The sequence below is a fragment of the Homalodisca vitripennis genome, chromosome 4, assembly GCF_021130785.1.
Source record: "Homalodisca vitripennis isolate AUS2020 chromosome 4, UT_GWSS_2.1, whole genome shotgun sequence".
NCBI classification, from domain to species: Eukaryota; Metazoa; Arthropoda; class Insecta; order Hemiptera; family Cicadellidae; genus Homalodisca; species Homalodisca vitripennis.
In genome coordinates, this window is record NC_060210.1 from 196980645 (window position 1) to 197052733 (window position 72089).

At 37.0% G+C, this 72089-nt stretch overlaps 1 protein-coding gene across 1 annotated transcript; it reads right to left on the reverse strand.

Moving 5' to 3' along the window:
* Positions 1-30515: 30515 nt before the first annotated feature.
* LOC124361356 (extensin-like) lies at positions 30516-45242 on the reverse strand. Its single transcript, XM_046815405.1, has 3 exons — positions 45075-45242; positions 30977-31271; positions 30516-30826 (listed from the first exon to the last, which is right to left on the reverse strand). The coding sequence occupies exons 1-3, from the start codon at positions 45240-45242 to the stop codon at positions 30516-30518; spliced, it is 774 nt and encodes a 257-aa protein (XP_046671361.1).
* Positions 45243-72089: the final 26847 nt, after the last annotated feature.

Consider the following 72089-nt stretch of genomic DNA (forward strand, 5'->3'; position numbering starts at 1 on the left):
ACAGAAGCTGTTCCAATCAGGCGGGATAATCAATAGCCGCGCGGTGCTTCCCTGGCCGTCATAGTGTCTATTGACGGCTTGATTGGCAGCACACAGTCAATGGCAGCGGTAATAGTTTGTTCCACTAGAGCTTCCGACAAACGACCAAACAACCGACGCTCGTGGTGGGACTATTCCATTTACCACATCTAAAGAACAGATGCGACTAGGATTACAACCCTGTCATCAGCGTTACGTGCAGCAATCATCGCTTTGACCGCTCCTATCATCGCGACACTGCATGACGCCTCTACGTCAGTTGCACTGGGAGCTGCTTTTCCATCTATCTCCCTCATGCCTGATGATTGAAATGGTGGAAAATATATCACGTGGTTGGCAATTCACTAGTGTACTAATACGGAAAAACCGGAAACGGATGTTTTATACCTAGTTTCGTTCTTCAGTGCATACTCGTACACATGGAAAAATCTTGCAATTTCTAGTTCGATTCCGTACATGGTTTTCAGTTTAGTAGTGAAGACAAATTCGCGTGCAGAATTTAAGTAAAGTGGTACAAAAAAGTAAACATATCACATAGTCTAGAGCCAACTTGCATTGTATAAGACATAACCTGGTTTTACTTGAAATCAGTAGACAAAATACAATACAATATACCTTTGTTTTATATTTATACATAATAATTGTATATTTCCTAAAATAATAACATGTCTTAATGCTAACGATTGAATTTTTAAAATATCGATTTTAGCTAACAATAAGGGTTTTCAAGCGGTAAAATTAATATATAATAAAAAAATAACTTTTTATGTCAACGCCCCTGTACTATCGCACATTGAAGCTAGTGAGATGGTCCATGAATTCACCAACAAATGAATGAGACACTAAAAAGTGTCGCAATGCACTTTTGAACCGATTTATATCATTTATTGATTTTGTTTCTCCAGGGAGCCCATTTAGAAACTGTGTGCCGACTTGAGAAGGAAGTTGCTCGTATCTTCTCAATCTATGCTGAGCAGGTCTGAGATTTTCACGATACCTTGTATCGTAGTTGTGAATGTCCCGACCTCGAACCATTTGGCTCTTAAATCGACCGTGCACAGTAGTCCTGTCGGGACTCCTCTTATTTTTTTAAATACAAACAATAAATGTTATTAAATAAATAATATATAAATTCCTCTTAGAAGAAGTCGATCGCGAAACCACACTAAATTTTCTTACACATATTTTAGTTGAAGAAACCCATGTCAGTCACGCTTGTTTCGGTGGAGATCGCAACGAGAAGTGCCAAAAAGGTTAAAAATATGAAATGATGATTGTCTCAGATCACATGTTTTAGATTGACGCATACAACCTTCACACCATTAATAAATAAATGTTAAATCATCGTCGGCTAACCATAGACCTTCAAAGTGGCGAGTACAACCTCTTTATCTAGTTATCTGACGGTCGGTATTAGGTGTATGGAGATAGAAAAAGTAATACGAAAAAAAATATTGTTTCTGATTTTAACCCTTTTGATGTCCTCTCATGTAATGATCCACCAAATCAAAGTGGCTGAGACGGGTTTTTTGCAATTGTATGTTATAAATACATATACAGAGATAATGTCAGAAAAAAACAAATTACCTTTTTTAGTAGACAATTTTGTAGGTAGAACGTAATGTAGGAAAAAGTGAGGAGCGGATGTTTTGCAACGTAGGCTATTTAAAATTCTTTAAAGGGTGATAGGAAGCAAAAACCCCGAGACGAAATACAAAAGAGAAATAATCGCTTGTTTGAGTATGAAACCCCATCCACCACCCCTCAGATTACATTATTAAATGTGTAAGAGAAACCTAGTGTACGTCGATTATAGCAGGGGCAAACACAGATATAACTCAATGTGATCTGCAATGTGTCACTTCTTACAACATGTATTTAAATTCAATTCCTGTGTAGTTTTCATTGATGGTTTAGAATCATCTAGCCGTTACTATAAATCAAGCCACGCTTGGCGGAAATAAGGGTGATGTAAGTCGAATTGAAATTGGGCGCGAAATGCGTATTTAAATATTCGTCTCGGGCGAATGTAAATTATCTACATCGTTGGAAATACAATCTACGTGTAAATTCATTGCTCTTTGTCACCACTGGTTTTTAAGATGACCAGTTCTTGAATTTGTAGCGGCAAAAATACTTAGGTGTCTTGATCTCAGAAAAATATTCACCTCTGAGTGACGACCTGTCATTATTTTACGCGTTGTTGACGTGAAGTGGAATAATCAAACCTTTTCTTGGGCTATTTCCTGGTACATAAAGAACAGGATAAAACGTATAAACCCAGTGAGTGAATGAAGACGTTATGTGGATTGAAATGCTTTTTTTCATCATGTTACATGATTTTCAGTTATACTATTTACAAAACGTTATGTTGTTACATTTATGCGACCCATTTGATGCGATAATGTCAAAATACGTTGATTGCAACAACGTATTCGAGATATCGCAACGTTCGTATCACAGTTAAATGAAACCTCTATGGTAATCATCGCGCTACTACTGGTCTGAAAACATCAAGTACTGTTGACGGTTATGGAAGTTATAAATTTAACACAAGTTTTAATAAAAAATACTACATTTAAATTGTAAAAAGATAAATCTATATTATGTTGTGACTCAGTCTCTTAGCACTTGCTAGCTATTCTTCAACTATTGTAGAGCGAGCTGATATTTTTATAAAATCTAGTATCAGAAGATAGTGGTAAACAGAGTGGACATCGCTTGACCGATCTATGAACTAAACTGTGATTGGACTTGTTGAGACATGTCACACTACTACCTGTGTTGAAAACACCAAGTAGCCTACGCTTCACTGTAACATTAATATAATTTATAACTAACTTCAAATTCGTTGAAACTGAAATAAAGTAATGCAATAAAATTAAAACCAAAAGTAAAATAAATCAATAGATTTCTAAATAATAATAACGGTATCTCCACGTTAATCACTATCGGATTAAAATTATTGTGATTTGCTTGATTGAAATGTCATGCTTTTCGCTTTGCCCTATACCAACGAGGTCATTGGTTGTATTATTTTAACGCAAACTGATGTTTTTATAAAAGCCGTAGTATAATATTTACGTAAATAGCATTGACATCGAATATGGACCTAGGAAATAACTGCCGCACTACTAACATTTTTAAAAACATCATATTTCAACAACATATTTTTGTGCCCTAGGCTGCATACAGCAGGAATTTTTTTATTTAAATTAGTACAGCTATTATATTATGTGTTTACTTGAAACAACGCCTGAAACTTGAAGTATCCCGTCGATAATTATGTTATTTTTTGGTAGGAATATATTTGAACTTTAAGATGCAAACTAATGGAGGTCTAAATAAATAATTCAATATTTTGTCTAATGTACATATTAATACTACTGTCAACAGTTAGTATTAAACATATTTTCTAGTTGAAATAAGAGCTTCATATTTTTAGTACATTAAATAATATATATTTTAATAGCAAAGTCAGGCAAATCTGATTATGCTGCATTGAATTTTGTAGTGCGTATGTTAAAATAATGTGTGATGATATATTTTGCTACTTAAGTTGGGCTGTCTGTTTATTTGATTTTCCAAGGGAAACTTCCGAACTCCATATAAATTACATATAAGATACCAATAGAGTAATCTCACATTAGCAACAAAGAAATAACATTCCAGTTTATAATTTACCTTGGTTTTCTCGGTTGACACAGCGTTTGTTATATTTATTTCACGCGAAACTTCAGCCCTCAGATCACCGCACACCCCGTGCGGCTCAATGCATGTTTTATAAACTTTTATACTAGTTGATCAAATTAATTAATTAATATTATACCATTACTATTCGTAAACGTACATATTTTGCATAGTTTTTGTTTAAAGATATAATTATTCACACCCTTTTTGTACGTGGTATGATTGTACATTTGTTAAAAACGAACAAGTATTTTTAGTATCTTAAAAATTTACTCTAGTCATTAAATAGTTATTAAAATTTTCCTTCTTTGATTTTTATATTATTATTAGTTTGGCATATGCGAAATTATAATAATTACTTCTATAGAACAAGTAAACAAATTAGTGTAAACGATTTTGAGTTGAAAGATGTAATTTAGTCAGCGATTTAATAATCCTAAAGTTGTATTTTTGGGAAAAAGCGAACTTAAGTCTAGCAGACAGTCTTAACAAGGGTCCCCGCAGGACACTTAGGAGAGGTCCTTTTGTTATCCTTTGAAGCTGAATGTAAAAGAGAGTCCATTTTTTAAAACATCGCTCTCCACTCTAAATGCAGTTTTCAGAAGTTTGCTTCTTTACCTTGGATTGTTAATGAATTAAAATTAATGGATAAAATGTGTATATCAAAGACCACAATATTTGTGGAAATATTTCAAGAATTATGTTTTATTACGAAATACTACAAAGTAATTGTCAAGTAATATTCATCCTCTAGTAATTCAGTGAGATAAGTAATTCTTGCTTGAATAATAAATCTGGGTTAAACTTATACTATATAATTACATATAATTACACATGCGTTAACATATAAACTTTTATTGTTTTGTAATATTGAATTACTTGTGTTTATTTTGAAATAATTTAGTGTTCATGAAGTTACATAAACTATGGAACATAGATGAAAAACAATACAAAATAATGGTCTAGATTTTTAAAATTGAAATTGACACACTGAGTGTTACAAATAAATAACAAAAACGAAATACATAAAATGAGAATAAAAAGTTAAAACAAACGTTTCTGTATTGAAATCGCCGAAAAAAGCACCAAAGAAATTGTGTATCACAATCAAAACAAGCAACGCAACTAGGACAATAGCAATATTCAACATAGCACAATTCGGAAAACTGACTGTTATTGAAATTCAAGTTCAAGGGTTTTGTAACAAATACCAAAGCAAATGTAGACAACAAAAGCCATTTTGTGCTGTTTTGTAAAGTTTTGAAATACTAAACGTTAAACGAAGAATATAACTGAACCTCAGAGAGCAGTGCAAAAAAGGCTTTAGCGAGCTTGGATTACTGGATTTACCTCATGGCCTTCCTGTTCTGTCACACAAATGTGAGTTGGTACAGGACAGAGATGTCCATCAGTACAGAACAGGAGGCAGGGACAACTCAAATCGAACAACACAGAACTCTGCCGTATAAAGTTGGTATCAGACTAATCAATAGGCTCCCTGATAATCAAACAACTCAATGACAAAAAAGTCAAAGCTCGTCTGAAACACCTCGTGAATTGATGATGAGCCTAGGATAAAAATTCTTGAGAGCAAAAATGAAAGCCCTCGGTTCCGAACAATATTGTTTTTGACCAAACATCATTTGAACGATGAATTTACTCAACTTACTCTATTGACACATGCAATGCAATTTTTATCTCTACGCAATTAAGATTATTATTATTCTTTTACAACAGAAATTTATTCTTTTCAACCGAACATCCAGGAGGATGCTCAAATGATTGTCTACTGACATATGAAAAGTCCTTCTTTTTCTTTGAAGTTTGTTTTTGACGATGGAAGGACTGTGAAGGAAACAGAGTTTTCCGGCCATCGTTCAGTGATACAATCAGTAACAGTACGTTTCGAGATCTGCAATATGATCTCTACTTCAGGTTAAAACCTAACCTAAGACATAATTACAATCTATGTTAAAATAAGTCCTATGTGGTTGGTGGGCGAATGCAAACGTATTGTGCATTTCCTTAATTTATTCTATTGACGCATGTAATGGAAGTGGTGGTTGTCCTACACAATAAGGATTATTATTATTGTATGTTTCAGTGCTGACGGAGCCGCCCCCAGACCTGCTGGCTGACCTCCGCTTCGCCCCCTGTCCTTTCTGTCCTGGTAAGTACAAATTACTGTCTTTCTCCTCCTGAGAAATATGGAAAAAGCATTTCCAATTAAGAGAGGGTTCATTTGTCACAGCCCTAATATTAAATATAGTTTCATGTTCGACATTTTAGTTATTACTAGCAGTTAACTATACTAAACTATAAACACTCTTGAGTTAGGTGATAATCACTGAAGAATATTCTGTACTTTGGTGTTATCCGGAGGCTATTATTTTTTTAACAGTTTTTATTACCGGGGACCTAAAAAACTACATTTTTAGAAAGAACAGACTGTATTTGACTTGCTGTGAAAGTTAAATGTCTATGATGTTCATTCTTGTTTTTTTTGCCTCCCAGAAAAGCGGCTAGAAAGAAGCCACTCTGTCCCTCCTGGGGGTTAACGCCAGTAAGGTACCAGGCGCGATTCCAATGCCCGCTTTTAACACGGGACTAAAGTTTAAATACAACTGTGTTAGAAATAGGAATTTCTCACAAATCCCTAAAGTTTTCACTTTCCTGTAAAAATTAAATTTTAGTGTCTCAATGCCTAATTATTATTAAAAGTCCTATTATCTGTAAATACTATAAAGTTTTGATAAGTTAAAGATAAAGTTATGGATTGAGACAAATTCTGTCAGTAACTCACTTTTAAGCTGTTTATTCATTTTAAAGGGGAGCCTCTTAAATCTAGGAGCGTGTTAAAAGGTGGGCGGCTGGCAGCTTACTAGCGTGCCCTTTTAAATAATCACGGACTATTATTTTACATAAACTAACATTCTAAAAATATTATGTAAATTGCAGTATTTTGTAAAACATTAAGCAATTAAAATAATTTTAATAGGCCATTTTTCTATCGATTACGAAAATAAGGCATAAGCATTATAACATGTAGACTAGTGACGTGTAACCATGTTCTCATGCTGTTCCACATATTCTATTATAATTAAAAAAATATGGTTGCCTGTAAAGTCGGTTTTACGGGCGAAGATTTTACGTGACAACGTCTTTTTCTCGGTAGAATATTTATTGATATGAATATTATTAAATTGCACAATAGGAACAAGGAATTGAATGAAAATAAGAATTGCACAAATTTTAACTATAGAAATATATTTTGTTTACTAAAACATTGTACATAATTTGAAAATTAATTAAAATTTGTTATTGTAAATGGTAAAGTTGAATAAAACATTTACTAAAATTGGAATTTGAAATTCTTGCTAAACACAGTTAAATTCTAACTTCGCGCGTGGTGATTGGTCGGTTTAGTTCGTTTGTTTGGTCGCACTGTTATGACAGGTTAGAGGTTATAATTTGTTATTTTAAATGTTTGACTAGCAATACGCGCTGTTTCTTCTCAATCGACTGAATTACGATTGATTGCAGAGTGATTTAAACTAATAATTTACTTAACACTATCAACATTTGTCAATAGTATGACATAACCTATAAACTCAGTTTCTCAACTTTTGTGTCAATCTAACAATTAATCAATCAATCATAGTTTACGATAATGAAATATCAGTGTACAATTATTTACCTTTATTGTTGTAGTTGTTGTAAATGACGAATCTAAGCACTCCACATGTTCACGAATAAACATAGTTATCTGCTTTATCCCGTGCGGCGGACCCACAGTTATCTGCTTTATCCCGTGCGGATCCCGTGCGGCGGACCCACTGGACGGGCATCGTAACGTTACCGGGCGTTACACTTTTTCATGAGTGACTCCGAGCCGCAACCTAATTTAAGACGTTGTCACGTCAAAACTTGAATTAAACAAAACGAAGATCACAAAAGAAACATGTTTGAATAGGCCTATACTTGACTAATACAAACATAAAACACTTCAAGCCTTAGTCATATATTCTCGTCCACATCACTAGCTATTCACTTTAATTGGTTAATACGATAGTTGTCTCCTGTTGTTTATTGCTGTACTGTTTGATTATATATTATTATAGTATTGTTAGTTTCCATGGTTTTAGCATGTGATTGTTTTTTATTTGAAAATTTGTATGGTTAAAAATCCTATTCAATACGGTTACGATCTTAAAACTTGTCCATATTCATTGAAGAAAATTATATCATTTCAAATCATACAGAATTGGCGATACATAATTATTTTTATTGTTACTTTCTTAGTCAAATTAATATAGCGTTATTAAAAAGACCACCGGCTTCAAATTATTTTGACTTTAAGGGAAATTTATTTTTAGCGCGATGTTTTATTTGGCTGTTACATTTATTTGTCTTGAACTATGTTTCTAATTTCAACTTGAATTATAACCGTCATACTATAGGGTAAAACAAATATAATATTTAAAAATATTTAGAATTTATATGATTAGATTTGATTTACTATATGTCAGAACACCAGCGAATAGCACATCTCAAGACGAACATCTCAATGTTGCAGGTGGTTCCAGCGTGAAGGATGGGAGGAGCCTTGTGAAGGATGGGCGAGGCCTAGTGAAGGATGGAAGAGGCCTAGTACGTTGACCGCAGTGTACCGATCTCCCTCTCACTTCCTCTGTTATTTTCACCTGATTTAAGCAATTAGGCCAACTATAATAAGTTTATAGTTTATATTGGAGTCTAAAAATTGAAATACCTGAGTTTTTTTATTATAAGGTTTTATTAATTCTCAAATGGTTTGAAATCCATCCAAAATTTAGTTTGCAGTTAAATTTTAATTTATTTTCTGTACGATATTAAATACATGCACATCTTCGAAGGCCTATGTTCCTAACAAATATTATTTACTTGATGCGGTTTCTTGTACCACCGCAGTTTTTGTAACAAAATGGAATACATGATAATAGGTGTTAGTGTTTTTGGTTTTCCGTTTTTGTTCCGTTACAGACGTCGATTTTGGTGTTTATTTTGTCAAAGCAAAGCTACATTGTGATCTGATACTTGTAGATGTAAAGCCAGTAATTTCTTCGAAAATAATTTACACGTATACGGTCAACTGCAAAGTTGGCATTTCGTTTGAAATTCCGAATCGTAACAAGGGTTTAGTAAGATGCTCATTTATATTTATGTGTTATTACTATCAAAGCCATTTTATACTGCTAAAGTACAAGGCTTTGTTCTTTAGTAAAGGACACTAATCATTATGTAACTTGTTAAAACGACTTTAAAATAATACTTCTTATATTGACGTTGAATTGTGGAGGAAACATTGTGGTTCTAATTCCACCTGATAAAATAACGATAGTTTCCTTTAAATCTAAAGTATATAAAAAAAATAAAACCCGTGAAGAAATTACTGGCCATAGTTTAGGTGTTGTAGGCTATCTGTTGTGTTCAAAGCGTTCTGTGATTGTCTTGTATTTATTATATACTCCATATACTACTATATTTGCTGTGTATAACCTGAGTGTTTGCGTATAATCCAATATTTAATATTTATCGCAGTGTTGAAAACATTTGTATCCATATTATATAATATGATAATATAGTAACATGTGCTGCATGAGATATATATACACGTAAGTTTTGATTGGCCCATCAGTGATAAAAAAATAAATAAGGAAGCCTATTCAAATAATAGGCTATTATTAACACATAGAATATGAAATAGGAAATAGCTGTAAACATGTCTTAAAAATTTTCAACTTAGTATTAATTTGATATATTTTTTTGGTTTTCACATATACTATTAACATTTTTAGAACGGAATAATGAATTTATTTTACAAAAAATTAAATAACTATAAATATTATTTAATAAAAACATCCATCCAGTGTGTTCAATATGTTATTTTTTTAATAACGATAAATACAGACTAATTTGTTATCTGTAATCTATAATTGTGAAATGGGTTCCTAGAACGAAGTTCCGTTTACTTTAAGAAAAAAATAAAATAAATCACATGGGGCCTAATACAGAGGAGGAAGGGTGATTGTGGCATTGTAATGTAAGAATGTCTTTCATAGCGTGAATCGCGTCTTTCATTATACCACGTCTTTCATTAGAATACGTCTTGTCTTAATGATGCAGTCATTAGAGTAGATTTGTGTGTTGTTTGTCTTATTTATGAATAGTTAACAATAACATTAGCCTAGCGTTTGTTTTGCAAGAGCCTATTATAGCGTCTTGTAGTGTGTTAATGGCCATTAGTGTTTAAAACATGAATGAATTAACGATTATAAAAACTCTGTTGTGAAGATGTCTGCCATATTTAACACCGTTACTGCCACTTAATAGAGATAACATTTAATGAAACACTGTTTTTAATGGAGTGGAAGAGCAATTAGTTTTATAGATATCAGTGAACATACTGTAGTCGTTTTCAAGTAGCTGTTAGGCCGATTTCCTACCACATTTTACTACATAATTTGAATAATTTTAGATGTAAGTTTGTTTCTCCTTTTGAAAAAGAGCACATTAAATTGTCTTTCATGCCAACCGAGTCTTTCACTAGGGTTAAATTACGCGTAAGTCTTTCAATCTACTAAGTGTCGGCTTTAGATGTCGTCTTTAAGATTTTATAATTGTAGAGTAGTTACAGTAAGTTGTCGAAGTGTAAACTCGACTCGAGATCTCAACTGAATGTTGCCAAAGACATCACTAACATCCACGTGAGCAATACTTTCGTTGCTGAAGAATTGTGTGTAATTTTTATAACAACTAAAATGTATTGTTTGTGTATTTTGCTATTCAAATACTATTTTAGCTTATGTGTATTGTATCAATAAATGTAGTGTTGAGTGTGAAACTTCTTTTATTTAAATCCCTCGTTCTTTATCCCTCGTATGTGCGATAAGTGTATCTTAAAAGAGTTTTTTAACGAGAAATACTTGGATAACACTTATTTATTACCACTTGAGAACGAAGAGTGAGCTCCAGTTCACCTTCCTCTTAGTGCAGCGTCTGGAATCTGACGCTGTCACAGACTTGACTCCTGGAATCTGGAGTCATGTTCGTCTGAAGAGATAAAAAGTGGCGACGAAGAAGCTCAAAATGAACTCATTACATCGTTTCTCATTTGAATCGTCTAATTACATCTTTACATCTCATTGTTTCATCAGGTGGACAATTTCGCCATTTTTTGAAAAATGTTCATCCTTAGTGCTCCATTTAATGTTTTCGACCACTTAAATATAAATCAGCTTATAATAGATCACGTTTCATAACTGGACTTGAAAATGTTGCCTTACAACTTTCCAAAGTAAACGTGCTTGTAAAACATGAAAACTATAGAAGATACAATCGTTTAACTTGCCAAGTTTACGAGATTTGGGAATTGATTACAACAAAAACTATTTCTTCAATCACAAATATAATAACTAATAATGAATCTTTTTTTTAAGGAGAAGTCGATCGATCTCCTTTTTGCCTTATTCTGTCTGTCCTCATGGGCCACTGGCCTGTGCGAGGATCTTATCAAACAGAATAAGAGGGAGAGTCGATACAGTACAAGGTCAATGGTACTGATAAAAAAAACGGTCACAGAGAGGATTCGAACCTGCGCTATCTCTAACTCAGACTCAAAATCCAGCGTCTTATACCACTCGGCCATCGGCACTCCCAATGATGGTGTTTTAACGCCAATATATGTGTTCAAAATGTCACTGTTCACCATTAAACAATTTTTTTGGAAATAACTAAAAATTAAGTACTATATTATAACTGTAGATAGATTCAGGAAAACATGCGTTTTGTTGCTAATTTAAAACTTATTACCTCATTCCGTTTCAAATGGAGTATTTTAAACTTTGCAAGTTAACCATAAAAGTTTGATACATTTTTGATGACAAGCAGTTCAATACAACTTTAGTGAGTAATATTTAAAAAAAAATCTTTATAGTATTATTTTTATTTTGAATGTGATGTCTATACAATCAAAATTTTTCCAAACCGAGGGTACTTTCGGATATTTAAAGAGAAGACGAGAGTTTAAAAATTTACCTTATTGTATAGGCCTCTTGTATTTTACGATGGAAATCCTTTTAGTTGCGATAGTCACATTGGTTGCAAAAGTATATGTGCAACTTTTAAATTTTCCAAAAAATGTGCTGGAATCTTAACTGATGGGTGAAACCTAGGATTTTAAATCTCACGGAAATGGGCTACTTAATTTAGTTTGACGTTCAATTTAAAAGCACAAAGATTCATACGTATTTATTTTCGTCAACCTTCAGCCTTACAAAAAGAGAAATAACACTATACATTTGGAGATTTATTACATAAATACCGCCTAGTATCGTATTGGTATTGATACTTTTAAAATTGTAGCGCCGCAATCTTTAAAAATGAGTGGAACAATTCAAGTACCTTGGGGTAGTCCAGATTTGGGTTGCAGAGGCGAAACAGAAAGAACAGTCTACACATTAAAAAAATGCTTTTAGACCGAAAAGTACGTTCTTTCACACTAAGTACAAGAATATGACTCATCGAGAAATATGACGAATATGACTATTAAGTACGAGTATATCTGAGTATCTGTAGCTTCATATCCAGCTTGAAAAATCCGAACCCTAACAGTGTTGCATCATAAGGAGGAAGCATTCAAGGATTCTTCATTCTGGAACCTTAACAGGTGGGTGAAACCTAGGATTTTAAATCTCACGGAAATACTTAATTTTATTTGTATGCCACAAACGACCACGAGGCGACTTGAAAGCGGTGTTCCGGTTATTAATGGCCCTATAGGGGTAACTGTATGGTCGTTATAATGGGAGTGGTGTCGCAGCGGTGCGAACGAGTCTCATTAAGCTCGGACACAATGCTGTAATAGAATCATCACTCATACACTGGCAATAGTGAGTAGTGTACAACCCATCCTAGCTTCCCTATAACTACTTTACAGTTTCCCATCAGTGATTATGACATCAAACGCATTTGCATTCTTTTAATCAGCGGCGCTTCGAAATGAGATTGCACCAACGCTTGGCAACTCCGAGGACGATTCGCCTTTGTTCTGGACATCAGTGTTAAACGATTAAAGCACCTTTTGTAATGCCGCCTTGTCGCAGCAACGAGAGAGGTAATGTTAATTTTTGTATAAGGAGATGTACGATGTCAATTACACTAACTTAATACCATTATTAATAACGGAAGATTTGAAAATAACAGGCTATGTTCATTTGTCATAGTCATAAAAAAGAGAAACAGAACGTTTCGAGAACTGGAGTTTACTGTCTTTTTCAAGTGTATAATCCTAAAACATAAGGTTTTCACGCAAAAAGTAGAGTTTAAAAACATTCTTTCTGCAGATAAACGCACCAAAGTGTGATTTGAAAAATAACAGACTATGTTCGTTTGTCATAGTCATAAAAAAGGGGAACAGGACATTTCGAAAAAAGGCGTTTTCTCTTTTATTCAAGTATAAAATTCTAAAACAAGGTTATCACGCAAAAAGTAGAGTTTAAAACATTCTTTCTGACGATAAATACACCAAAGTCAAAGTTTGGCAAAAAAGTTACGTAAAAATTACCAAATTATACTAGAATGCAGCACCAGGTCAAGAGAAACATTAACGAAAAATCACGATTTACCAACCAGTACACCACAGATGTACGGACTAATCTCAACTTACCTGCTGTGGTGCGTGCTGCTTGTGTTTCTGTGGCGTATCTGTGTTGGGTCGGGATTTGTCGTTTCTGTTTCTTCTGACTTTGTGTTCGATTTCAGGTATGTTTTTCCTTGCTGTCATTCGTTACACATATTTATTTGTTTTATCTTTTCCTTTAGTCCCTTCCTTGTCAATATTTAATGTTTCGCTAATCCTTTGTATTAGCCAATTGCTATATTTTTCATTATTAGTTATTGTTGTATCTTCTAGTCCTTTTTAATGTTTATAGTATTTATATTTATTATTTATTTGTATTCTTTTAAGTAACTCACAATTATTTTATGGCACTGTTTTACTGTGATATACTTTTGGATTTATATTGCTATCTTGGCACATTGATTAATGTTTTTCAATGGTTTGTCCGTTCAAACCAATGACTTTGTCACTTAAATGAGAGAATAGACACGATTTATCAAAACTTGTGTTTTTGATGAGGTAACAGATATTTTATGGTAAACATCAGCAACAACGTTATCCTTTTTATACAAGATAAATAAAAAATACAGAACGTCGGTTCAGCCCCAGACCTTTCTTGTGCAGGTCACAGGTGTCTTTGTTCTGAACTTTAGGTTCCAGTGTCAAAGAATTCCAGGAAGACGGCCAAAACTGTCCTTCCAATCTCATCGATGTTACAGGATGGCTGCGTGGGAAGATTTTGAGATGCAAACAACTTGGGCATCCAAACTAGGTTTGTCTTTAAGGTACTGTGTGGAGGTAAACAATCCAGTTTTCTATTCGAGTAAGCTAATTTGGCTTGGGACGTTATCATAATACTGAGTTTTTTAATTAGCGTGGGCTTAGAAGCAAGTTCGTCAACTTACACAATGGTTGTTTAAGGGCTTGACTCCTTGGTGTGGTTAGCCGTACATATTACGCAAGATGTACTTTCAAGGGGAAAATGCACAAGGGGAGGAATCAGAGTATAGCGAAATCGTAAGTAAACTGCACATCCAACATCTCAGAGCACATCCAACAACCTCAAGTCAGGATACTTCATCTAAGGCGCTTTTCTCGGACGCGGGAATTGGCTTTGGATTCGCGGGATCGATTCCATGAAAATCCTAATGTTAAAACTATCGTGTCAAAGGGTTAGTGATAAAGGTTTACATAATCTTATTCAATTTACATTCTTTCATCCATGCAGCTCAGCTATGAGTAGAGTACTGTGGCCATCATCAATAATTACAGGCACTGCAAAGTCCAATTGCAAACCCCACCACAAGTACAGTGTATCAAGGGGAAAATGTGGGTACTAGTGGCTTACTTGTTCAGATTTTCGTTACATCTTTCCATCTCTGTTCCTCTTTTGTTTTAAGATACTTACAGCACAAAGAATCCACTGATTTGAACAGATGTTTTGGTTATGGCTAAGATTTGAGCATCAACAACGATTTGACCTACTATAAACGGAAAACTTTAATTTCGTCAAACCAAACCTCCAATATAATATTTATATAGTTAAAACATGACATTAAATAGTAAGTAAGTTTTACGTGGCTTTGGCTAATTCGGTTATTAATAATGCAATAGCACATGTTTTGTGAGAAGACATGACGTGGATGAGAACAAGTATTCCACCACTTTCCATCTACACGTAATCTCATTAAAAGGGGTTTGGAGTGCGCCATTAACATTTTCCACGGGTCTTTAAAAACCAATGAAAACATGAACCAAGATCAAGAAGTGCACTCGAACACCTCGCAGATCCTCCAGTGCTCTCCTAATTGAAGTGCAAACTAATGAAGATGTAGTTTCAAATTGACGAGGACCCATTTGGAATGTACCTCACGCGAACGCCGGACTCGAACGTCGGTGGGGGCGAGCAGACAAAGAGCTTTCCGATCTTACCGAGCATTGGGGCCGTTGAAAAGCAGTTAAAATCAATAATAGTAATGATAGTGGGCTGTGCGATTGGTTCAATCTGCGAGCCGAGGGGTGTGAGTCGAGGTGTCGGAGACAATGGAGCGCCACTAGCGGTGTAGTTGTTAATGACCGGGAACTACCACAGCCACACCACTCGAGTGGTCGCGAGTGATTTAGCAATGATTGCACCTGACGAGGGTCCTCATGTAATGTATGCACCAGCCAGTCGATGCATGTCAAAGCCGCTAATTGCATTGTGCATCGCCGCATGCATCGCGACGCACTTGAGACAATCAGAGAGTGCTTGTGTATGCATGCAACTGTCACCCGACAAGACTATGATCTGATGATGTCAGTCCGTCAGATTCCAGGACTCTATTAGGACAATGGTTTGTAGACAGGACATTGCAATGGGAAGATTGAAAGTCTCCCCACCTCAAAAAAGTCCACCACACTTCAAGGTGGAAAAAGTTTTCGCATTTTTCTGACCCAGGTTTCTGAGTTTTTCATTTATAACAACACAGTAGAAAGATTTTTGTAACAGTCTTTTGATGGTGTGACGAGAGTTTAGTCGCTAATATTAATCTACGGTGTCACTATATCAACGGCTTGTAAGAATCACTAAATGACCCAATTCATTAAATGTGGAGTACCACAAGGAAGCGCACTAGACTCAAACTTTAAAAACTCTTTATGCTTCTTGTAGAAAGTCTTTTTTTAAGTCGATCTTTAAGGGATGAATAATACTTTAAAACCTGTTTTAACATCTGAGTATGAAATTTGTCAATTCTTATGTTTTAATATAGAACGTATAAAGAAGTACTCAAAGGTTTTGGATTCAGACAAAATTAAGACTTTGTTTCCATGATAATATCGTTCTTGGAAGCCGATTGCAATCCAGTTACAGACATCTCCCTGCAGTCTACAGACGAGAGCGGAGACGCGTTCATAATGGTGGCTGATTGAAGGAATTGAAAAGACTGTTTGGAACAATAGCCGAGTAATTGCGAACAAGTCGATTATGGAAAACATCTGCACCTTTGTTTCGCCTCGCGTTTCCAATCTTTTCTTCCCCAAATCAAATCCTTTCTGGCAGACTGTCAGTCGGGACAATTTGTCCGTATGATGGATGGCTGTGGAGTTCCCAGCATTGTCGTCTCAGAAAGTTAGAGTGGAGTGTTTGTGGATTATCTCGGGGATGTTTTTGCAAATCACCCCAGACAATGTATCAGCTCCTCTGTCAGCCCGCTTCGTGATTAACGCACTCCCCGCGAGATCCCGGAACTGCTACCACCTCCGGACCTCCCACCCCGCTAATGATCATTCTTCTACCCTTGTTTTGGAATCATCAATCCGGCTCTGTGGGTGGCATCACATCTAGACTGACGTGCCTGCTCTGAGTGACTTGTTATATTTAACTCGCACCCAGGGATGAGATGGTGCTAATTGAAGTGCTCGATAAGTCACGATGTTCTCCTTCAGTGGGCTTGATGGTCTACCGTCTAATGGTCTTCAGTTTTAAATGTCCTCCCAAGTGGTGCTTACTAGACCTGTTGGGGGGTTCCGAGTACAAAGGGCAATGTCACTAATACATTTTTACACACTAAAACAGTACAAAACCATGCTGATATATAATGTTTTAATAGAATTAGGCTACCTATTAGAAAAAAATGTTAACAGTATTAGATTTTCAGACTAGCCTCCTCCAATTATGTGTAACTAATTAGTGCTGAGGTGGTTAAACAATGATAGAATGAGGTGTTCAGGGTGTTTTGTTTTGGATTTCTTAAAACAATGTTTAGTTCCAGCTCTTTAAGGTACCTTTCCTGAAGACGAGAACATATAACAATAGTTTCAGATTACTCCACGAGGAGATTTAGGGGGTTAAAAGAATATTTAGAGGCATCTTGCAATTATATCCAACGAAAAATGGTTCGAGATTAGAATACACATTTTTACTAAAACAAGTTCAATTTCCTTACGTGATATTTTACTAAAACACAATTCCTTCAATTTTATTGGATTGGAAATGTTGTTTTCTTAAATTTGATCATTATAAAATTGAAATCATGGAGAATTTGCACAACGCATAATTATTTTTATTGTTACTTTCTTAGTCAAATTAATATAGCGTTATTAAAAGACCACCGGATTCAAATTATTTTAAGTTTAAGGGCAATTTATTTTTAGCGCGATGTTTTATTTGGCTGTTACATTTTTATTTGTCTTGAAAATCTTGAATTTTAACTTGAAATCTGATCATTATAAAATTGTCAGTCCCATGAAGCTGTATCTCGTTAAAATACTGGAAGATTTACATTTGTATCTTCTGCCCACTTTATTTGGCTTGGTTACACAATCGCACACATTTTCTGCTTGTAATAATAATCAATTGGTTATTAAATTAATTAATAATTAATTGTGATAATGCATAATGCCTATAATAATTCCTTGTAAAGTGATTAAACGATTTTCAATTTCTTATGTTATTAGAGGAAGTTGAATTAAAGAGTTAAAACTACTTTGAGATTTAAAAACGTTAACCCAACTAAAAACAGTTTGCACCACGTTAACCCAACATCAGGACTCATCACGTGACTCGAGATTCAAGTAATTCTCTCCAAGAGGGAATGATAATGTTCCTTAAACGGAACAAAGCGACAGCTCCAGTGACAGGGAGGGTCCTGCTTGCTTTGCTGACAAAAACCAATTCACTACACTTGGGAATCTAACATAAATATTATTATTATTAAAATTAAGGAATATATTATGCGTTAATTATATTCTCAAATTCTAATAATGTATTTCCGATATGCATGGACAGTCGTCCGATAACATATGTTTGATTAAATATAATCCTAAATTTTAAAATTGTAATCACATTTTCTTAATTAAAGCAGTGATAAAATAATTATAAGTGATTTTCATGTGTGTTGAAGGAAAATAGCGCCTTCGTTGCCTCACTTGTAATCCTTTAATTTCTTTCCAATGACTGCTATCTGACTCTGCTCTCCTGATAACCAGTTTCTCTAAACTCTGCTCTCCTGATACCTACCTCTGAACTATGCTCTTCTGATAGCTACATTTTCTAGAAACTCTACTCTCCTGATAACCAGATTTCCTTTGTAAACATCCTTTTAAAAACAATGACAAATGTTACTATTTTCCAACGTTTTCAAAACAGTACATCAAGGATTCCTAGTGCAATTTATAATCTAATCATTGATCTTTAATAATGTTTAAATTTGTGTAAAAGTAATAAAACTGCTGTAAGATAAACGCGCAACTTAAAAAATTGCTTGATAATTTGGACTTCGATTTAGACGGTGTAATCAAAGTGTAACACAGTCAGAAACATTTTATTTATCACTGATAATCGAACCTCGCCAACTCGCCTTTCCCGATACCGTCTCTGTAGCTTGTTAGCAGGTGTAACAACCGCGATGTTAGCGAACGACACTCGTTTGCACGCGAACCACTGCAATAACCGTGTACAATAGTCAGTACCAGGTGTATCAGCGCGCGCTCGACCAGACATGTGTTTTAATAAAGGTCTCAGCTGGCCTGAGCCAAACTGCTAACTAACATGCGGTCATTAAGATCTAATTAGCACAATCAGGCACCTGAGTCGCACATAAAGTTCTCCAGTCTTGCTCGGCTCACGCCTCTTTCTCAATTAGGAAAAATCACTATCTCTTCCGAGATCGTTACAACCCTTCCCCCACTTAAGTGAGCGCCCCTCTGCAAAGTGGGAATTATGTTGATAAAGAGATTAACCGGTGATTTGCCTTTCAAGTCGTCTGGCATTCTGAGGTAAATATCTTTTAGAAGATTCGGCCGTCGGGAGCCATCTTATAAATTCCAAAGTACCACTTAGGCTCCTGTAATATCATAAGGATCCTTTTGGAGATGGTGAAAATTACTTTAACAACCCTTTCAGAGAACTTATACAGTTTAAATCATTGGGTGTTGTCGTAGGTTTTATAACATTGTGGATGCATACTTGTAAATGTAAACAATGCTCTCCAAGAAACCTACAGAAATTTTGCACCACGGGGGATTTTTAAAAGAAATCGAGAAGTAAAATATTTATTTCCAGTTTTGAATCTTCTGGAACTTGTCTATTAGATTTACTTGCCCAAGTCAAGTTTCCCTATCCCTGCTAAACTTGGAAGTTTATAGGGCAAATTGAATTAGGAATAGTGTTAGTTGCATATTTTTTCGATTAAATGCCTGAACTCTCTGGTTGGAACAAATATTTCTAAAGATTGCACGAGTTGTATTAGAACTATAGAGTCGAGGCAAATTTCCCCAGAATGAAACATTGGCTTATATCACACACAAAACAACTCTAAACGGCTATAATTCAATTCAATTAAATTCAATTCAATTAAATTAAATTCAAAACCTTATTTATTTCAAAATAAAGAAATTACAATTCCATAATAGATTAATATATACTATAGTAATTTTAAAGTATGATTAAAACATACACATTATTTAAAATATAGGAAAAAAGTACCCACATAGGCAAGCCTGTGCTTGGGCACGAGTCGTTGAAAGGATAGGTCGAGACAATTATCGCTGTGATAATTCCGATATTGCCAATAACAAAAACAAACGGACTATCTCGGTCTTATCTGCTTTGGTTTGAAATAAATAACACAACAAAATTATCAGTTCTTCTCAGTAATACGTTGTTACAATAATGTCAACTGCTTAAGTTTTATCATCGTTCCCGATTTTGTCGTGTATTCATAGAACAAATGTACTTCATATCAGCATCATCAACTTTGTACTGTATCGACTCTCCCCCTTATTCTGTTTGATAAGTTCCTTGCAGTGGCCCACGAGGACGGGCAGAATATGGCTTAGAAGACGATTGGGCTCTCCTTAAAAAAGAAATCAAATTATTTTTGAAACTCATAAAAGTTCGTATATACAATGCTTTGTATAGCCTGAATCTGTTATGATATAATACTTCAACAGTACAATAGCTGTATGGCTCACTAAATAATATTTAAATCAGTATATCGCCCACGGCGGAGTGAAAGTGAAGTGGACATCACGGCTAACCCTGTTCGACACGGACCCGGGACATTGTGCGGGAGTGGCGGGGAAGAGCAGGCCGGTCACCGAGGGATTCATATGCTAAGCGGCCCGATCGACCGATCGCCGTGAATCACGAGTCAACAAGATGCCCTAATGATGACTGATGATGACCGATGCTGACCGGAAGCCCGGGCTTTATGTACCGCGAGCCATTGCCCCAAACCCTTCATCTGCTCTCGACTTTTCACAATTTTTACATCGCGTTGTCCGAGAATAGATCGACTCCGGCCCGGCTTGTTTATTCCCGGTTTACGACACATAAACGTGTTATGGGCGGCGAGATGTATGCGGGAGCACGGCTCCGCACCCCCCCCCCCCCACCGCACGCGTGCATCTTGGACTCAGATTGGTCCCCGACACGACTCGATAACTTACAGTGATGACACTTTTCATTTACCATCGTTCAGTGATACAAAAATCAGTAACACAACGTTTCGAGATCTGTAATCTGATCTCTTCTTCAGGTGAATAATGTTAAAATTAACAAATCATACCAGAGCGTTGTGACAAGCATAAGTCAGGAATCACAACCACCATGTTGCTTGCACACTCCTTGCTCACTAACTTTAAAACTTGCACAAAAAACAACACTAATTATTAAAACTGAACAACAGAATACAGGCCGCAATAGGTTTGCATTCGCCCACCAACCACCTAGGACTTATTTTAACATAAATTGTAATTATGTGTTATGTTAGCTTTTTTCCAGAAAAAGAGATCACATTGTAGATCTCAAAACGTAGTTTTATTGATGTATTGTATCACTGAACGGTTGCAAATGTCCAGAAACCCTGTTTCCTTCACAGTCCTTCCATCGTGAAAAAAACCTTCAAAGTTTTCATTTTTTAGTAGACAATCGTTTGAGCATTGAGCATCTTCCAGGGTGTTCGGTTGAGGAGAATACATTTCTGTTGGAAAATAATAATAATAATTTTAATTGCATATAGGTAACCATTGCATTGTGTCAACAGAGTAAGTCAAGGAAGTACGTCTTTTAAATTAAATTTGTCAGCGTAAAAACGTAAAATTATTATTTTCTATCAGAACCGGTGGGTTTCATGTTGCTTATTTTTTTCAAAAATGTTCATACCAGCGTCTCATCATGAACTCATCTTCAAAGCAAAACGCCTTTGACACCAATAGGTATTTCAGACTTGCTTTGGATTTTGTTGGGTCTTCGAGTGGTCTGGTGTCATCAGGGAGCCCATTGATTAGACCGACACAAACAGGACATTAGCAAGCGTTCTGTGTTGTTCGATTTGAAAGTTGTCCTTGCCTCTGTTCTGTAGTGACATCCTTGTCCTGTACCAACTCATACTTGTGTCGACAGATCAGGACAACCTGCAGTATATGGAGGCAGGATGAAGTCAATAATCCAGGCTAACCAAAGACCTCTTTGCACTATTCTCCGGGGTTTCATTTTAAAATAATTCCGACAGTGTTTTTGAAAATGTTCGAGAATAGTCCCTGAGGATAAAAGCTAGAAATCAATTATCAATTTGGAATATGTTTATTTCACCATTTATAAATAATTGTATTCCGATAGTTATGGTATCACAAAAAATTGTTAGAGAAACAGCGTCAGTAGTTTTCTATTAATGTTATTCTTGTTTGGTATGCAACTCTTTCTTCACTCTATTGAATCTGCATGCACATGGACAACTGCAAGTCCTTTTAAAAACTTCTGTAAATAAAATAAACAAATTATTACAAACTCAGAAAGTGAAGTGATACTATTTTAAAACTGATTTTATGCCTTATAGAAATGGACTTTTTACTTTTTAGTTATTTCATAGTACAGCAAATATAATGTCAGTTGCTTATTAAAATACTTCCACTACGGATGCCACTTAGTAGAAAAACGCGTATGTCTTACTAGAATCTGATCTTAATTATTTTATATAAGAATAAACATTTATATATTTTTGGTCTGGATATAATGAGTAAAAAAGTAACACGAGATGCATAGTTAAAACAACATACCAATTAATGTTAAGGCATAAACCTTTTAACGCAAATATCTATTGCTTTACTTTAAAACATCCTTATTAATTTGAATTACATAGAAATCTCGTAATCTCGGATCAAACTCATCAAAGTCAAAGTCGGTTCAGCTTTTAAGTGAAGTTTTATGTAATACGTACTAGTATAAGAAATTTCTTTTTTATAGTGAAGGAGCCGCTTTTTCCACAAAGTATTCACGTTTTGAGACCAAGTAATAGTAGCCAGGAGATTATCCTAAGCAATTTCCTACTAAGCTAAATGCGTTTTGGGAGTCTATCACTCTGGTCAGGAAGTACCGTATATTCTTCCCTACACAAAACACGTTTCAGTAACTATAAATTCGCTCGTAATAAAAATAACTCTGTAAAGGAACTATAACGTAGAGTTGGAACGGATCGAAAGACATATAATCCTTTGGTATCTTCTATAACAAAAGATCTTTCCAGGATCGGCCATAACGAGCCATTCTGCCTCAGATGTCCTGGCAGTCCCCCAGACGCCGAGCCAGGACGGGCACCGCCGATAGGCTATCACATTAGACGAATAAAACTACTAATCCAAGATGTTCAAAGGGTATAACGTTAGCGTTAACGTTAGGCTTGCCGGATATTGTCAAGGATAAAAAGAGACGGACTGGCGGTCGTAGGGTCAGTTTACGAGTGGGGGTGTTTCACGCAGCTCTGGTTTGATAGCCAGTGTCCACTATTGTATTAATGGCAGTAAATAAGTGAAGAGGACTGTTGCTATACAAGCGAATAAATTATGCATGAACATCCCCGCGGATGATAAAAACACTATAAACAGAAGCGCCGCCGGCGAATTTTACGGCAGAAGCCAACTGCGCCTTACACACACTGTGCGGGGGGGGGGGGGTGGAGATATGCGAGCCGGATGCAGATTCAATAGGGTGAGAATGGAAAGAGTTGACTTCAAACTAGTATAAAAATAATTGAAGAACTATATACTCTTCTTGTTCCATGAAGTATACAAATATTGAGGTTTTAAGATAGGTTGTCCAGAAAGTAAAGATAAGAAACCAAATTTGATCATGGCATAAAAAATGTGAATATGTGAATGTAGTTTAGCACCAGTTCACCTTTCTGCTAAGATAGTGCAGAGCCTGGGATCTGACACTGTCACAGATTGGAGTTACTCTCGTATGAAGAAATTCAACAAATGTTGGTGACGAAGAAGCTCTAATGAACTCTTCACATCGTTTTGACACCTAGACTACAATATATAGTGTAATCTAGGTGAAGAGGTGTTCTCATTGTCTCATCAGGTGTACTATTGAGTACTCTACGATGTTTTAGACACGATCTCTGAGCACGAGTTTTCTACACGTAAAGTACAGAACACTAAAATATTTCTATATTTTAAAATATTTGCGTCAGATCTGCAGATTCTAGACGCTGCAATAAGAGGAAGGTGAACTGGATCTAAACCCAACCTTCAAATTGGAACAACCAATCCCATATAGGTATTGCGAAAAGTTTCAGTTAGTGATGTTTAGGGTTACTTACATGGCAGGAGTACATCAGACCAAGTAAAGCGTAAAAGACTTCCCTGGCGTTGCATGCAATATTTCAAGTCTATAGAAAATTTCAATCTAGAGATCTAGAGATAACCTGCAGACAGGCAGACCGGAAAAGTTTTCCACCCTTCACACAGTCTGCCGATCAGCCAAATACCATGGAAAAACATAGACCATCATCGAACTCAGTATTGTCTACAAGCAATAAAATTGTATACAAAGTCTACAGTTCAAATCGTTCTACATATATACTGCGGGAAATGGGCAGAGTGAGAAGATACATTTTTCAAAGCAACTGAAAAATAACAAAATATGTAAAGTTTCAAGTTATATCTCAATTCGTTGTTGAGTTATAGGCTTTGCTAACATTCAGACAAATACAGTAAAGTAATGTCTTATTTTACCAGGCGAAGTTAGGTCTTACACTTAACCTAGGGACCAACGGCTTAAAGGTGACTTCCGAACCACCACCAACGGGCGGGCAGGCGGGCTGCTTGCAAGGACAGGATCGCTCAGCGGTCACGCATCCAAGCAGCAGCCACGCTCGACGTTGCTTGATTCTGTTATCTCGCGATAACCGCCGTACCCGCTACACTGCGCCATTGGCAAATACTCTGGGCGAACAAACTCATTTATCAAAATCGATCTCGCCTGTAATGTAAATGTAAAGTCCATACAGCAATTTTTTTCTCGAGATATTGTGCGGACAGACTCTCTTGAGCTTTGCCAAGCATTCTGCCATTTATTTTCTACATATTTCCAATTAAATTCAGATCAACTACTGATAAGCCCTTCAAGTTCTTGACCATGGAAAAAGAACTCATAATTTTATTTTTTAAGGTTGGCAAACATGTAATTTTAGACATGTATAGTGCCACTAATGAATTATCTTTTCTTTCCAGTACACAAGAGAGAATAATTAATTGTAGAGGCTACATAGCGACATCATTACAAAAACCTAAATTATTCAGAAGAACCTGTTATACTTAATATATAGAAAATTGAGACATTTTAAAGAAACAATTGAATCTCGGCCAAACAACGCTGTTCTTCTTGGGTTTGTAGAGTTTGTTAGTTGTGCATTTTAAGTCCTTCCTGCGTTATGTTGATCTGGAGGAAGTGAATATGATTAGGAGGTTTGACTTCAGATTCGGATTCCTCGTACTGGCCTTCACAAGTGGTCTAACTACTGTATTATGACAGCCACAAGGTTTAAAGCCCAAAAATGTATTGAAAAAGGCACTCTTTGAGTTTTTTAATGACCAATCTGCACAGTATTTTTAAATTAATCACCTGAGTGAGACAACGAATACAAGTTTTCCGAGCATCTTATTTCGGGTTTTATATACCATATCAATATTTACAATTTAATATAATTTTTAAGTATCTATTAAAAATGTCCCAATTTGGTTAAAACCGGTTATTGTTAATTTCTACAGAATTCGTTTCATTTCAGCTATATATTAAGGTTTTTCATTTATTTAATAAGATTTGTTAATTAATTCAAATAAATATTTTAACTTCTCATCAAATTTAACTCCTAATATAGCTTCCAAATTGTGTTACGATCTGCATATAATTAACAATGTTTCATCTTAGTATATAAATATTAATTCAGGAAAAAGTAATAACAGTGCCACAACATAGTAAACCCATAATAATAACTAAGCACAGTAAAGTAATTCAGATTAGATGATGTTTAGTGTATAAATAGTATCGGAAAGATCTCGGATCTCGAGTCGGGGCTTAAATGCGTAAGAAATCACCCCGGGGCGCCTCCCCTTGTGTGTTCGCGAGTTAATCCAAATGCCTCTTATCATTCCGGAGTCCAATCAGTGCCGCAGCGGTTTCAGATTAACGTCTTCGGCAGCCGCTGTAGAATCCACAAGCCCACAGTTCAGACCCATTGAACGAAAACAGTTTAAATGCAAACTCAGCGAGCGTGACTATTTATGGCCCAACTCGACAGGCCGGGCTCGGGGATATTTGCAACAGTCTTGCTGTTGGGTATTTGTCGATCCCAAATCTGTACCTGGAAGTGGGGGCGGCGCCGTTGAGGCGAGTGCCACCCCCGACCGCCGCCGCCCCACCGCCTCCGGCCGACCCGTCACTGACACTGCCCCCGAGTCCACTCTAATTTGGGTTCGCGGTCCAGTAAGTACAAATTAAGAGGCCCAAGTGGTGTGTTTCGGATGGGTGGCGGTGACGCAATATTTTGTCACCCCTGTCCAGCAGAAGGGTGTCAGGCCGCGGGTGGCTATGGGTGACATAACGCACCCGTTTGTATCTAACTGAATACTTTAACATACGGTAATATATAAAAACAAACAAAATATAGTACATTTTTAATTGAGTTTTTTTAAAGTCAGTTCTCGAAAAGCCTTTATTTTGGTTTGTATAACACAACCTTGAGACAATAAGGGCTAATGAGTGACATAAAAGAGGGAAGTTTAAAGGGGAAGAGAAAGAGGTATTATGACATTCATTGATTTATTTGGTCACATAACCAGGGTCATTAAGTCCACTCTAATCTTATATAACCTTGAATTATCAATTAATACATTCAATAAGTACAATCCTAATTAAAACAAAAAATGAATTGTGTAATAAATACAAGAAGTTTGAAAATATGCCAATACACTTAACTGGTATATTCTTAAATAAATACCAGTAATCTTTTTGGTATTTTTTTGGTAATTTTTAGGATAAATACTTCTCTTATCCTAAAAATCTTTTTATAATAATCATACACAGCCAACAACTAATATTGTACTTAAACCGCAATAAATTTCACCCAAATTCTTCTTCTCTTATAAAAATTTACTCAGGAAGGCTATTCCATCTCTACACCCAGTTACTAAAAACCATTTCTGTATAGCATAGTTTTATGGGCTGGAATCTTCAATAGCGATGATCCAGCTCGAGTACTTCGACCACTAACATTACTAAGAAACGTCTTTAGAAAAGTAAGTAGGAAAACCTGTACACTCATGCGTAAACAATGTTTTCAGTTTTCTACATACACTAATGCTCAAAATACAGAGCTGCTCAAATTCCCCACTTTTTGGGCAATTGGGAGAAAGAAGTAGGAGAGAGAAGAGAGAGCTGGAAAGGGAGAAAAAGGCGAGTGTAAAATAAAAAATGCTGATTTCAATCAAATTCCGTAGTTTTTTGGATGGATCTAGAACGACTGATTTTGAAATTATAAATGTAAAGCTAGAAGTAACAGTTTAGTGTGCACTTATTGATGAGGCAAAATTCATTTTAATCTGGAGCTCGCAAGAGTGTATAAGAATAGGTATGAATTTGGGGTTTCTGTGCAAATCCTGTGTCACATCATGTCCAAAGTACCGTAAATGTATCTACAGTTGTAAACAATAAATCTAAAACTCTTTAGCGTAAAACATGCGAACCTAAGCAGTTTTATTGAACCATCTAAATATTATGGGTAAATAATAGAAAAATCTAAAGGAAATCATTAGAAAATCTTTGGATAGTTGATGAAAAATCTGCTTGGAATCAATGGAAAAATCTGTTTGGAATCAATGAAAAATTTGCTTGAAACCAATAAATAAAATCTGCTGCGATCGATGTAAAATCTGCTTGGAATCAATGGAAAATCTGTTTGGAATCAATGGTAAATCTGTTTGGAATTAATGAAAAATTTGCTTGATACTAATAAATAAAATCTGCTGTGATCGATGTAAAATCTGCTTGGAATCAATGGAAAATCTGTTTGGAATCAATGGAAAATCTGTTTGGAATCAATGAAAAATTTGCTTGAAACCAATAAATAAAATCTGCTGTGATCGATGTAAAATCTGCTTGGAATCAATGAAAAATCTGCTTGGAATCAATGAAAAATCAGTTTGGAATCAATGGAAAAATCTGTTGGAACCAATGAAAAATTTGCTTGAAACAAATAAATAAAATCTACTGCGATCGATGTAAAATCTGCTTGGAATCAGTGGAAAATCTGTTTGGAATCAATAAAAATCTGTTTGGAATCAATGGAAAATCTGCTTGGAATCAATGGAAAATCTGTTTGGAATCAATGAAAAATTTGCTTGAAACCAATAAATAAAATCTGCTGCGATCGATGTAAAATCTGCTTGGAATCAATGGAAAATCTGCTTGGAATCAATGTGAAAAATCTGTTTGGAATCAATGGAAAATCTGTTTGGAATCAATGAAAAATCTGTTTGGAATCAATGAAAAATTTGCTTGAAACCAATAAATAAAATCTGCTGCGATCGATGTAAAATCTGCTTGAAATCAATGGAAAATCTGTTCTGGATCAATGTGAAACTACTTTGGATCAATGTAAAATCTGCTTTGGATTCAATGTAAAAATCTACTTGAAATCAATGTAAAATGTGTTTGGAATCAATCAGAATTCGAATAGAAAATTATCAAATCTACTTAAAAACATCTATTGGAAATTTTATAAAAGCTGCTTCAAAGCATCTCTTGGAAATGTAAAAGCTGCTTCGAAAAATGTATTCAAAATAATAGAATAAACCAAGAAGGCCTGTGCAGATTCGCAGAGTATGCTTACTGAATACGTGTTTGAATTGTATACAATTACCGTTCACCAAGAAGAGGTGCCGTGTGTTCAGCTCTACATGCTCTATCTTGGCCTCAAGTCAGGACAAATTGTGTTTGATGTATTCCACGCCCGGCCTGGGAGCAAACACCTCTACGTGGTCCTTCCAGCCGAGCCTGCATTAGTCTCCGCGTCGACTTCCATCCTATATACTTTACACTGTGATGTGTGGTTCTACGCCGAGCATTCGTCAACTTTGATCCCCTGTTGATCATGGTCCCCTCACTCTGTCTGGGTCCTGACACGAGCATTTGTCTGAGCTTAGGACACGGTGTACATTTTTAGGAATTCTCTAAGAATTCGTGTTTGCATTAAATATTTTGAAGGGGAATATGTCAACGCAAATTGCGTTTTTAATTGATTATATTAAACTGTTTAAAGGATTAAACAGTCTAATCTGATTTGCAAATTTTTATTGACCTCCCCGGGAATCGAACCCGGTAGATCTCGATTAGAGAGCCACAGCTTTACCTCTACGCTACGGTGAAGGTCGTGTAGTACTCAAAACATTAGTAGCTTCATATTTAGTGATCGTTTTCTGAGACATTGATGGTGTTTTAACATACTGTTTTGGTTGGTATGGACATTTTACTTTGGGATCTAAGTGATATCTCTGTTCGTCAAGTTGTAATAAAATGTTGGTTTCTGGACATACTGTTCTAGTTGGTATGGGTCATTTCACTTTGGGATCTAAGTCGATATACGCTGTTCGTCAAGTTGTAATAAAAATGTTGGTTTCTGGACATACTGTTCTAGTTGGTATGGTCATTTCACTTTGGGATCTAAGTGATATCTTCTGTTCGTCAAGTTGTAATAAAATGTGGTTTTTGGACATTCTGTTCCTAGTTTGTTATGGTACATTTCACTTTGGGATTATGATGATGTCTCTGTTCGTCAAGTGGTAATAAAATGTGGTTTCTGGTATCATACTGTTCTAGTTGGTATGGTCATTTCACTTGTGGATTTATGTGATGTCTCTGTCGTCACAGTTGTAATAAAATGTTGGTTTATGGACATACTGTTCTTGTTGGTTATGGTCATTTCACTTTTTAGGATCTTATAGTGAAATCTCTGTTCGTCAAGTTGTAATAAAAATGTTGGTTTCTGGACCATACTGTTCTTGTTGGTTTGGATCTATTTTTCAATTTGGGATATAAGTGTATTCTATCTGCTCGTCAAGTTGTAATAAAATGTTGGTTTCTGGAATACTGTTCTAGTTGGTATGGTTCATTTCAATGTGGGATCTATGTGTATCTATGTTCGTCTAGTTGTAATAAAATGTTGGTTTTGGACATAATGTCTAGTTGGTATGGTCATTTCACTGTGGGATTTAAGTGAGGGTCTCGGTTCGTCTAGGTGGCAATTAATCGGGTGACGAGTAGTAGGACAGGGTATGTAGGGGGGGGTAGGAAGGAGGAGGGGGGCTTAAGTGGGGGTGGAAAGCCGGGGACGGGGGTTTTGGTATGGGGGGGAATGATTTGTGTGTGTTGGGTGGGTTGGCGGAGGGAGGAGAGAAAAAGTGGGTGAGGGGGGAGGGATGGGTGGGGGCTGGTGGGGGAGATGTTGGGGTAGGAGGGGGTAGGGTAGGGTAGGGGTGGGGGTGGGGTTAAGGGGGGGATGGGCGGGGGGTACTTATGGTTGGGGGAACGGGGGCGGGGAGGGGGGACGTGGGGGGGACATTGGGGGGGGGGGGGTGGGTTGTGTAAGGTGGTATGTATTCTTCGAGGTGTAGGTGGGGGGTGGTGGATTCGGGGGTGGAGTAGGGAATGGTGGGGGGGTTTGTTGGCTGTGCTTGGGTGGGGGGATGGGTGGGTTGTGGAGGGGAGGGGGTGGGAATGTTTGGTGAGGGGTGATCAGCAGGGAGGGGGGTTGGAGGAATGGGAGAGCGGATGCAGGAGCGCAGGCGGGGGTGAGGGGGGGACGGACTAGGGCGGGTGGATGCGTCGGGGAGGCGAGTGACTCCGGGGGGATAGGGGTCGCTGGAGGGGTGGGTGAGGGACCGGGTGGAGTCGGGGGTGAGGGGGAGCGGTGAATGTTGAGGGGGTGGGTGGGTTGGCCGGGGTGTGTTGGGTGGTGGTGGGGACAGGGGAGGGGGGTGGGGGGGTGGGGTTAACTAGTGAGGAGTGGGGCGCGACAATGGAGGTTAGGGGTGGCACGGTGGGGGTGTAGGGGGCGGGAGGGTGGCGGGGGGCTGGGCTGAGGGGCGGAGTGATGGTTGGGGTGTGACTAGCGGATACTGATGGTCGTTTTGGTATAGGTAATTTGCATGTTTGGGGCTATTGTTTTGGTGGCGGTCTTGGTGGGTGGGGGGGAGGGAGGGTGTTTGTATGATGATCGCGTTGTGGGATGGTTTGTGGAGGGGGTGTGCTGAGCTTGAGGGGGGTACAGAGGCCGGAGGGGGGGGGTAGAGAGGGAGGGGGGTCGCATGGTGGGGGAGTGTAGGGAAGCGGCGGCGATAGTGGGGGGAGGATGGGGTTGGGGTGGTAGGGGGGACAGGGTTGTGTGGGGGACGGTGCGCGGGAGGGAGAGGCTGGCGGCGTGGGTGGGTTGGAGGGCTGGGTGGGAGTTGGGATGGAGGGTTGGTGATTGGGCTGGAGGGTGTAGGGGAATGGAGTTGGGGGGGTGGGGGTACGGTGGATGGGGGTGTTGTGTTGTGTGGGTGCGGTGGCGGTGGTAGGGATCTAGCGGGTTGGGGGGAAGGGCGGGCGGGGGGTTGAACAATAGGGGCTGCGGATGGGGGGGGGGGAACGGGGGGGGGGGGTGGGTGGGGTCTTTTTAGAATGTGGATTTGAAGGTTGGTTATGAGTAGGGTTGGGAGGCGGGTTGTGTTTAAGAAGATCGGGGTGGTTGTTATGTAATGTTATTTTTTTTGTTGCTGTTCCTAATTGTTTTACTTTTTTTGTAATAATATGTTGGTTTCTGGACCATACTGTTCTAGTTGGTATGGTCATGTTCACTTTGGGTTTTAGAGTGATATCTCTGTTCGTCAAGTTGTAATAAATTGTTGTGTTCTGGACATACTGTTCTAGTTGGTATGGACATTTCACTTTGGGATCCTAAGGTGGTATCTCTGTTCGTCAAGTAGTAATACAATGTTGGTTTATTGGACATATGTTCTAGTTGGTGATGGTCATTTCACTTTGGGGATCTAAGTGATATCTCTGTTCGTCAAGTTGTAATAAAATGTTGGTTTCTGGGAAATTACTGTTCTAGTTGGTATGGTTCATTTCACTTTGGGATTTAAGTGATGTCTCTGTTCGTTCAAGTGTAATTAATTGTTGGTTTCTGGACATACTGTTCTAGTTGTATGGTCATTTCACTCTTGGATCTAAGTGGATATCTCTGTTCGTTCATGTTGTAAATAAAAAGTTGGTTTCTGGACATATGTTCTAGTTGGTATGGTCATTTCACCTTTGGGATCTTAAGTGATATCTCTGTTCGTACAAGTTGATAATAAATGTTGGTTTACTGGACATTAATGTTCTTGTTGGTATGGTCAATTTCAACTTTGGGATCTATGTGATTTTCTCGGTGCGTAGTAGTAATCAAAAATGTTGGTTTCTGGGACATACCTGTTTCTAGTTGGTATGGTCATTTTCACTTTGGGATTTAAGTGATGGTCTCTTGTTCGTCAAGTTGTAATAAAATTGTTGGTTTCGGACATTACTGTTACTAGTTGGTATGGTCATTTCACTTTGGGATTTAAGTGATGTCTCTGTTTCGTCAAGTTGTAATAAAATGTGGTTTTGGACATACTGTTCTAGTTTGGTTGGTCATTTCATTTGGGATCAAAGTGAATCTCTGTCGTCAGTTGTAATAAAATGTTGGTTCTGGTCATACTGTTCTAGTTGGTATGGTCATATTCACTTTGGGATATAAGTTTGATATCTCTGATCGTCAAGTTGTAATATAATGTTGGTTTCATGGAAATAACTGTTCTAGTTGGTATGGTCATTTCACTTTGGGATTTAAGTGATGTCTTGTTCGTCAAGTTGTAATAATATGTTGGTTTCTGGGACATACTGTTTAGTTGGTATGGACATTTACTTTGGGATATAAAGTGATAGCTCTGTCGTCAAGTTGGTAAACAAATGTTGGTTTTGGTCATACTGTTGCTAGTTGGTATGGTCATTTCACTTTGGGATCTATGTGATATCTCTGTTCGTTCAAGTTGTAATTTTAATATTTAAAAATGTTGGTTTCTGGACATTACTGTTTAGTTGGTATGTCAGTTTCACTTTGGGATCTAAGTTTTATCTCTTTCGATCAAGTTGTAATAAAATGTTGGTTTCTGGAACATACTGTTCTAGTTGGTATGGTCATTTCACTTTTGGGATTTATAGTGTGTCTCGTTCGTCAAAGTTGTAATGAAATGTTGGTTTCTGGACATACTGTTCTAGTTGGTATGGTCATTCTACTTTGGGATTTAAGTGATGTCTCTGTTCGTCACGTGTAAGAAAATGTTGGTTTCTGGGAACATCTGTTCTAGTTGGTATGGGTAATGTTCACTTTGGGATCTAAGTGATATCTCTGTTCGTCAAGTTGTAATAAAATGTTGGTTTCTGGAAACCCCAAATTAATGTTCTAGTTGTATGGTCAGTTCACTTGGGATTCTAAGTGATTTCTCTGCTCGTCATGTTGTAATAAAATGTTGGTTTCTGGACATACTGTTCTAGTTGGTATGGTCATTCCAACTTTGGATCTAAGTGATATCTCTGTTCGCGTCTTGTTGTAATTAAATGGTGGTTTCTGGTCTTTCTGTTTCTGGTTGGTATGGTCATTTCACTTGGGATTTATGTGTATGTCTTGTCGTCAAGTTGAATAATAATGTGGTTTCTGGACATACTGTTCTAGTGTATGTCATTTAACTTGGGATTTCAGTGATATCTCTGTTCGTTCAGTTGTAATAAAATGTTGGTTTCTGGACTTACTGTTCTAGTTCGGTTATGGTCTATTTCACTTTGGGATCTAAGTTGGTATCTCTGTTCGTCAAGTTGTAATAAAATGTTGGTTTTGGACATATGTTCTAGTTGGTTTTGGTCATTTCACTTTGGGATCCTAAGTGATATCTCTGTTCGTTCAAGTTGTAATAAAATGTGGTTTCTGGACATACTGTTCTAGTTGTTTGGTCATTCACTTTGGGATCTAAGTGATATCCTCTGTCGTCATGATGGATGTAATAAAATGTTGGTTTCTGGAACATTCTGTTCTAGTTGGTATGGTCATTTTTCACATTGGGATTTAAGTGATGTCTTGTTCGTCAAGTTGTAATAAAATGTTGGTTCTGGGTCATAACGGTTCTAGTTGGTATGGTCATTTCCACTTGGGATCTAAGTGATATCTCTGTGCGTCTCAGTTGTAATAAATGTTGGTTCTGGACATACTGTTCTAGTTGGTATGGGTCATTTCACTTTGGGATTTATTGTGATGTCTTGTTGTCAAGTTGTAATAAAAATGTTGGTTTTGAATAATAGTTTAGTTGGTTGGTCATTTCACTTTGGGATCTAAGTGTATATTCTGTTCGTCAAAGTTGTAATTAATTGTTTGTTTCTAGGACATACTGTTCTAGTTGGTATGGTCATTTCTACTTTGGGATCTAAGTGATATCTCTGTTCTCGTCAAGTTGTAATATAAATGTTGGTTTCTGGACATACTGTTCTAGTTTGGTATGGTCATTTCACTTTGGATCTAAGTGATATCTCTGTTTCGTCAAGTTGTAATAAAATGTTGGTTTCTGGTCATACTGTTCTAGTTGGTATGGTCATTTCACTTTGGGTTTAAGTGATGTCATCTGTTCGTTTCAAGTTTTATTAAATGTTGGTTTCTGGACATATGTTCTAGTTGGTATGGCTCATTTCACTTTGGGATTTAAGTGATGTTCTGTTCGTCAAGTTGTATAAAATGTTGTTTCAGGACATACTGTTCTAGTATGTATGGTTCATTTCATTTGGATCTAAGTGATATTCTCTGTTCGTCAAGTTGTAATAAAATGTTGGTTTCTGGACATACTGTTCTAGTTTGTATGGTCTTGCACTTTGGGATCTAGTGAATATCTCTTGCTAGTCAAGTTGTAATAAAAATGTTGGTTTCTGGACATACTGTTCTAGTTGGTTGGTCATTTCACTTTGGGATCTAAGTGATATCTCTGTTCGTCAAGTTGTAATAAAATGTTGGTTTCTGGCATATGTTCTAGTTGGTCTAGGTCATTTTCACTTTGGGATCTAAGTGGTATCTCTGTTCGTCAAGTTGTAATAAAATGTCTGGTTTTGGACTAATGTTTTAGTTGGTATGGTCATTTCACTTTGGGAAATCTAAGTGATATCGCTCCTGTTCGTCAAGTTGTAATAAATGTTGGTTTCTGGACATACTGTTCTAGTTGGATATGGTCATTTACTTTGGGATTTTAAGTGATGTCTCTGTTCGTCAAAGTTGTAATAAATGTTGGTTTATGGACATACTGTTCTAGTTGTATGGTCATTTCACTTTGGGATCTAAGTGATATTCTCTGTTCGTCAAGTTGTAATAAAATGTTGGTTTCTGGCATAATGTTCTAGAAAATTGGTATGGTCATTTTCACTTTGGGATTTAAAGTGATGGTCTCTGTTCGTCAAGTTGTAATAAAAATGTTGGTTTCTGGACATACTGTTCTAGTTGGTATGGTCATTTCACTTTGGGATTTATGTGATGTCTCTGTTCGTCAAGTTGTAATATAATTGTTGGGTTTCTGGACATTTACTGTTCTAGTTGGTATGGTCATTTCACCTTTGGGATCTAAGTGATAACTCTGTTCCGTCAAGTTGTATAAAAATGTTGGTTTCTGGATACTGTTCTAGTTGGTATGGTCAATACCACTTTGGGATCTAAGTGATATCTATGTTCGTCAAGTTGTAATAAAATGTTGCGTTCTGGACCTTACTGTTCTAGTGGACGATGGTCATTTCACTTGGGATTTAAGTGTTGTCTATTCGTTAGGTGATTAAATGTAATAATTTATCACCGCTTTGATAGAGGGGTGACCTTTTACCTTTAAATGAGGAACAGTGCATCATTTGACTTAGTTAAGTTTTTTCCGTATAGGATTGCACTTTTTACCAGCGTTGAGCCTTTAGTATGTTGTGGAAAAGTGTTGATGTCAATTACGCGTCTCATGTTTCCAATTACTGTGCGTATCCTGTCCAAGACGTATCGTCCTTGAAAACTCAACAGTCATTCAAGCGTTCGTTTAAGGGTTAATCAAGGCTGTTCAATGCGAGTTTTCAAAAAACATTTGTTCTAAACGTTTATAAATCTCATTTTGTCTATCTGCAGTTTGATTTAATCTATTAAACTTCAGCTGTTTAAACCCCCTTCAAGGGCCAGGACCTAATATGAATGTTGCAAAATTATTTCACATATCATATCCCCTGTGATAGTCAAAAGTGCCAGGCTAAAATTGGCGATTTTGTCAGTCTTCTAAGATTAAAAATTTATAACTGTTCATAACAATATTAGGAGAATGACCTAAAAGTTCTGGCATACTGTCTAGTTGGTATGGTCATTTCACTTTGGGATTTAAGTGATGTCTATTCGTTAGGTGATTAAAATGTAATAATTTATCACCGCTTGAAGAGGGGTGAACTTTTACCTTTAAAAGAGGAACAGTGTCAATTGACTTAGTTAAGTTTTTTCCGTATAGGATTGCACTTTTACCAGCGTTGAGCCTACGTATGTTGTGGAAAAGTGTTGATGTCAATTACGCGTCCTGTTTCCATTACTGTGCGTATTCCCTGTCCAAGACGTCGTCCTTGAAAACTCAACAGTCATTCAAGCGTCGTTAAGGGTTAATTCACAGGCTGTTCAATGCGAATTTTCCAAAAACATTTGTTCTAAACGTTTAAAATCTCATTTTGTCTATGCAGTTTGATTTATATCTATTAAAACTTCAGCGGTTTAACCCTTTCAGGGCCAGGACCAAATATGAGATGTTGCAAAATTATTTCACATATCATATCCCCTGTGACTAGTCAAAAGTGCCAGGCTAAAAATTGGCGATTTTGCAGTCTCTAAGACTAAAATTTATAACTTTTCATAACAATTAGAGAATGACCTAAAAGTTGCACCAAATTACTCGTATAGATATATACTATCAACAAGAAATATATAGATGTAGTTTTAAGTAATTTAAAATCACAAAAAATAGCGTTTTAATAGATTACATAAAAAAAATTTTATTGTTTAAATTTTTTTGTAAATATCTAAAAAAAGGAAAAATAATTTTACTGTGGGAAGCTATTTTATTATATTGTACATTTAGAAAGGAACAACCATACAAAATTTTGTGTTATTTCTCTCATAAATAAATTTTTTATGACACATTTTTTTATAAATACGCATAATTGTACTTCGCAATAAGTGATACAGCAACTGACTCTTAGTGCTCTTTCACACGATCCGGCGCACGCCGCACGGCGCGCGCCGGATCGTGTGAAAGAGCACTTACATTGCAAGAAACTTAAAATAAATATTCACATTATGGATGTACCGGTAAAAAGATGATTTTAGGATCCATAAACAGTTTCAATACAATTAAAAACACTATTTACCAAGAAATATTTACACAATTTTATTTGAAATTTATTTACACTTTTTTCTATTTACAAATATGCTAGTTACAATTTTATTCCCATGAGATTGCAAATTGTCAGTCATTGTAACTACTAGACACAATAGCTAAGCACGTAACTACTAACACTACTAATATTTACAACAATAAAATAAAATAATAAAGGAGAATCCAGCATACAATAGTACGATTACATTAAAACATAAAGAATTAACAACAATAGATCGAGTCAGCTGATAATGTCACGTGACAATTACGAAATAAAAATGCATAGACCTCCAAAATAAATATGATATTCATATTAATTATCTAAAAATATACCAGGGAATAAAAAAACATAAAACTTTAATCATTTGACGTAGTATTTATTTAAGAAAACGACGAATACCAAGGCGGCAATATATTGCCGCCTGGCACTTTTCAGACACGATCTGTGGCGGCATTATATTGCCGCCTGGCCCGGAAAGGGTTAATACGTCTTTATCTTAAAAAATAAGGATGATCGGAAAAATCACTGTAAGTTTAGAAACTATTATGAGATTAGTTTATTCTGGTTGTCACTACCAACCCTTTCATTCATAATGGCGGTTGCGTAACTAAGGGTCAAAATACCAAAAATCATCAAATCAGATTTGCCAGTATCTTTATCGTTTACAAATAGGAATACTACAAATACTTCTAGTGAAGTTACGTGAAGTTTACAAATACTTCTAAATTCCAGTAAAGTAATAAACTGGAAAAATATTTATGTTTTAGTAAAATATTTGTCAAGTCAGGAACAACAATTAGTTAGTCTGGCGACCAACTTCTTGGACTTAATCTATTCACACTCCAGTACTCGCATAATCGTTTACTGGGGCTGTTGTTCTGCAAGGGCACACATATTTGGCATCTTGCCAAAACCACACAAAAGCATATCTCAGCCAAATTTACTGCCCTTTCCTCTCGGAGGGTAATTCCTACCCCGCTGCCGCTAAAAAGGCCACAAAAGCCATTTATGGAAAACCGCTGCTTTCGTATCACTTAAAAAATCGCCATTTATTCAGAGTATATGATGGGGAACGGAAAGAAGAACGACTTCCTTTACAGGCCCTACCCGGACGGAAATACTTTCACGTACCAACGATAAAACGCAAAGTCTTAAAAGGTAGAACATTAATGTCCAGAGGGTTAAACAATTGGCCGCGGGGAAGCTGAGGGATAAAAAGCTCTATGAGGGGGTGTGAGGGGTGGTGGGAGGGGGGTTTACGAGGGTGTTTCACGGACTTCAGGCTGACGAGTTGACCGGCCCTGACTCAGACCTGTGACCATTAATAGGCTTTGGCAACGATTAATGATCGTCTCTAGGTGAGCTGCGAGTCACTCGAGGGCTTGGCTGCGAGTAATTAGAAACGATCGCTCATACGTCACTCCCCACGCGGTGGACTGAATCAATGTCTGCGATTCATTAATCCCTTATAGGAATCATCTTTTATATTGCAAGATCTTAATGGCTTTGGGCAGATTATGTTTGGTCATTTTGAAGTGGTCGTGCTCGCTTACGCCTTGATGAATTCGTTTCCGTTGAAATTGTAATAATATTCTCCAAATATTTGGTGTCTAGTACATTTTTTATATCTATATTGGTTGTTTTCTTATTTGAGTTTTTAAAATTTTCAACAGACGCCATTTTGTTATTATTAGACAAAATAATAGAGTTATTTATTTATTTATTTTTCTCTTACCTATTAAAACCTATGAGCCAAATTTGGTTTCTTTAGCGTGAAAACTGGCTGAAATAAACAACTAGACAAACTACATGTTTCGGATATGCAAATAACGCCTTTTTAGATATCCCTCTATCAATTTTCCGATAGGGTCAACCGGAGAAATGTCTAAGGTAACGCATAATCATTCTTTCCTTTCCTTCTTATAAAAACTGAATACCGGAGCCGACAAGGTACCCGTACAAGGAGACGTCACACTCGACAGAAGTACGTATCGCATTATACAAGGCAGGACCGCGTAGTTGTGATTTATAGTCGCCCCTACATACCGCCTGTTACTCCGCGGCACATTCCAGCGGCGGGTGTGACCGGGGTCCGTCACACCGCGTCCACCGAGACCGAGGGATACGGGTCACTGGAAGCGGGAGAAATCACGATTTAGTTATTACCGAAGATAATTCAAACGAATTATACGAGAAGGAGCTTCCAATGAGGCCGTGGAAGAGGCTAGAGTTGTCGGAATGCCGGACTGGAATTTTTGAGAGAACTAGACACAAGGGCATAAAATGTCATGTTTAGACAAGGAACAGAGGGATTTTTTTTATTATTTCAAGAGGAACTGTAGGATATTGGAGAATGGTGATGTTGCATCTTATAATAGAAAACGGTTGAAGATAAGGATGGCGAAGAAAACGGATATGACATGTTTTTAATAAATAAAAATAACTTTCAGAAAGAAAAAGTTTCTTTTAATTATTTAAGAAGAAAAAGATCCCCTTTTAAGGCTTGATCTGCCCGTCCTCATAGCCCACTGGCCTGTGCAAGGATCTTATCAAACAGAATAAGGGGGAGAGTCGATACAGTACAAGTTGAATGGTACTGATAAATAGCGCAACGGTCACAGACAGGATTCGAACCTGCTCTGTCTCCAACTCAGACAGCAACGTTTTAGACCGCTGGGTTATCGTCACATCCAACACGTCTATTAGCTATTAAATACGTGTTATGTTCTAAAGTTATAAATTAATAAAAAAAAAAACACATTTCTTTCTGATGCTATATTCATTTATACACTCACTGTAAATGTTTCACATATTTTATCTAACAGTTTTTATTTTGATCTGATTCCAAAATTGCCTAAACACCTGCAAATTCCCTATGAAGTGTCACAAAGTTATCTTAAGGGACTAAAAATTAAAAAAAAATTTCCAACAAAAATCGATTACATCATCTTAATATTAAAAAATTAATAGTTTATCCTAGATTATACAAAATAGACCTCCTACCCTAATTCGTCTCAATTTTCACTCATATTCTTGATATTGTATACGCATGAAGTAACATAAAAAATGAATCGTACATGGAATTTAAGTTTTTGGTAAAAAATATAAACCTTACTTTTTAATCTATAAATTTCGAGGATAGTTCTTCACAAGTTTTCTTCAGCACGCACAACTATTTACGTGCCTGCAACTATTAATATATTCCTATAGACACTAAAAACTATAACAAGATTTTTCAGGCATATTTAATCGACTCTCTAGAATTTTACTGTGTTATGTGATAGGCAGTCCCGAGGAATGTTTTCGTGTGTCACTATCAGTCAGTCCTAGGTCCACAACCCGCACTGATGGCCGGAGGCATTAGTGTCTGACCGTTCGACAAATCTAAAATACTTACTAATACTGTCTAAACAATTATAAAGACTCTTTCCTTGGTTTTCATTCCTGTTTAAGAATTGTCACATCTTCTGATTTCACCGGCCATCGGTGCTTGGTGAAGAACGAAAAACAGTGCCTTATCTAGAACAGAATACAATTCTAAAGGAGATGTGATCAGAAATGTCCGAGAGGGGTGTCAAATATTATAATTTCATTTGCAAAGATGTATTACTCGTATATAGAAAAAAGCTAGAGTTTGAAGCCGGCTGAACAGTTCCAAGTTCATTATCTTTTTTAGCGATAAGAGAATGGATAGTTTCACTGACAACACGATAAGACGTCTGACTTGGATAGTTTCACTGATAAAACGATAAGACGTTTGACTCGGATAGTTTCACTGAAAACACGATAACACGTTTGACTCGGATAGTTTCACTGATAGCACCGTAAAACCAGATTCTTAGTAGTCATTGTTAATGTAGAATAATGTATAAAATCGTTTTAACGTGAAAGAGTCGTATTAAAAAATTTCAAGAGTTAAGAGCAAATAAAAATTTTGACCGTTTTCGAAGAGTATTGTGCTGTCTATAATTAAACGGCACATCTATTGGTTTTTACGAGGTCAAAAACCCTCTTTGAATCCAGACACTTAAATCAAGTGGTCCCCTTATCTGAACAAATCGGTGTAAGCGTGAAGGAGACATTAATGTCACTCTGGCATGATGTAAACCCTTGAGGTGTAAACTAAATGAGAGAGAGACCAGCTGGCAGCCGATGTAGTAGCAGTAGCTCGACGGGTCGTCGACCCCTTATCTACTCTGGTAATGGAACTGATAACCTCGGACTAGGGGTAGTCAGTTACAGATCCTGATACAGTATCACACTCGCGGGTGTCCCAGCCGTCAGTTCAAGTGTTGCCCACTGATACGGAGGTCAAAGGTTGCCGGTAATTCAACCAGTGATAACATTTATATCAAGACACCATTATATGTTTTATGGGATGTATGAGGGCAGCGTTATTAATAATTTTCTGTGGACACGAATAACGCAGTTAAATGGACATAATTTAATAATCTATAGCTTCATTCAACTCTGTCCAACGAATGCCTTATATAAATAGCATAAACTATAAGAATGGTATTTATGGAATGATGTATACATTCGTTTAAAAACTGGATTATCACAACTACTAAAAGAGTTTAAAAATCATAATAACAGCGAAGGTTTTGTTCAGCTCCATACACAACCTGACTCTCAATCTGAGTTTGAATATGGAGCCCACGTCCGTTTGAAGAGATCCAAAAAAAGTTTGTGACACAGGAGCACAAAAGGAAATTTTGCATAGTTTGGATATCAGAGACACTTATACTACAAAAAATCCAGTGAAGTCTAGACGAAGAAGTGTTCTCTATGTCTCATCAGGAGCACTTCGAGTCAAAGTTCAGATGCTATTCCTTGTTACGTGGTAGACACTATCCGAGGAACGTTTTTCGTTGTCGCCACCAAAGCTAAGGAGAAATAAAGCACTGAAAGATAAATAAATTATTATTATTAGATTGGTATCCTTCTTTCTCGATCTCGATCAACACAAACCATTGCCATATGTGTTGTTTTGAACTCTCACCGTTCCAGTTAAAATTGTGGCTGTGAGTTTTACACAATGAAAGCAAATATATCAGTATTATGAAGAGGTATTTTTTTTATGTGGACATCATATTACAAAACGCCATTAAAATGTACTTGTGCTAAGAGATTCTAATCGATCAATATTGCTGAAAATACTATTTGTTCTACTTTTTGAAAAAAAATCTGTTGGTTCAAAACATTTTCAAGGATGATAGATGGACTGAAAATTCCACTTAATTTATTCTATGATTTAACACAGATACTTTCCAGATATTTCCAGGCGAGAGGCTCGGAGAAAATAAGAGGAGAGAGAGATAAATTAGCAGGCCCAACGATTTGTCACAAGGCGGAATTAAGGAATTCGGCGATGCGGCGGAGGCAGCGCTCGGCGACAATAAGTAAAAGTAGTTTGAGAAGGTTCGAAAAGGCGAGCTCGACAATTAATCTGAGTTAGAGTCTGGATCAGAACTGTTTGTTTCCATTATATCCGGGACGTGTTGAGGACATTAAATATTTCTGCCGAGAGATTGACAAAAGAGATAAAGAAGAGTGCAAGGGGAGGAGGCGCCCTTGTTGACGTTTCTCGGATACTGGGGATTGAAATAAACCATTGTAATAGAGTATTGTGCAGCGTGCGGTGCGGCTCGGCGGGGATCGCGGCATATCTCATTGTTCGCCGTCAAGAGATGATGGGGTGGTCGTGGCCCGATGTCACCCACCGTTCATCACCCTGCATCAATTTTTATTTAGTCATGACGTTTTCCAAATACGCCCAAGTGAGTTTGAAATATATACGTGACCTGTTGTGTTCGTAGTTACTGTGCTCTCGCATATTCTGTCACAGTTATTGAGTGTTAAAAAACTGCCAAAGCCAATAAAGTGCTTGAAGCAATTGATTAATTTTACAGTGACGTTTTAAATACCCCTCACTTGTTAGTCAACTCCCAAACAGTTTCAGTAATACTGTCTAAATAATCTTATGGATCGAAGATTCAAAGAGGAGAGACAGAATGAGTTGCAAGTTGTATACTCCAAAGAGGACAGGTGGAGTATCTAATATGGTCAGATTCCGTTATGTGCACCCAACGCTTAAACTTTTTTCAATAAACTTAGAACGATGCAGTTGAGTAACAGAACTAACATTATGCCCCCAAAGCTATTTTTTTTATTTACGGATGATTATAATTAATTACAATTGGTTACTAGCTAAGAAAAAAGGGTACTTACGTATTATATCGACCACACACCTACATCTCTCCAAACACAAAAATTCAACAAAAACAAACATTACCAAACAAAAACTCTTTATTGAAAAAAAAAACACACAAAACTTGTTTTTATTCTTGATCACACTCCGCCAGCCAAAATGCGCCACCCAGGTGCTGCCCCGCGCTGATGTCAACGAAAGAAAAACATCCCTAGAGATAGTACACATCAGTAAAATATCAAATTCTAGAGGGGCTGATCAGAAATATAAATTGAATTGTAATGGAAAGGCAATTATGTACCGTGTAAAAAACTTAAATAATCATGTGATGCCGCGCGGCCTGCCGTAATTGGGATTTTCGAGAAAGATAAGATAACAGCGACAACAAAACCGATCGCAATACCTGGAAATGCTTGTTGATTGATGGAATGTTAGTTCTGTTACTCAACTACATCGTTTTATAACGTTCTAAGTTCATTGAAAAAAGTTTAAGCGTTGGGGGCATATAACGGAATCTGACCTCTAATATGAAAGTTATACTCCGAAAGTTGTGAACTATTTAGGAAACAAGTCTACCATTCACAAATCCCTATTATAACTCGTAATATAAATATGCTACAAGTATTTATAAGAATTGTCTCTAAATCTTCATTTATTACAAGCAACTTGCGACCCACGGTTCCGTTGTTATTACACTGCAGTAGTAATCATGATGTAGACCAATGGCGCAGTTATCGCGAGATGGTCAAGATCTCCAAAACCAGTTATAGTAATAACCACATCGTTATCTCGTATTAGAGCCCATCTAAAATGTTGCAAGATGAGTCGTCTTCTAAGAAGTCTTAATCACTCACTCCTTCTATCAAAACTCGCTGAACCAGGCCCGAAATATCGTAGACAACAACAGAATCATCATCGTTTATCCTGACTCAGACCACAAGAGAAGACAGGATCTCACCTGTCACTGGGAACGTTACGATAGCGTATCTGGCCATTACAGTTTTTAAAGCTAATTTTTATTCTTTGGTCATAAAATGGTGGTAAAACACTTTTCAGAAATGAAAAGTTAATTTGGATTGAGAAGTCCCCACTTACAAAACAAAATGCTATAGTTATCAGAAATTCTTTACTTTAAGACTTCATATGGGCATCTCCATGTGGGGATCTCCATGTGGGCATCTCCATGTGGGCATCTCCATGTGGTCATCTCCATGTGGGCATCTCCATGTAGACATCAAGCTAAACAGGGATGCTGACTCCAATTTACCCTGGTCTTAAACAACCATTAACTCTACAGTCCAAAATAGGTAGACACTCAGTTCCAAGAGGATATTAACAAAGGTGCATTTGATTTTAAAGGTAAATAGCTCCGTTGGTGTACTTCCAACTGGCTTATAAACGAACATGTTTTCTTGATATTACGTCTAGTTAGATACCCAGTGAGAATCGATGTCAAGTAGTCGTAATTCAAGAAACGCTATTTGTGTTATAAGTTTTGATGGAAAAAGCAAAAGTCAAAATTCAAGAGCATCTCTAAAAAAATCGAAAGGAGGAGGGCCAAAGTGAAAAAGAACGGAACAATAAGTTTCTTCCAGACTTCTGAGGATTATTACTAAAAAGCGCTTTCGAGAAAGGAATAAAATGTGAGTGGCTGAGTGTGATCCTGTAAGAGGTCCAGCGACCATTGTAGGATCTGTGATAGAAGAGAGGGGGGCGGGGGGAGTGGCGCCCCTCGCGGATCTGGCGTGTGGAGCACCGTCTTGGCCATTGTGCGTGATTGCCTTTGTGGCATCTCCATTAGGACGTATACACAAGTGGTCGATCCTAAGCCTCTCGGGTAAGGATGCCATATTGTCAAATAATCCGCGTTGGGGCAGGTCAATTAGAGTCGTTTCGTTTAGGGCGATTCGAGGACTAATCATCCCCATCAGACGCTGAGAGGCTTTGCCGGAATTGGGTTAGCCTCTTGACGCCGTGCCACGTGCTGGAGTGGCTCGGGCAGAGGACGGCGCTGGAACTGGAACTGTATTCCTGCCAGAGAGCGAACAGAAAAACCTGAGAGAGTTCAACAAAAAATATAACTAGTTACAGCACTTGGTAAAATCTTAGTTTTAAAGATTTTCATTAAATGTTACTGGGAGTAATCTAAAATAGTTACATATATCTCTGCTAAAATACTCTAGATTTTATATATTCTATCGATACTTATAATACAATATTAAATATTAATCTGTATATCACGTGAGTAGATTATCCCTGAGAAACATTTAAAGTACATCAAAGTAACATTTGTTAGAAATATGTTTTGAAATATTAATTTGTCACAATTTTACAGGTCACAGTATTATTGTAACTCAACTTTGATTTTCACCCTAGCGAGCAGATAATGTTTTGCTTTAATTTTACAAACAACGGCTAGGAAAATAACATAAGAAAATATGATTATTAATTACAATAAAATACATTGAATTGTGTCTTTTGAATTCCAGATATCCTTTACCAGCCTAGAAAGTTTATTTATTTGGAAAATCGCCTGTTATATCATGAAAATGATTGATGGAATCTTCAATAAAATAAAATAAAAGATTTTTTACAGTTGCTTGGCTTTATAGAATTTATTACTACAGATGACTATTGTGCAATACAGTCCGGTACCGTAGCATCATGCTGTCTGGCACCGTGTATATCATGCAGTCCGGTACCGTAATATCATGCAGTCCAGTACCGTGTATCATTAAGTCCAGTACCGTGGTATCATGCAGTCCGGTACCGTAGTATCATGCAGTCTGGTACCTGAGTATCATGCAGTCTGGTACCGTGTATCATGCAGTCCGGTACCGTAGTATCATGCAGTCTGGTACCGTAGTATCATGCAGTCTGGTACCTGAGTATCATGCAGTCTGGTACCGTAGTATCATGCAGTCCGGTACCGTAGTATCATGCAGTCTGGTACCGTAGTATCATGCAGTCTGGTACCGTAGTATCATGCAGTCTGGTACCGTGTACCATGCAGTCTGGTACCGTGTACCATGCAGTCTGGTACCGTGTATCATGCAGTCTGGTACTTGAGTATCATGCTGTCTAGTACCGTGTACCATGCAGTCTGGTACCGTAATACCATACATTCCGGTACCGTAGTACCATGCAGTCTGGCACCGTGTATCATGCAGTCTGGTACCTGAGTATCATGCAGTCTGGTATCTGAGTATCATGCAGTCTGGTACTTGAGTATCATGCTGTCTAGTACCGTGTACCATGCAGTCTGGTACCGTAATACCATACATTCCGGTACCGTAGTACCATGCAGTCTGGCACCGTGTATCATGCAGTCTGGTACCTGAGTATCATGCAGTCTGGTACCATAGATCATGCAGTTTGGTACCGTAGTATCGTGCAGTCTGGCACCGTGTATCATGCAGTCTGGTACCTGAGTATCATGCAGTCTGGTACCTGAGTATCATGCAGTCTGGTACCTGAGTAGCATGCAGTCTGGTACCATAGATCATGCAGTTTGGTACCGTAGTACCATGCAGTCTGGCACCGTGTATCATGCAGTCTGGTACCTGAGTATCATGCAGTCTGGTACCTGAGTATCATGCAGTCTGGTACCTGAGTATCATGCAGTCTGGTACCATAGATCATGCAGTTTGGTACCGTAGTATCATGCAGTCTGGTACTGAAGTACTTATGTGGGATGTTCAACTGGGCGGGCATGGTGTTACAATAACCCTGATTTCGAGACAAGATAAAAATATAAATCTTTAAAACGTTTAATAGATTTTAAATCAACAGTTAGCACCCTCACAGTGACATATGTGACCAGAAAGGGTCTTAGTAACGTGTCTGGCGGGCTGTGAACACAGAAGCACTTGTGGCCTATTAACAAATGACACCGCACACCCTCACAGAGACACTGTTCACATTTGACATCCAATTTCGCATTTTCAATCGCGTTTGCCACTTGCCCCAGTGTGACTACACAAAGGGTTCAACCCTTCCCTCGACCGGAACATGCATTTTAATATTTTTGAAAAAGGTTTTGTACAGCGAGCAGCGATCCGCGAAACGAAGGGTTGAGACCGGTCGTGCGGAAGCGACTCTCCGAGCGATTTTATCTTGGTCTAATTCCGATGACAGATTTTAAAGCGACACCGGAACCCGACATTATTGGTTTCTGTAAAGTGCTTTAGGCCGATATGGCGTCATTTTACAGATCCCTTCCCACCCTCCCCAACCCTCCTATTGTGTGCGACTTTAAAATAAAACTGAACGGCACGAGTTGCCCGACAAACCGGGCACCAGCACGCGGTCTGTAATGGAAACCTTTTTGTTGGACTGTGACGCTTTTCGGAGTCCGAACGATTTCAATAACGGTCGAGCAGAAGTTGGGTCATAATGGGGGGTTTCAATTTTGGACGAAATCACCTCACACCCGTTCTCCGTTTGAGGAAGACGTGATTAATGGTGAGTGTTGTTGTGCAAACTGAAAGCCCTCCAGACCACAATGGGAGGCAGCCCGTCTTGTTGGATATTGTTATAGTCGCCATCACTCAAGAGGAGCTCTTCTCTAGAGACTTATGACGTCATCACGGCCGAGACAACAGTCCGGCAAGTATGCGGCAACTATGCTGATGTCAGGGGGCGCTATATTAGAGAATACCGGGACGAGAAGTGGCAGATCCGGGGACAATCAATAAGAGCGGTCGGGGTGGATCTGACAGCAGACAGGTAGAGTAAGACCTCCAGATTGGGGCTGGCGAGTGCGGAGAAAGAGTCCTGAGGATTCCGTGATTAATTGACACTTCTCCCAGCGGCTCGGGATAAATTGGATTCTTGTAAACCAATATGTGAGCCGAGTGGAACTCTCCGTAAGCTCTCTGTAATCTGGGGGTTAATTTACGGGTTTAGTGATAAACAGTGAGTTGTAAACTGTCTGGATGTGTTTTATAATACTCACTAAAACGTGTAATCGAAAATTAGCGTGATTGAACATTTTGAAATTAGATAAGAATTTTATGTGTGCTGGTAGATTTATATGACGAACTACTGCTCTATTATTTAGACGGAAAGAAATGTACAAAATATTTATACATTTATTATATTTATAAAATAATATAATGTAAACATCCTGGATGTTTTGGAATAATGTGTGTGAGTTTTCTCTTAATTTCCTATTTCAAACTTGAAATATTTTTAAACATAGTTTTCTAATAAAAAACCATTTTTTAGTGTGGTATAGAAAAATTCCATAAAAAGTGTGTGGGTGATGTTTTAGTTATAATAAGATGACTAGTAATAAAAACCCTAAACTAATCAATATAAAATAAACTTTCCAATTTACATTTAACCTTGTAAGTACAATTTTTAATATAAAGATTTAGATCTTAATTATTTTATATATTATAAAATGAGACACAAAACTATATTCCGTAACTGGTTATTTGAACGCTATATTAATTATTACATCTCATATTCTTGTAGAGATAAATATTCATATTTTTATAAAATTTGAGTTTTTATTTACATACAAATAAAAACTTAAACAATAAAAGAAAGTTATCTCGTACTATTTTTTGTTCAGGATAACTAAGAAATAAACCTTTGAGAGTTAAAAAAGTATGATTTATTTAATTGTGTTCGTTACTTGGTTGGGTAGTTTTTAATTTAAATTATTTAGTTGACATCTTAATTAATTAAACAGGGCAACGGTGTTAATGAGGATCTCACATTTATTACCAATCGAATTTAAATGATTTTTTGTCCTTACAGACAGACTTTGCAGTGTTTTAAATTTTACTGATGGCGAGAGAAAAGAAGAGACCTGGATTCTGGCCTATCTGAAATTTGCAGGCGCTACTACTAGTATGTTCCCGCGCCTTGTTTCGTAATTCCATTATTGTTTCACTGTTCCATTGCTAGGATAAACAATTCGCAGGGTTGGCTGTGGGGTGAAGCGCCTGAAATTATGTAACACACTAGTACACAGTTGTGCGCCGGCACGGGCCAGGTCTCTTCTTTTCTCTCGCCACCAGTATTTAACATTTTTATAACCTGGGAAGAATTAAACAGTATATTTTAAAATATCATTATACAATATACTTGCACAAGGAAACAAGTGTGGTATGACTGAGACACACTAGTAAGCTATAAAATAACAACAACGATCATTTCGTATCATTTCCTTACAGAGATAAAACACCAATATTAATCACAGAAAGATAAAGAAGAAAGCCAATATTCTCTAGAAGAACACAATATCCAAACAGAGATATGAGAGGGGGTTGTTTTGTCAAGGTCTATCAATCGGACTCTAGAGACTGAGACTTGATATCAACATAAGGACCTCAACTCCGTCTGCGAGTCTGTCAAAGAACTTTTAATAAATTAAAGAAATTGGAGGCAGGGAAAGATGGGATATTACGGCATCTTGTAGGGCCCGTCTGACTTTACAAGCCATTGTTGTGGGCCTTGTTGAAATCCATACAATTTGAAACGGAGCTAGAGTAATCTTTAAAAAAGCCCTTCAGTTTTTGTCTTTCTTTGTGGAGCCCCTCCCTCCCCCCCTCCCCCCTCTCCACCCCTATCAGCTCGCATATTTCAGCTTATCACCGATACTTTATGGACTGCGACTTTTTATTAGGCCTCTTATGATTGCTCTGCCCACATTAGACTTGATTGAGTCGCTCTTCTGTCTGTTCCTTTTGTGTGAGCAGCCGTTTCCCCCGGAACACAATAACAATATCGTATTTAGATAAAGAGGAGATAATTCTAGCATAGGGGAGTTGTGGAGATTTCTTGACATTACCAATTTCACATCTCAACGCACACCGACCCCTCGACTAGATCCAAAGGAATAGTAAAAATCAAGTAAAATCCACAGGGGATCCACAAATTACTCTACATCAAACTTCACCCTATGGTTTGTCAGATCGTCTGTTCTTTTAGATTTACTAAATGAAATGAACAATAAATAGTTAGGAAATGTAATGATCATCAGGGCTTGATTTACATATGGTCTGAATGGGCTATAGCCTAGGGCGGCAGAATTCAGGAGGCGGCAAATTTTGGTAAAAAAGTGAAAATGAAATTATTCCAAGTGTTAAAAATACGTGAAAATATATATCTTCTTTAATTTGATTGTCCTTAACCCATCGGAATTTTTCGACTTTCTTTTCATGATTTTTTAGTAATTTGCCAGTTGATAAATGAAGAAAACAGGATTTTTCCGGACATTTGCCATCGTTCAGTGAAACAAGAAATCAGTAACACTACGTTTCGAGATCTGAAATCTGATCTCTTCTTCAGGTAAACAACTAACCTAATACATAATAACAAACTAGGTTAAAATAAACAAATCTTACCAAAGCGTTGTGGCACGCCTAAGTCACAACCTACATGTTGTTTGTCAAGTTCACTAACTCTATAAACATGCACTTAATAAAAAACTATACAAAACACCAATCATTAACTTAACTACGGAATACAGGTCACAATACGTCTTCACTCGTCTACTAACCACCTACGACTGACGACCTATGACCTTAGGCGTGCCACAACGCTTTGGTTAGATTTGTTTATTTTAACCTAGTTTGTGATTATGTATTAGGTTAGTTGTTTACCTGAAGAAGAGATCAGATTGCAGATCTCGAAACGTAGTGTTACTGATTTCTTGTTTCACTGAACGATGGCAAATGTCCGGAAAAATCCTGTTTCCTTCACAATCCTTCCATCGTCAAAAATAACCTTCAAACAAAGAGTTGATAAATGTTGTGACATCTCATATGTTATGGTAAAAACTAAAACTGCAACTATAAGAAGCGTAAATTCAATGTTGACAATTCAACCTATTTTATTTGAGTTTTATTACAAGCTTAGTGTGGCAGCCTCGCTGCCGCCGATGCGACGACGCGTCGACCCACCGCGGTACCAAGGTACCAAGCCTACAGGGGGGGGGGGGGGTGAGGCCTAGGGGCAGCAAATCTTCAAATCCGCCTGTGATAATCAGCTGAAAATGTAAATAATGGAAGTATAAATTAGTAGAATTTATTTAGTAAATTTAGTTAATCAACTCCTTTAAAGCAAGACAAAATGGTATTAGTCACATGGTAGCTATCGTGGAAAGGGTTGATTCAATTCGAATGTCTCCCAATATTTTATTTAAATAAGCAGATTATGCAATTTGCGTTTTTGACTTTTATTTCATGCAAAGTTTGGAGAACTCCATTCAGTGGTGTAGAATATGGATGGTAAACAATTTTTTCCTTTTTTATTTCTGTGGTGAGCCTTTTTGGCCAAAAAGGTAAAACAAACATTATTAGTTTCTTAAGCTACGTAAACAGTAAGTATTTGATTTCATCGAGTGTACCGTTACTAAAAGTGACATTTAATAAGCCTCCACCTGCATAAACATTTCAGAGCGTTTACGGAAGAGGCTTTTGTTGCCGGTTTAATAACGGTCTCAAAGGTTCTCGTGATATCTCATATTTTAAACAAGTGACGCACAAGATGCTGTTTACGTATCCCGTGGATCAAAAGACAAGCTCTCGCTAAAAACTGACAAGAGCGAAATAATAACATCGTTAACTGGCGCAGGTTGAATTGTAAATGAGAGCGGACCGGCTTCAAACACTGAATGTAATCGGACGTTTTATTCAGCTCGGAGAAACTGTTGAAATTAATGCAAACAACGAGGCTCGAGTAGGCTGCAAAGGGCGCTCGAATAAGTCAAAGTTAAATGAAAGCCCTTTATCAAGATTTGTTGACGTACTGGCTTGCAGGAGGTCCGACCTAAGGGCTACGGAGCCGCGCGCCTGCCTTCTTTTAATTGCCTAATGAAAATAAATCTGAAAAACAAAAGGTTTACGAGAGTGTACTTAAGCCGAGTGAACTCGATAACTCTGGTGAACGAGCCATAAAGTTTAACTGAGCGCACTAGTGTGGAAGGGGGGGGGTGCGGGGTGAGGGGTGCCCTATGTGATAGTTACAGCCATGTGGATTTCGGCTTTTATTTAATCGCCATTTTACCAATTGCATTCCCGGACATGTCTCGTAAACCGATCACTTTCATCACCACTTCGGCATTATCTGACTTTGGAACAGTTCAAAGTCCATCAGGAGTAAGTGACATAATCTCGTGAAATTTTACTAAAGCATTTCAATCTTATTGGTCTGAAACAGAAAAATGAGATTGAAATGCTTTATTAAACTTTCATGAGATTATGTCACTGACTCCTGATGGACTTCAAGAGTCATTGACGTAATCTCATTAAATTTTACTAAAACATTTCAATCTCATTGGTCCGAAACAAAAAAATGGATCTACAAACTTTAATGTGATGGATGACACTGTACGTACATAAAGACAGGTTTTGGCAGGTATTAAAATTCACAGACTGATCTAAATTCCGGTTCCAGATACCGACCCGAAAGGTATATAAAGTGGTTTACCTCGGTAGCTGGGGGGAAGATGTGGGATAGAAGTGGCATAAAGGGTTCAAAAGGAAATGAAATGCACAGATAAGAGAGGCAGTAAGGTAAGTCAGCGATGGGATTGTGCGAATTTCCTGTCTCCGGAACTCCCACCATGACGCCCTGGATATGAAGCTGATGGAAGGCAGAAAATAAATTATGTTTTTATCTAAACCTAGGTTTTATATATTTTTTGATACATAGCATCATTAAAAAAAATTATAAATGACGAATAAAAAACTGTTTTTTCCTTTAATTTCCGTGTTATTTGGTTGTAGAATATGTTTCTAAGTCAACATATAACTCTATGGAAATGTAGAGAAAGTGTAAACACCTTCGTAATATAACGTCACTAAGTCAAAGTGAACAAAAAGTATTCGTAACATCAATCCCTGACTTGACATTGACTTATACTCTTTGCCTTCATATCGAATTATTTACTTGCTTGCTTAAAATTAAATTTACATTTGTTTAATATGATGTGGTATTTGACAAAAAAATGAATACACCCTTCAAAACTGATTTTTTTTAGTTTCAAAGTGTAATCCCTACAAGATGTTCCATGCCGGTGTTGAGAGACGTGATGTCTGCAGCAATGACCCTCATATAGTTTTGAGATTTTAAGTCATTGAGACTAGCTGCAGATTAACGACGTTTTCCCATAACTTTTAATAAGATCGTCATAGAGATAATTTGTTCATGTCATTGTGCTTCTTTTCAATTTACCTTTCAAATGACATGTCACAAGATTGGGGTTGCATTTTGAAAATTTAAAGTTTTTCCTTCTTCCACAATTTTTTAAAGGGAGGGATATTTTTTTTCTTCAAAAAGTCCAAAAAAAGTATTTTAATAGGTTTGTTGAAGATTTTACATCGATATCTCAATCCTTTTCGATTTAATTTACACCCTGTATGTATTTAACATGTAATATAATGAACTCTGCTCTGTCGTATCGATTAACAACTAATGACATAGTCTTGCTCTCGTCACCCATCACTTCGCGTGGACTCTGGGTTCTCAGACAGTGAAGTTACGTTATAGCTCAACATTATTAATAATAAGACAAACCTGCTACTAAATTTGACACAAATAAGTACCTGGAAAATGTTTACACATTTAAGAACAGTAAGAAAACCTTAGAAATAATCAAGAAGGAACGACAAGGAAAACATCAGATTATAGAAAAGCTGGCAGTCTGTGGTATTGTTCGCTGATTGGTCAGACTGATCGGTGACTTGTTGAACTTCAGCCAAACTTTATTGGTAATACTGATACTGGCGGTATAAGCCGAAGAACTAAAATTTGTTCCACTGGAAAAATCTATAATTTTAATTAATACATATAATTGAAACGTTAATGGTATAAAATTTGTGGTTACAAAATTTATCATACTATTATAAAAATTATATACTAGAAAGGAAGTAAAAGACAATGGTTATTGGTTTAAACATTTGCAAACCAATTTGTGTAATAGACAGTTTGACCAAAACATTTGGGAATTGCTTTTTCTGTTTGGCATGTTGCATGCACCAGGTGTAAGTGCCATTTCCTAGAGAGATAGTTAGGTAATAAGTGGGGATAGCTGGAATTATATAAAATATACAGAAAAGATCTTGGAGGTGAGAACCATGAAGAGAAAGAGCCTGCATGAGTGACCGTTAACTGCAGGACTTCATAAATGCAGTTATTGTATAGCCCTTTCTTGTTTTTTTACAACGTATTCGTTCTTGGATATCTCTGCTTCAAGCAAAACTATTTTACTACAATCTTGTTTCTATGAAATACAAGTAGTATTATTTCAATAGCATAATAAATAATGTAATAAGGTCGTGTCACAGTAGGATGCTTTCTACTCTCAGTTGTGAGTTACAGAGCCGCTGTAACACTCCCTGTAAAAGCCAGACCTAAGCGAGCCGTAAATGAGAACAGCAATCGACACATGAGACAGTTCCATTAACAGAAAGTCTACCGGTTTAGTAGGTAACAAAGTTGATAGTTACGGAGCCGCTGTAACACTCCCTGTAAAAGCCAGACCTAAGCGAGCCGTAAATGAGAACAGCAATCGACACATGAGACAGTTCCATTAACAGAAAGTCTACCGGTTTAGTAGGTAACAAAGTTGATAGTTACAGAGCCGCTGTAACACTCCCTGTAAAAGCCAGACCTAAGCGAGCCGTAAATGAGAACAGCAATCGACACATGAGACAGTTCCATTAACAGAAAGTCTACCGGTTTAGTAGGTAACAAAGTTGATAGTTACGGAGCCGCTGTAACACTCCCTGTAAAAGCCAGACCTAAGCGAGCCGTAAATGAGAACAGCAATCGACACATGAGACAGTTCCATTAACAGAAAGTCTACCGGTTTAGTAGGTAACAAAGTTGATAGTTACGGAGCCGCTGTAACACTCCCTGTAAAAGCCAGACCTAAGCGAGCCGTAAATGAGAACAGCAATCGACACATGAGACAGTTCCATTAACAGAAAGTCTACCGGTTTAGTAGGTAACAAAGTTGATAGTTACGGAGCCGCTGTAACACTCCCTGTAAAAGCCAGACCTAAGCGAGCCGTAAATGAGAACAGCAATCGACACATGAGACAGTTCCATTAACAGAAAGTCTACCGGTTTAGTAGGTAACAAAGTTGATAGTTACGGAGCCGCTGTAACACTCCCTGTAAAAGCCAGACCTAAGCGAGCCGTAAATGAGAACAGCAATCGACACATGGGACAGTTCCATTAACAGAAAGTCTACCGGTTTAGTAGGTAACAAAGTTGATAGTTACGGAGCCGCTGTAACACTCCCTGTAAAAGCCAGACCTAAGCGAGCCGTAAATGAGAACAGCAATCGACACATGGGACAGTTCCATTAACAGAAAGTCTACCGGTTTAGTAGGTAACAAAGTTTAGTACAGGACCGAGGGCCTGAGTGTACTGTCCGGCGTAACAGCGCATAAAGGCGAATGTTTGCCGATAAACAGCCGGCGGTCTACACACCCTCTCCAATACTTTAATTGCTTCCCGTTTTATTGAGTCCTTAATACGCGACAAAAACAGCGCCTTTATGTGCGGATTTGTAACGCAATAACACATTCGACTGCGTCACAAGGGGCCGAGATGCAAAGTGATAAAACAGGATCACGGGTGTGATTTGATTTGTTCCTCGTGTGACATTTTTCCTCGCCGGTGATTCACGAGCGCTCGGCCCGATTGAAGATCGTTTTTTGATAAGTCACGACAATAGAGTGCCGGCTTTACTATTACAATAAACGTCACCGGTGATAAGCTGTAAACTCGAGATTTATTGTTGACTTGGTTCGAGTCTGTTTATGATTTACTATAACTCCAACAACTCATTGTGTTCTCTCGCCAGGATTAGGTTCCTGCCCCTTCTGTCTTGTGGTTTTACCAATTAAACACAATAATGAAGGTCCTTATAGCCTATCAAATGCTCGGACAATACTTTTAGTATTGTAATAATGTGTGTTTTAGATGTGACGATACATAATTTGAGCTTCTTGGCTGAGCGTTAGCGAAGCCTACCACTGGAGAGGCTGGAAAGATTTCATTTCTGTCTCTCTGTTTTTTCACACGATATCTCGAAAACGATCTATAGACTAGAAACTTTGCATAAAGCTCCATTTTTTATATGAGCCTCACTGTATTTGATGATGGTCCATGTCACTCAATGAGGTTTGGCTGGGAGTTAGCCAGTATATTTACACGGATCTTAAGGTTAAACATGATGGCAACGAAAAATGGGAGACTAAATACATTTTAAAGCAAATTGAGTACATTCATATGAAGTTTCTACATGTGAAATTTTTATTCATAGAGGTGAAAGAGAAAAAAAATAAAGTGAAAAGTGAATGTTGGTGATAAGATTGTTTTTCAGCGCACTCTTGCATGGTGGTACCCGCGCTAGCTCACCGAAACTTTTATAATTGGAACACTGCTATGTTAGGTGTCTTAGTGACTAAAACTTTCTGAACAAAAATGTGCGTGTATCATCTCGACATTTGAATGTGAGATGTGGAATATCTGTTTTACTTTTTATTTTGCATGAAACTTTATTTCTAAATCGAAAAGAGTGCCATGATGGTGTACCCATGGAATTAGGCTGAGCATTATTGAAGCCTACCCCTCAGAATGTTGAACTTTCTTTTCTGTATAGCTATCTGTACGTTCATTTATCTGTCCACAAGGAATCTTAGGAATGAAATAAGCTACAAAATTTAATGTTTTGGAAGCAACCTCAGCGAAGCCTGTTCCGCACCACGGGGTATGGCGTACTCCTACCTTGTAAATACCTTGCAAATGTTAAACAGAAGCAACCAGTAATACATATTCGCTTATACATATGATCTCGTGAGGGGGGAGCTGTATCGCAATTGACTGAACTTTGATTAATCAGCAATCAATATACTCAAATGTTAAACAGAGGCAACCAGTAATACATATTCGCTTATACATATGATCTCGTGAGGGGGGAGCTGTATCGCAATTGACTTAACCTTGATTAATCAGCAATCAATATACTCAAATGTTAAACAGAAGCAACTATTAATACGAGTACATATCCGCTTATACAGGTGATCCCGGGAAGGGATAGAGCTGTATCGTAATTGACTGAACCTTGATTAATCAGCAATCAATATACTCAAATGTTAAACACTGAAGCAACTATTAATACGAGTACATATCCGCTTATACAGGTGATCCCGGGAAGGGATAGAGCTGTATCGTAATTGACTGAACCTTGATTAATCAGCAATCAATATACTCAAATGTTAAACAGAAGCAACTATTAATACGAGTACATATCCGCTTATACAGGTGATCCCGGGAAGGGGGGAGCTGTATCGTAATTGACTGAACCTTGATTAATCAGCAATCAATATACTCAAATGTTAAACAGAAGCAACTATTAATACGAGTACATATTCGCTTATACAGGTGATCCCGGGAAGGGGGATAGAGCTGTATCGTAATTGACTGAACCTTGATTAATCAGTCAATATACTCAAATCAATATCAATACATCAAACACTGAAGTCAACCAGTAATACATATTCGCTTATACAGGTGATCTCGGGAAGGGATAGAGCTGTGTCGTAATTGACTGAACCTTGATTAATCAGCAATCAATATACTCAAATGTTAAACTGAAGCAACCAGTAATACATATTCGCTTATACAGGTGATCTCGGGAAGGGATAGAGCTGTGTCGTAATTGACTGAACCTTGATTAATCAGCAATCAATATACTCAAATGTTAAACTGAAGCAACCAGTAATACATATTCGCTTATACAAGTGATCTCGGGAAGGGATAGAGCTGTGTCGTAATTGACTGAACCTTGATTAATCAGCAATCAATATACTCAAATGTTAAACTGAAGCAACCAGTAATACATATTCGCTTATACAAGTGATCTCGGGAAGGGATAGAGCTGTGTCGTAATTGACTGAACCTTGATTAATCAGCAATCAATATACTCAAATGTTAAACTGAAGCAACCAGTAATACATATTCGCTTATACAAGTGATCTCGGGAAGGGATAGAGCTGTGTCGTAATTGACTGAACCTTGATTAATCAGCAATCAATATACTCAAATGTTAAACTGAAGCAACCAGTAATACATATTCGCTTATACAAGTGATCTCGGGAAGGGATAGAGCTGTGTCGTAATTGACTGAACCTTGATTAATCAGCAATCAATATACTCAAATGTTAAACTGAAGCAACCAGTAATACATATTCGCTTATACAGGTGATCTCGGGAAGGGATAGAGCTGTGTCGTTATTGACTGAACCTTGATTAATCAGCAATCAATATACTCAAATGTTAAACTGAAGCAACCAGTAATACATATTCGCTTATACAAGTGATCTCGGGAAGGGATAGAGCTGTGTCGTAATTGACTGAACCTTGATTAATCAGCAATCAATATACTCAAATGTTAAACAGAAGCAACCAGTAATACATATTCGCTTATACAGGTGATCTCGGGAAGGGATAGAGCTGTATCGTAATTGACTGAACCTTGATTAATCAGCAATCAATATACTCAAATGTTAAACTGAAGCAACCAGTAATACATATTCGCTTATACAGGTGATCTCGGGAAGGGATAGAGCTGTGTCGTAATTGACTGAACCTTGATTAATCAGCAATCAATATACTCAAATGTTAAACTGAAGCAACCAGTAATACATATTCGCTTATACAAGTGATCTCGGGAAGGGGTGGGGAGCTGTATCCACATTTGTCAAAATTTATCCTGGAATTCAAAAACTGGAGTTCAAAGTTTCATCCAATCTTTATTTCTTAAGAAGCCTCTCCAAGTACTTAAACAAATCTGAATTAAAAAATGCCCTATTATGGACTCATTTCTCCTCTCATTTCCTAAGGAATTATTTCGTGGAAAGGTTGTGCAAATACAGATTTTCAAATATTATTTATACTGCAAATGAAATTTATTCGCATAATCAATTATTTGGGTTAACGAGAACCATGAAGAGAATCCTTCAGGGAGCTCGAATTACTGACACTACCTAGCCTGTATGTCCATGTTCTGCCGTTTGAAGTGCCAAATGCAGGGCAGGGATGTTCATGGGTGTGATACAAGAACCGAACAAAACTATTGAGTAGATCAGCATAGAGTACAACTCCATGAACGTCTACCGTCTCAGATGGGTATCATAAATTGTCACAGGTTTATAAATTGCTCACCAGAACATATAAAATCAATTAATAATCCAAAACAGAGAATTAATAATTCTCAGAGCATAATAATTCCTAAAGAAGTTATAGAAAGTGCGAATGTAATAATTTTAGTTCGTACTAGTTATATAGATAGTTTTATTTTATTGACATTCCGCGTTAAAATTATGACTTTACAGCGGAGATTTTCAAAAATAATAAAGTGTGTATTTTGAAATTTACGATATTGTTTCTCAATTTGAGGTATGCCATTTGAGTTCATAATGGAGAATTTTCTATTACCTTACAAGTAATCAAGAAATAAACTATATCATTCAAATGTACATATCTGTTAACAAACTCAGTATTCAAAGCAAACATCAAGAGGGAAATTATTCATACGACACAAACACAATCACACATGGGACGCAATATCAGCAAACACAAGTTCATGAGGAGGCGTCGCGTCGTAATACCCTCATAAACTCACGACCACTATCATGTACAACCACTCACGGGCCGCCATTAACGTCCTGTTTAATTCCCCCAGAATCATTCCAGACAACACATAATTTATTTACTTTTACTGCCAATACCGAGGAACGACTCATAGTCCATTTATTGGCTAATAATGTTTTCAATTAATTATGTAATTCTGGTAGCGCGTGCCTTTATGTCCCGCCGTGTGGTTTCCCAACACAGAACACTTTTAGAGCTTCCAGTTAATTTGAAATTTTAGCCATCAAGTAGATTTGTTAATGGTAACGTCGAGTGCCGCCAGGGGCGCTAGAATCGGTTTTATCCGCTTTAGGTGCATCGGGTTTCATGCTCTCTTATAACCCTTTGTGGGCCCATTCCAGCCGCCGCGACAAACAAGTAGGGTGCTTTCGATTTAATGGTAAATGTCAATTTAATTTCCTGTCGCTTGGAATTCAGGACAGTAGTTTGATTTCATTGATTGGTCTGAGTGATTAGTAACGTTCTTTTGGTACGGTTACGGTGTTGGTACCTATTTTAAACCACAATAAAACTAATACAACCCTTAAAATTTAAACGATAACAAAACATTTGCCGTCATTATACGTTCCAAAAACGAAATACGACGAATCGGAGGCCTGGAATGCCTCTCATTCAGGTGGCATTTCCTAGAACACAAATTTAAATATTGAAATAGTAAACATAACTCCCATTCTTTTATACCTTCTTTGGAGTTCTACATTACATCTATGCTGTACAACCTTTTTTAGGTTTTTGCTTTGGCGTTTCATTTTCCACGTATTCACATGTCTTCTAATTCCATGTTAAACTTATGTTTTTAGTGATTCACACCTGAAGAAAAGGATAAATTATAGCCCTCGAAACGCTAGTGATTTCTTTAAATACTTAACAACGCCAAATGTTCGAATTCCTGTTATTCCTTGAAATCACACACCACCAATAATAAACTTATTGGATTACCTTATTGGGTATTTTTATATTATTTTTTATTATATTGTTGTTATATATTATTTATTATTATATTGTTGTTGTATATTATTTGTTTTTAATACGTTGTTGTATACTGTTTATTTTTAATACGTTGTTGATATGTTATTATTATTACGTCGTCTGCATTTAAATTATTATTACTATGCTATTAATTCAAATTATTCTTTTACTATAATCATAATTATTTTGAACTTCTTTACTATTAATTATTCTATTCAGCTTTTTCTACCAATTTGTGCAATTTTTGTATGTAATGGGTTTACTGTTAATAAATAAATAACCTAAAAATGTAATTATTTCAGCTGGCTTAGTAAGTTATCTCTCTGGCTGGAAAATGGATAATCAACACTTCAAATGTTACTAAGACATATAAAAGATTCCAAGATAGGCATCTTGGAATACATGGGATTGGATGTTGTTTAAGATGCTGCCGCACGAACGGAAAACTCCCTTCGTAGTATTGTAGTAAAATTATAAATTATGAATTTTCATTATAAAAAAAGGAGAAGCCGATCCCTTTTATGCCTTATTCTGACCGTCCTCATGGGCCACTGGCCTGTGCGAGGATCTTATCAAACAGAATAAGAGGAAGAGTCGATACAGTACAAGGTCGATGGTACTGATAAAAAGTGCAAAGGTCACAAACAGGATTCGAACCTGCGCTATCTCTAACTCAGACTCAAAGTCCAACGTCTTTGACCGCTCGGCCATTCGGCACTCCCAACTGTTGGGAATGTGGTGGTACTGAATCGACGGAAAAGGTCCAATATTGTTTGTTATGAATGAACGGAGTGTGCTACGATGCTAGCCTTGACCTGCTGCAACATGATACATAAGCGTTATCGTCTTTATTAGCTTTCTGATACATAGGCCTACACGTAATCGGTAGAACAAAGTACTAATAGGTTCTAGTTAGATGTCATAATATAGATTTTCCGAGACATTCCGCAAATGAACTGAAAATTTTTACATAAAAAGTTATTGTTATCCGTCGTAAAGAGGAATGATGCTGGCAAGAAGATGTGATGTAAAAATCTGACTGGAAATAAAGAGAAGATTGATTTCTCAGTAAATGTAGCCTACTGCCAGTAGACTAAGGTACACTGCTTATTATGGAATGCCCCGAATCAAGGCTGTTTATGCTTTCTGTGATGCGGAGCTGTAGCTGATTTGCCTACCTAGCGCCGTACCGATTTCGTACTGCCATTTGTCATGTGAATTGTGCTCTTAATTGCCAATTAGTAAATAATAAAACTATGTTTTCTATCATTATACTGTTACATAATCGTAATTGGTGTTGCGATGAAGTAAAGATTTGTGTTCTTATAAAAAAAGGCAAGTTTTAAATTTTAAATTTAGAAGAACGTTCGTAATAAACACATATGTATTTGGTATGTGAAAGAAAGAAACATCTTGTGTTTCACCAATACTCATTCATACTCTGTTGGCCAAACACGTTGTTAATTTTATCAATGCACCAAAAACGTAGTAGAGCAGCTAGAGCTCTCTAAAGTATAAACGTAACTGTGCGTATCTATAACAGGTTACGTAACTGATACAGCCAGCTCAAGTAATACATAAATAAGAAAATCTTACGTGTTGTTAGTTGTATCGCAGCATCACAAAATGTTGTCATTACATTCTGTGCCGAACAAATACTCTATCTGTCTAAACTTTAAACATTCTCTAAAAAGTCTCATAATGCAAAATGTAAACTATAACATTCATTTCATGTTTTTTTATTTAGTTATGGTAATGTAAATGTTTGCCTGCAGTGTTGTGTAGTTAAAGTTAAATATTAGTTACAACATAAATTGTTTACATTTTAAGGGAGTCCGTGTCACATTTAAAGTTCCGGAATGAAGAATGGAACCCATTTTTAGTACCCTTTAACTGAATGTTACAACCATTATTCAAAGACATTCATTTTTTCAATTAAAAAATCTTATAAAACAATTATCTTTTAAATTTTGATAATAAGACCTGTGAAAATGTAAAATGTTTACGTGTAGTGAATAGATATTTATGTATATGTTTTGTAATTTTGGTTTGACTAAATTGAGCATTACCAACGTTACCCTGTGGAACTATTCTAATACTAGTGACGTAACGGGTCAAGGTTTGCAAGTCACATTACAAAGTAAAGTAAACATATCTTACAAGGCGAAGTTAAGGCTAAGAAGCCCTCTATAACACTTAACCTGGGGACCAATGGCTTAAAGGTGACTTCCGAACCACCACCAATGGCCGGGCAGGCGGGCTGCTTGCAAGGACAGGATCGCTCAGCAGTCATTCATCCAAGCAGCAGCCACGCTCGACGGTACTATATTTGGTTATCTCACGATAACCGCCGTACCCGCTACACTGAGCCATTGGAAAATTCTCCGAGGGAACAAACCCATTTATCGATATCGATCTCGCCTGTTATGTAAATGTAAAGTCCATACAGCAATCTTTTCTTTCGCTACACTGTGCTAACGGCAAATTATACATGGAATCAAATTCGTGCATTTAGTCTATCACTGAATTTGTTGGGAAATTTTGAATAACAGTAAAGCGTAGTCAAAATTGTAATAACATTGACCATACATTTTTTGGGAAATGTTATTTTACAAAACCATATCCAACAGTTTCTAGGGACGTTCCTGGGTAGGGAACTGATTCGGGAAGATTAAATAGATAGGAGCATCTTAGCTAGAGTTGGTTGTGATTTTGGATTTGATTTTCTGGAGATGTGCTTTGATTCTTGATACGAATCTATGGGGCATTACGCAGAAACATCTTATGGAGTTCATAAACTGATGTTGTCTAATCTCATCTGCAACAAGTTGAGGGACTATGGGCTCTCTGGAAGTATGAAAAATCCCAACAGCTTAACTCCCAACCAATTAAAAACTGTACTTATTAGTTTCTTGATGTCTGTTATGATGGTTCATGTTGGTGTGCAAGTGCACGTGTAGCGGTTTACAATTTCGGAAGTTGCGATACATTGTTACATTGTTGAAAGACATTAAAGATCGATTTATATCCTGTGAAACAGTCAGTTAATCTTTACCAATGCAGACTCTAAGTCATTGTGAGCGAGCACACATCAGTTAATGTGTAGATGACGTCATCAGTCCGGGCCACAATCAATGTGCACAAGTGTCCAGATTTTAATTCCGTAAGAGCGCCGCGAGTGGCCAACACGCGCTCATTCTTGCACCCCTGTCCGTCCACATTAACATACATTTGCATAGCGCCAGTCGGGCCGGGCTTAGCCGCTCCTGGACTTCTGATTGATGACCATCAGGCGCGGGGAGGCGGGGGAGGGGGAGATGACTGGCAAAAACACAACACGCCTCACGTCACATATCAGCACAGAACGATGAATCACATTATGTGTCCTTTATAAATGTGATCCTGACACCATTAAACTCCTGTGAAAGAACGGACTTTAGCGAAAATCTGCAAAAAATCCAAAAGATATTTTATATCTATTATTCGTATATTGTGTTAATCGAGGCGTGAATGGATTTCAATGGATTACTTCATTACACTTACTGAAACGCTCTAAATCAATGACAAGCATTTTACATACGGTCATATCATTTCTGTAAATAACACATGTCTCTTGCAGTACCTATATTTTGTGAGTAATTTTTCTTTTTACGACATATTTCGGCAAGGTGTTTTTAAAAATGTTGGGGTGTTTTGGTCCACAATTATACTATCGAACGTGTATTCAATAAATCAATAATAGATACAATTTTTTAATTTCATATTAAAAATACAACTATGTTTAAATGATCACTGTCATGACTATCATCTAAGTTTTCCGGTTCAAACAGCATCAAAACAATGCTTATCAACAGACATTAAACCGAAACTGGCAGTGCCTGTTATGCATATCTGCTTATACAGATAACAGGAGATGAGCGGAGCTTTATCGAGATTTGCTAGCCAACCAATCAGTGATTAGTGCGGCTTTCGATTCACAGGCCGCAGTATTTTGACAATTGGACGATTTCTTCTTTGTTGCTGTTTTTTTTCATTACCAGTATTCTTAGGTTTCTCTTATTATCCTTAAATGTTTTTTGTATTTATAATAAAGAGCTTTTAAAACATATATTATACATCATACTAATACGTTTGTATTGTATTTAAAGAATTGAAACACTATATATAAATTACGTAATGACTTTGGTTTAATGTAAAATTGTATCGTAATTTTGAGTTAAGTTATACTATTTGACTCGATTAGCAAAGTGGTGTATAAATATTTCACGAGATACAAACTGTAATATCTTTTATTTCTATCTTAGGAAAGTGCTTAAATTTGGCTATACAAGGTATGTCCATAATTTTTATCAAAAAAAGCGAGTGTGAATTTTCGAATCATATCTTGGACTAACGTCTAATTATTAAATTATAAACAGTCAGAAAGAATTGTACTATTCAGGAACTGAGAGTTTTTAACTTTACGATTTGTGTACTCGTATTATTAAATGTATGGTATTATGTAATACTAAATTCCCCATACAATTGATCTGTCTGTTCTTAAATTTTATGCGTCACATGTTAGGATTGCAATGAAACAATCCATGGTGCTGCAACAATTGCTGCAACAATTTAGAAGTTCAGCTTTCAACACAGATTCGTCCGATTGTTACGCCTACGCAGAGAAAATATATTAATATCAGAAAAAACACCTCGTATGAATAATTTCCGAGTGGGTATTTTTGAAATGCAAGTCATACGCGAAGGATTAACCATTCAATCACTTAGGTAGCATTACGACAGGTTGGACACGTAGGAACAACATTTCACCGATCGTCAGCAGAAAGCCCCAGAGGCAGTTCCACAATCATCGCCGATTCCTGCAAATCCTTAATCCGACAGTCGACCGGAAATCTGTCAAACGGAGATTAAAAACTCACATTATTACCGGCAAACACAACAATCGTCTGTACGAACAGAAGTGAGACAAAAATCGGGTAAAACAAAGCCCGCCATTAGCAGAAGGGAGGCTTGCGTCATCCGTCAATGGAGCACGTCAATCCGCGGTATTAATTCTCGTCAATTAAGCGGAAATGAAAACTTGCGCAATCCAGGCCACCTGGCCGTTGTGGCTTATCGTTGCCGGGGCTCGGCCGTAAACGGTATCAGGAGCACAGAGGTGTCTGTACGGTCCACATGACTGCGGCAATAGCGCGCCCCAGGCATCAGCTGTAAACGTCACACATCAAATTGTCATAGGCGGACTATTGTCTAGCTTTGTGTGCGGTGATTTCCCGCCAAACTATGGCCAGATAGGGGTGAAATACTGCCGATTTCGGTTTTACTACTTTCATTTGATTTGATCTGCTTCATTGTGTGGATTTAAGCTCTGCTGCAGTTTTTTTTAACTCTGGCATTCAATCTGATACCCCTTTATTCGACGTGTTATTGACTTAATTCCGTTAAATTCTCACGATTTTAAGTGTAATTGTAGCAGTTACATTATTACAGTATTTTGTATAATTCATGGCTGCATCGATGACTTTTAAACTCGCAAAAGCGAAATTAACCTAATTAAAATTTTTAATATAAACAGGTATTTTCCAGACATTTGTAATTGTTAAGTAATACAAAACTTCAGTACGTTTCGAAAACACCAACCTGATATCTTTCTCAGGTGTAGATAACACATAAGTGGAATCTAGGTTAAAATAAACTAAACATACGAGAGTATTGTGACACGCAGTAGTGTTACTATTTTTGTGTCAGTAAACTATGGGAAATATCCGTAAAATACTATTTCCTTCACAATACTCTCCTTAAAAAAAAAAATTAAAACAAAGAAATTTCCATTTTCATATGAAAACAACAAAAAAAGGATTCCAGTATTAAATACAATAACTACTTGTCTTAGTTCTTGAATATACATCGGGCAAAAATATTAAAGAATAAATTAGAAAAATCATTAATTAGTAAAAACTTTTCAAAATAACATGTAAAAAAGTAAAAAAGATTAAAAATAATTTTAAGGCCTGTATTACATGTATGGAATGTATGTGAAAGAATAATATAGAAAACACAATAATTAGTAAAATAGAACAAAAATAAGAATATACTAAAATCCAAAATTTAATCTAAAAAAGGAAAAATGATTTACGTTAGTTGTTATGGGTCTAGTACGCATTGGTACATGTTCATGAAAGAATTATTTATAAATCACTATAATATTAGTTAATAATAGTGTAAAAATAAACAAACAAAACTTGAAATATCTTTTAAAATTATTATTGAAAATGAATTTAGTAAAAAAACTCCAAACAATGAATAAATAATTTACAGTTGAGCCACCGATGTTATGCTTAGGTGCCACAGAGGAAAAGTATTTTGCATGTTCCCTGTATTATTCATACCGTGTGTAACATAAAATTAGGTACCGTATAAAAAGCCTATCGCATTGGAATCGTATATAATTTACGAAAACCGGAAGTAACGAGCGGTAAACGATGACTGAGAGAAACGAACATTTGGTAACCGCGACATATTATTGCTCTCTCCCAAATTGGTCATCTCAATTAAATAAGGGAGGATGGGGTCGGAACACCCTTTCTATATTTAATCCATTAAAGTATAGCCCTTAGCCAATCAGCCGAGAAGAGTCACGGTCCACCGACAACGATGGATATTGTCTAAGTTGGCTAATGACGGAAGGGTTGCTGAGGCGATCAGCTGACTGCCACCATTGTCCCACTTCCGGTCAGCAGATGATGTCCAGCTGGGCCTAACCTTGATGTGATTACTGTACAAGGATTCTGCCCCCATTGTTTCACGCTGTGTCTGTCTTTGTTACAATCCAGACGAATCTTTTCGACCTTATTTGTTAATCGTTTAAAATAAAACGTTCCCAACTATTTACCAGATACTTAATGTATTACAACATTTATAACAATGATAACAGATTTATGGAGTACACCAGCAAACAATAATAAGCATAACATGGGTATGCAACGATCCGACAAAACAGCAATAGAATACAATGGCACACAACAAAAATACAAGAAAAGTAAAGTAAAGTCTTATTTTAGTCGAAGTTAGAACCTGGGGACCAACGGGTAAATGGTGACTTCCGAATCACCACCAATGGCTGGGCAGGCGGGCTGCTTGCAAGGACAGGATCGCTCAGCGGTCACCCATCCAAGCAGCAGCCACGCTCGACGTTGATTGATCCGGTTATCTTGCGATAACCGTTGTACCCACTACATTACGCCATTGTTAACAATATAAGAAAAAGTCAAGTCTATGTACTATTTACAGAGGCAGCATGCACTTGAAGTAATCCCAAAATGTACAACTCAACATAATTAAATAATTAACAATAAATAACAAACAATGAAATAGCTATCAATAAATAACAAATTATGAAATAGTTAAAAACAAATAATAAACAATGATATAATTAACAACAAATAACAAACAATGAAATAGTAACGATCAATAATAAACAATTAAATAGTTAATAATAAATAAAAAATAAGAAATAATCAGCATTAAATAACAAACAATGAAATAATTAACAATAAATGACAAACTATCAAAAAATTAACGATAAATAACAAACAATGAATTAATTAACAATGAACAATTCACACATATGGATTGTTATATTGGTATTAAATATATATATATATATATATATATATATATATATATATATGTTTTATAAACTTAAACTAAACATATGTCAACGGCACAATTTACTTCTCGGCTGGATTGCACTGTTACAAAAGAAGTCAACATCTTCAGGAACACCATTGTCAAATCTGTGAAGGCGATAGAACCAAGGTAGCTGTAGTTGTTCGAGTAATGGCCAATCACAATAAAACTTCAGGACCTAGTTCTTGCAGGCACGATGAAGGATATGCCTCGGAGAAGTTCTGGAGAATATTATTCCATTAATAAGTTTGTGCAGGAATACTCCTACAATATCAAACTCTCTTCTTCTGGATTCCATTGGAGGTAGCAGAAATTCCTGCTCGAGTGCCGACACAGAGACTTCAAGGTAAGGAGTACCCCTCTGGGATCCGAAGAGTCTACAACGTTTATTTCGCACTTTGTAGAACGTATGTATGAGATGCATAGTGGGGGAGGGATCCAAACTAGAGAACAGTGTTCGGTGTTAGGGACGAACTAAAGGCTTATACAGTAATAACACATTTTCTCGCCAAAAGTTCTTTTAGAAATGCGAAATATAACTCCTAGCATCTAGCTGGCTTTCAGAGATAATGTGTAAAAGAGGACATTTCCTGAGAAATAGCCCAGTTATGGTATCTAACAGGCAACCTCCCATTATTAGTCTGACACGCTAGCCAACCCAGTAATCATAGTACCCTAATCCTAGTATTAGCAAATAGTGACTACTGTTGGGGTCCAGGTAGTTCTATACTAACACACACGCAGACCTCCGCAGACACAAATAGCAGGAGATTAGGACCGGCTGCACTTCCGCATTTCCGCTCTGTTAAATTAATATTTTCCTTTCTAACGTACGTAGGTTTGTACTATTTATTAAATAACCCATGTCCATGTATCATCTAGTACTTCAAACTATAAACCATAATGGTCGGAAACACTCGTCATAATTATCCTGTTAACCCCTTAATAATTTATTTCTAAAGATGAAACTTTTCAAAAATATTTTAAATAGGAATATTTTGTTTTGTATTAGTTTAAGTATTTGTACTATATTAATTCGATAGTTATGTTAAACACTGCTTATTAAGGACCCCCTTTGTCCATCGGTCTGCATGTCAGTCTCTTGTCCGTCTGATAGATAGGTCCTAGAGATTAGAAACTTAGTACGTAGGTTTCTGTTCGAAGGAAGAACAGTATTGAGTTTGGGGTCAATAGGTCAAAGAGCAGCCTGTCTATCTGTCAAAGTGATACCTCTTGATAAAAAGGACATAGAGACTTTAAATTTGGTACACGGGCTCCTCTTGGTCTAAGGAAGAACGCTATCGCTTTTGAAGTCAAAAGGTCAAAGGTCAGTCCGTCAGTATGTCTGTCCGTTGTGCGATAACTCTTGATAGAAAGGTCTTAGAGACTTTAAACTTGGTACATAGGATCCAATTGCTCTAAGGAAGAACCCTACTGAATTTAGAATCAAAAAGGTCAAAGGACATTCTGTCTGTCTGTCCGTTTATATGATAACTATTGATAGACCTGATACTTATGTCATCCTGGTCCAAGGCAGAGCTCTATAGAGTGTAGGATAAAAATATAAAAGGACAGTCCTTCGGTCCGTCTGTCCGTTTTCGTTACGCTCTGTCGGGTCCTTCGTAACATCGGTTTTATTTCCATTTAGGAAATCTGTATGAGAACACAGAGAGAGCTTACAACACTACACCACCCTCGCTATAATTATAGTGGCTAACTCTAGTGTTGGGGTTGCCTATCACCTGTGACACCCGACATGTCACAACGCTATTGTGTGACACCAATATGTTAGCCATCCTACAGCGGGCCGAGGTACTTTTCCAGCTGATGAGGCAGCGAGACAATGCGGCGGCTCATCAGTTCGCGGGACAATGCCTCTTGACAAAGTGGGCTTATCAATGGAAGGGCGCAAGGGGCCTGCTCAGAGCCCATTTGCCTATTAATGACAAGACCTTCTTCAGCTTGACAAAACCTGCGCCACAAACTCCAACAAAGGCGGGTTCGAGATTCAACCAAAGAACGTATTGTTTACGCTGGGTATTCAACGGGCAACAAGAGAATAAACAACTTGCCATCTCTCCGCGTTCGCCATGTTAAAATTATTCTGGTTTCTTGAAAACTCGCTAATTGCACACGGCACGGTATATGTTTATTACAAAGAACACAATGTCTCTGTCTGCACTGTTGAGAACAGGAGAGGCTTTTACATTTTGTGGAATAATTAATCCTCCCCGATTTCCGCGTTAAATGCCGAAGATACTTATGGTATACATTGAGCGGACATGGTTTTGTGACGTATTTAATCTGAAGTACATATTTGTCATAAACTATTTTTTTATCACGCGTCAAGTGTCTATTTCTAACCAACGATTACTACATTCAATAGGCTAAATGTAATACTCATTCCATATTTGAAAGGCCACGAGTGTTTTGGGTTAATTTCACACAACATTCAGGTATAGAACTTGAGCTTATACTTATACATTTTTATTCGACCGCCTCTTCAAATTTTGTATACAGCTACTTTTAAACTCCAAATGATGCTTTCCTATTGGTCTATAAAAACATTTTAATAAATTTTATCTGAATAAGTATTAAAATTCACCACCATTATAGCCAAACACAGTCGAACTATCCAAAAAAAAAAAAAAAAAAAAAAAAACTCTATCATCCAACCTTCACTACCACTGTCCAACCAAAAAAATTTAATTTTTTTGAGAAAGGGTTAGAATTTTTATCTATTTGTGGTTTAGAGTCTGTTTTTGACTTTTTTCGTTAGGATGTACTTTTAAGCAATTTCCAAAACAAATTTAAAGTTAAAAGTTTTAATTACAGAATCAACCCGTAGCCTTTTTTCCACCCTTAATTTTTTCAAAACTATTTCAATGAATTGAGTGCAATTTGTAGTTGATTGCCAAATTTGAGATTTGTAGATTATATTTCGTAAAGCAATGACCGTATATAACATTCCTATGGCCAGTTCTAATCGAGACACGCTACACATTTTCCGGGGTTACTTGTACATGTCACCTGATCGAGGTGGTAGTAATGAATAAATAATATATAGACAGTTATACTAGGGCAGTTCTCGACGTATAGTGTGGGGAGACACACATATCTGGATATCTGATTTAGTTTCTTATACTGAACTGTTTTTATATTCCAAACTAAATTCAGTGTTATATCGTATAGTTTTGTTTATTTATATCCATACTATTATATAAAACTCCAACGGTGTCTGTATGTATGTTCGGTTCGTGTGTGTTACTTAATCATGCAAACACTACTGGACAGGTTGTTCTGAAATTTTACATGGGCAGTCTTGGGGTCCTTGGTTAACACACTGGTCT

Excerpts from the sequence above, each read along its gene's own strand:
- LOC124361356 (XM_046815405.1), bottom strand. The coding sequence starts at position 45,242 with ATGGCATCCTTACCCGAGAGGCTTAGGATCGACCACTTGTGTATACGT. Across the intron at positions 31,272-45,074 it reads CTATCACAGATCCTACAATG|ATCCCTACCACCGCCACCGC; the intron begins GTCGCTGGACCT and ends CCAACCCGCTAG. Across the intron at positions 30,827-30,976 it reads ACCCCCCCCCTCCGGCCTCT|TATCCGCTAGTCACACCCCA; the intron begins GTACCCCCCTCA and ends AACGACCATCAG.